This window comes from Lolium perenne, chromosome 1 (genome assembly GCF_019359855.2).
Source record: "Lolium perenne isolate Kyuss_39 chromosome 1, Kyuss_2.0, whole genome shotgun sequence".
Lineage (NCBI taxonomy): Eukaryota > Viridiplantae > Streptophyta > Magnoliopsida > Poales > Poaceae > Lolium > Lolium perenne.
Window position 1 is genome coordinate 241,356,527 of NC_067244.2, and position 72,089 is coordinate 241,428,615.

Consider the following 72,089-nt stretch of genomic DNA (forward strand, 5'->3'; position numbering starts at 1 on the left):
AGATCTTCTCGCCGCTGCCTGGAATCAACGCGACGCAGCGTATGTCCGCATTTGCCGATGATGTCGTGCTTTTCATTAGGCTGACGGCGCCGGATCTGCACGCAGTGATGGCCATACTGCAAGTGTTTGGAGAAGCCTCGGGGCTACATGTTAATTTTGAGAAAACAGCGGCGACCATGATTAGAGGATCTGAGAAGGAGGCAAGGAGAGTGAAGAACCTGTTGGCCTACGAAATTGAGGAGTTCCCCATTCGCTACCTTGGGCTCCAATTGGTGCTCAGACCCTTTACAAAAGTGCAATGGCTGTCCATGTTGGATCGTGCGCTTGCAATAATGCCACCTTGGCAGAAAGGCCCGATCCCAAGGGCAGGGAGGCTGATCCTGGTGAAGAATGTGATTTCTTCCAGGCCAGTGCACCACCTCTTGGTCTCGGAGGCACCAGCCTGGCTTTTCGACGAACAAAACGGCTGGTTATGTGCGTTTTTCTGGGCTAGAAAGGACAAGGTCCATGGCGGCTGCTGCCTTGTCTCATGGGAGAAAATTTGCTGGCCGTATGCTTATGAGGGGCCGGGGATAAAGAACCTGCAATTGCAGGGCATTGCCCTCAGGTCGCGCTGGGAGTGGCTTGATCGTACATACAATGATAGGCCGTGGAAGGAACTCCCAATGCTGAAGGATGCTAGGGCACATCAAATCTTTCAGAGCTATGCGCTTATCAAGATCGGAGATGGAAGGACTATTTTCTTTTGGCCAGATTGTTGGGGCTGGCCTCGGCGACACACGCCGAACCAGCCCCTCCGGCGACAAACGCCGGAGCCCTCTCTCTCGCACGAACGGAGGAAGAAGAAGAAGTGGACAACACAATGATTTTCCCGGCCGGCGCACGGAGCGCCGCCGCGGGCGCACGAACGCCCAACTCTCTTTTATTCAGCTAGCTCGTACCAGTACACAACAGGGGGCTTTATACATGGAGTACGCACGCACGAACGCCACGCTCAACTCCTGTGCCCACGACGCGCTGCACGATCAGCTCGCCAGGCCGCGCGCTCGACGCGCCACTACGCGTACGACGCGGTCAGCTCCAACTGATCCACAACGTCTACCCTGCAGCTCTCTACTACTCCGACGCGGCCACAAACCGGCGTCCGACCAAACCAGAGAATATACACGCGCACACGCATGAACTCACACACACACACGCCCATGCCCAGCCTCAGACTCGTCCTGCGCGCACACGCCGGTTGCCACCGTGCTGGTCATGGCTTATTGCTAACATTCTCCCCCTAAGCCACGACCTAGAACATCGCCGGCTCGTCGTCGACGTCGGCTTGGCCGCTGCAACAGCCCCCACCTTCGCCCGACGATGCCTCCATGTTCTTCCTTCGCGACCGTCCCGCGCACGTACGCTGGTGATCCTGTCTTCTCTGCTTCCGGCGACACACGTCGAGCTCCTCGGCGACGCACGCCGAGCTCCTCGATGACGCCACGTCCTTCACGCCTCGGCTCGCGCACACGATCACGCACTGACATGATCGACATGGCCGTCCTGCGCTCCGCTGGACGCGTTCTCCTCCGGTGATCCGCACGCCCTCGGCTCACGCACATGCCGCGCCCTGACGCAAGCAACGTGGCCGCTCGAGCTGCCTCACCCGCCGCACGAACGGCTTCTCCTCCATGCCGCCGAGCCACGCCGCGCCACCGCAGCCTCTGCGCCACCACGCAGGTCCGCCGTGGCCGCCGCGCTCCCCGCACGCACGGCATGGCCATGCTCCACGGCCTCAGACCATGAAGGCTCTGATACCACATGTTGGGGCTGGCCTCGGCGACACACGCCGAACCAGCCCCTCCGGCGACAAACGCCGGAGCCCTCTCTCTCGCACGAACGGAGGAAGAAGAAGAAGTGGACAACACAATGATTTTCCCGGCCGGCGCACGGAGCGCCGCCGCGGGCGCACGAACGCCCAACTCTCTTTTATTCAGCTAGCTCGTACCAGTACACAACAGGGGGCTTTATACATGGAGTACGCACGCACGAACGCCACGCTCAACTCCTGTGCCCACGACGCGCTGCACGATCAGCTCGCCAGGCCGCGCGCTCGACGCGCCACTACGCGTACGACGCGGTCAGCTCCAACTGATCCACAACGTCTACCCTGCAGCTCTCTACTACTCCGACGCGGCCACAAACCGGCGTCCGACCAAACCAGAGAATATACACGCGCACACGCATGAACTCACACACACACACGCCCATGCCCAGCCTCGGACTCGTCCTGCGCGCACACGCCGGTTGCCACCGTGCTGGTCATGGCTTATTGCTAACATTCTCCCCCTAAGCCACGACCTAGAACATCGCCGGCTCGTCGTCGACGTCGGCTTGGCCGCTGCAACAGCCCCCACCTTCGCCCGACGATGCCTCCATGTTCTTCCTTCGCGACCGTCCCGCGCACGTACGCTGGTGATCCTGTCTTCTCTGCTTCCGGCGACACACGTCGAGCTCCTCGGCGACGCACGCCGAGCTCCTCGATGACGCCACGTCCTTCACGCCTCGGCTCGCGCACACGATCACGCACTGACATGATCGACATGGCCGTCCTGCGCTCCGCTGGACGCGTTCTCCTCCGGTGATCCGCACGCCCTCGGCTCACGCACATGCCGCGCCCTGACGCAAGCAACGTGGCCGCTCGAGCTGCCTCACCCGCCGCACGAACGGCTTCTCCTCCATGCCGCCGAGCCACGCCGCGCCACCGCAGCCTCTGCGCCACCACGCAGGTCCGCCGTGGCCGCCGCGCTCCCCGCACGCACGGCATGGCCATGCTCCACGGCCTCAGACCATGAAGGCTCTGATACCACATGTTGGGGCTGGCCTCGGCGACACACGCCGAACCAGCCCCTCCGGCGACAAACGCCGGAGCCCTCTCTCTCGCACGAACGGAGGAAGAAGAAGAAGTGGACAACACAATGATTTTCCCGGCCGGCGCACGGAGCGCCGCCGCGGGCGCACGAACGCCCAACTCTCTTTTATTCAGCTAGCTCGTACCAGTACACAACAGGGGGCTTTATACATGGAGTACGCACGCACGAACGCCACGCTCAACTCCTGTGCCCACGACGCGCTGCACGATCAGCTCGCCAGGCCGCGCGCTCGACGCGCCACTACGCGTACGACGCGGTCAGCTCCAACTGATCCACAACGTCTACCCTGCAGCTCTCTACTACTCCGACGCGGCCACAAACCGGCGTCCGACCAAACCAGAGAATATACACGCGCACACGCATGAACTCACACACACACACGCCCATGCCCAGCCTCGGACTCGTCCTGCGCGCACACGCCGGTTGCCACCGTGCTGGTCATGGCTTATTGCTAACACAGATCGCTAGATCAATGGGCCGGCTGTCAAGAGATTGCACCGGAGGGTACCAACAAGAAGGAAGAACACCCGAACGGTGGCTGACGCGCTGGAGGGGGATGCCTGAACGGAGGATCTCCAGGGTGAGCTATCCCCGGTTTGCATCTTGCAATGTGTGTTGCTGCGCGTAGAGATCACGGGGGTACCAAGAGTCCAAGAGATGCTATGGAACCAGACCAGTTCAGCTGAAAGGGCTCTAACTCAGGGGTGTTCTTGACCAAAGACACATATCTCAATCTTTGCCATGGAAGGGAACGGTTTGCTGCTGCAGACTAGATCTGGAAACCCTGGGCTCCAACCAAGTGCAAAATATTTGCTTGGCTCGCAATCCAGCACCGCCTTTGGACTGCGGATCATACATCGTCTTGTTTTGTCTGCTTACAGGAGGAACACAGAGTCGAGCATCTTCTCATGCAATGGCACTATGCCAGGGAAGTCTCGTTCAGATGTATACTTAGGTTGGAGCTGCAGGTGCATGAGCCACAACGAGAATCCATGCTGGAGGCTTGGTGGGGAGCGGTGAGCGCGCGGTTCCAGAGCAGAGAGAGAAAGAAGTTCGACTCCTTTGTCATCCTCACGTGCTGGAAACTGTGGAAACATAGAAATGCCCATGTGTTCAACAATGTTCGGTTGCAATGTACGGCTCAACAGCTAGCGAGTCAGCAGATTAGAGAGGAGTTCTCGGTTTGAAGGAGTGTGAGTGTAGGAGCAGGAGGGAGATCACTGGATGTGAGAGAGTAGCACTAGGTTTTAGGTGGAGTGGAGTTGGTTTTGGCTTCTGTTCGCATGGCCTGAAACTTCTTGTAAATTGTTTGCTATCTTTTATAAAATTAAGGTACGCTGTCGCGTACTCTCAAAAAAAAATTGCATGCGATGTAATCTTAATTTGTTTAAATAGGAGAATCATACGCTTCTAAAGTTGAGCATGCCGGCCATCAGGAAGAGGAACTTGTTGCTGCAGTCGCTCTCTTGTGGAAGCCCAGGTTGCAGCCGAAGAATTGCGACCGACCTGTATCCCTCTTCACCGGCTTGGAGTGTGGGCGGCTTGCTGAGAAGTAGATGTAGAGGAATACGCCACCGGAAGGCGGAAGCACTATACACGCTCAAGTCTAGCCGCTGGACTCCAGCGCTTCAACGTCTCTGCGTTCCCGTAAGCTTTACAAGCATTGTCAGCGCTGGCATACTTCAATGTCGGCCGCACCATGCACCTCGAAATGAAGCGGCGAAACTCCTCGGGAGCACGGCAGAGGTGGAGGTCGCTGACTTTGACATCGCTTCTGCCCCGCGGTGTCCATCAGCTCCATATTGGCCGTGCACCTTGACTTCAAGCGAAAAAACTCCTTCTGAGAAGTATGAGAGAGGTGTGGGCAAGGTAGACAGCAGCCCACCCAGGGAAGAATGAAGGACCGGCACCTGACCGATCGACGCGCCCCCTGTGCCTCACCAACGATGGCCACAATTGGGGCTTTTTTTTCCATGGGACAACCGAGTACATCTCACTCGGCGGTGGCAAAGCTGTAAAACTTTCTACCGACTCAGGGTAGAATCTGAAATACAAAATGACAGTACAATTTTATACTAAAATTCCTCCGTCCCATGAAACATATCTGAGATTTGTCTAAAAATTAGATGTACCTAGTCACTAAATAGAAGCTAGATACATGCAAATTTTGACAAATCTCGGACAAGTTTCATGGGACGTAGGAAGTAGTAGAGAAAACGGAAAAGAGCAATAAGTCAACAAGTGCTACAACTCAATGTCTCAGTTAACACACGTAAATCACGAAACAAATGATGGAGTTCACAAGCTAGGCATTACTACAGGTTCAAGCTTGCACAAGACTCACATAAAAAGAGAAGTCATATGTTGTTCTACCCGGTGCAACGAAGACAAACAAAGATCAGAACCTACGCATGTCCAAGTAGATTTTCCGTGCAAGCTCATCCTTGGTATCGGTGACTTCAAAAACAGCCTGATGTAGCCTCGCCTAAGAACGACACTACATCAAGACCAACTAGTCCCCCAAGTGAACCGATGACTCGAGTTCGAGTGAAAGCTCTACATGACAACGTGAACTCAATCCTCTCGAAACTCGACCTCGACACTACTTTGGATGGAATGCTACCTCATGACAATGTTCTATGTGTCATCAGATACGAGCCTCGAGAGGAGTACGCCAAGGGTGGCCCAATACCGGACAAGGAAGGAGAAGGAGAACCACTTCAGCCGGAGGCCACGGCCCAGGGACGGCACTGCCGCGCCCTACAGGCCGGCACTGCCGCTGGGCACACCCCGGCACTACCGACCAAGGCACCCCGGCACTACCGCCCGGAGCACCCCGACACTGCCGGCCAAGGCACCCCGGCACTGCCGACCGGAGCACCCCGGCACTGCCGGCCCAGGCACCCTGGCACTGCCGCTGAAGCCCCCGACGCCCAGAACAGCAAGGGCCGGCACTACCGCCCGGAGCACCCCGGCACTACCGGCCCCACCAAAGTCAACTTCATCTGAACCGTCCATTTTCATCATGTGGTTGTGTATATTTCGCGCAAATGACTAAGTTACCCCTGTTTTGAATCTGGACTATAAGTAGGGCTCCTCCAGCCACGTTTTAGGGTTAGACATAGATTGGATTATCATTAGAGCTTTGCTCACAAACCTCTGGGATGATCTCCTCTGTTCTTCAAGGCTACCTCTTGTGAGATTTGGATGATGTTGTTGGAGATTCTAGTGTGATCCACTCTCTCTCACAGCTTTGTTCATCTCCCTCACCGATCTCTCACACCGGGATTCTACCTCGCGGTCTCTCCACGTGTGATTCTATCGACGTGGTTTATCGAGCCACGGGAGTAAAATTTGTTTGCATCGGGTTTGTGTGCGTGTGTTTTTCTTCGTGTTCATCTTGTTCTTCATCTCCCCTTTTTTCCCCTCTTGATTTCGGGTCAATTCGTGAGATTTGGGCACATCCTAGGCCTAAGGCCTCATCACAGCCACTACTATGTCAGGAGTATCTACAAAACTCAATGGCTGCATAACTAACCATTTTTACTAAACTCTTTTACTTTTGATAATTACATACTTATGCTTCCACAAGTTATATATCATTTGTTTAATGATGCATATTTTGGTATTTTTCCTATGTTTTTCAGTTTTCTATTTCTCAAACAAATTGTAACCCAATATTTTAAGGTCAATACAAAACATTATATATGAATAATATTAAAGTAGAATATGATGGAAACTGAGAACTAATTAGGCCGAATGACCAATATAGTATTATTATGATTCATGTTTTTTACTTGACACTGAGAAACAAAAGATATTTTGCCATCTCTTTTTTTGCTGAATTTATGACCGAATTTCGATAGTTATTTTGTTAAGCACATTAAAGGTAAATGCTAGACAAACTAAATGATCACATTAACCAATAAATTGAGTTTTTTTTGAAGAATCGAGAAATTAAGTTGTGACACTTGATGAACTGAAATATTGTTATATGTAGTGACATCGAAATATCTATGATATCTCAATGTGTTGGTAGAATATTCTATTGTACAAAGCAAAGAATATAAATCCTGACGAAGGAGAAAATACCATAGTGGAGCACAATAACATTAAATGACGGTCTCATTTACAAAACTAGAAAGGCTGTGCTGATAATTTTGCCTCTTACTAATCATCTTCCAAATAGCTATCTTCCTGAATGAAAGGTAGTTAGAGTCAGGATTCGGGGTTGAGTCGATTTTCATCAGGCAGAATCGAGTCATAATATCGAATCGTAGAATCTAGGATCCTACCATACTTACTTAGAGAAGATTTTTTTTATCAAGCACAAAGTTTGTTTAATATTATAATGGAGATAAAAAATAATAATCCATAAAGTTTCTGGCAATAATGTTCTAGTGATACATCATTTGAGGTTTGGTAGGTAAATAAAGGGTACTAAAGCAAGTGAAAAAGGCTTGCGATGTTTAAGTAGTAAGCCTTGGCTTAGCGGATGGGAAAAATAAAGAGTTAGTAGAATCGAAAAATCCATAAAAAGGATCGAGATTCTACATTATTGTAAAGGATTCTATGATTTGAATCGGGAATCAACATAGATTCTACCCGATTGGGATTTATAGTGGGATTTGGATCGATACGGTGATGTAAGATCGTCAAATCGTAGGATTCCGGTAGTAGGATCGAGATTTTGACTACCTTGCCTGAATGCAATATTAGTTCAATGTTAATACTTTCGATCATAAGGAAAGGGAATTTTCGATGGAGCTTATCATTTGCTTGAGTGATCAAAGGCCCCACCCTCCAAGCTAGCTCTTGTGGTATGTGTAGAAAGGAGATACACAATACTAGTAGTAGTAGTATAACGATTCTATCACTTTTCTTGGTTAATATGTAAATATAACCAAAATAAAAGTTTTCACTGAATGCTGAAAATAGATAGAGTCTAAACATAACGTTGAAGTGGACCTTCAAACCAACTTTTAAAACTCCTTCATACCTCGTCCTCATTGGGGGCATTTCTAATCAACATAAATCTTTTAGACCGATCGAGCGGGTGTGTTGATGCAATGGGAAAACCATCACCACTGCGAGCGGTCAGGAGGATTGGGCCGGGGACGCATCCATTCCACCTCTAGTTGCTCACTGCCCTTCTCCATGTACACCTGACACCATGCCGCAAATGAAATTTTCATCAAAGTCAGTCTCCTAATTCCTCTATGATATGTTCTAAGTCATGATCAGATTACATTATTATCCTAAATAATGATGAATAATTGTTCACATTTTTATCTGTGTCGAAACAAATGTTTGTGAGCATGGTATCCGTGTCCAATGCTTCGGGGCGGCGCCGACACGTAATCCAGTAATGTGCGTGGCTATATAGAGGAGGGTTCTACTTCTCCACCTGGCGAAGCAAACTCTAGCTTTCAATTTCTTCGATTGGGTCGAATTTGGGTCCGTTTCGCGAAGAGCAAGTTCGTGATGTTCATCAGGGACCGGCATTGCCGCCCCTGCCAGGCTGGCACTACCGCTGAGGCTGGCCTGCCGCCACCCCAAGGCTGGCTGCCGCCAAGAGCCAGAAACTACTCCTCCAGCTCAAATTCGACCCCGCTTTCACCTTTGTGTTTGGTTTCTAGTTTTGAGTGACTTAGTTGTATCCACTAACACCGCAGCGAAGACGCAAAAGCGAAGACAACCTCAGCACCCCGGATCTCCAAACGTACCTTGTCACCCACCACCACCATCGCAAGTTGAGTGCTCATCACCGCCTACAAACCATCTAGGTATAACTTGCATTGCCTTGTAGCCCCTCTTCCTTTTGCGTCATATCCTATCGAGCATTGCTTATCAAGTGTTGCGAGACATTGCACGTGGCCCCGATTTTGAGGTGTTGTGTGTAGTGTGGAGTAAAGCTTATAAGCAAAACACTCGTGCGGAAACATAGCAAAAGCGAGGTTAACACCATCATAGTGTGAGGAAAAGCCGGAAAAAAACAAAAAAACCAAATGAGTGCAAGTGTCACCATATACAAAAGAGTAAAAATATTTTACGCAAAAGAGAGAGAAGAGAAGAGAGGCCGCGTGTGAATCTTGTTGTCTCTCAATTTGCAACCAATCTTTGATCTCTTCTTGTGTTAGTGTGACATCAAGCCGATCTTTGTAGGCCATCTTGTTTTTCCGCTCATTCCTTGGTCGCACTAACCCCGCTCATCTCGTGTGTGCGCTCCACATCATTCGTGTTTCCGTGGTCACCATTTGGACATTTGATTTTTGGAGCTCACCCACTTTGAACAATACACTTGATTTCGCATTCCGTCTCTTGGCTTTCCACCATACTTACCTACCACCATATTTGCTAGCTTTTGCGTGTGTCTTTGCGTGTGTACCCGATACAATTGGTTTTGCTCTCGTTTTGGTTGATCGCCCCGATACTATCACACCAAGGTAAGGTTGCGAGGTAGTGTTCTTCCACTAACATACACAACCTAGCTCTTGTCTTCACATCATGGATAGGAACAGAGAAGAAGCAAGGGAGGATGGAGTCTTACGCAACAATGAGAGGTTGGTTACCCAACACAATCTATGGACACAACACCAAGAGTTCAAGGAGCAACTCGCCTTGTTTGAGACACGCATCGATGAGCAATATGAAGAAGTGGCTCACAACTTCACCATCGTCAACCAAGATATGACCCTCCTTCGAGAAGCCACATACAACTTGGATGGCCAAATGTTGGCCAATGATGCGAACATGGAGCGGCGCATGGATAGCCTCGAGCGCGCCATAAACAACTTGGGTCGCCGCCACCGACACCACTCTACCTCACCATCCTCAAGCTCGTCACAAGATTACTACTCCCATGATCATCATACATCATCAAGATCCAACTCAAGGCGAGGAGATCTTCCTCGAATTCATCGATATCATGATCGCCATGAAGACTCACGCTCCAACTCAAGGCAAGGAGAGTTTCATCGACATGCTCGTCCAAATGAGCGCCCTCAACAAGACGAAGCACCACACCATGACCGCCATGCCCACGATGGGCGTGACGTCCAACCCCACGACAACGTCATACTCAACATGGACCCGGCACCTCATCACGAGCCACACATTTATGCTCAAGACCAAGGTCATCAAGATAAACCTTGACGCGATCTCCGAAATCATCCACGCCACAACCAACATGGAAGAGGAGACCCGGCAAATGCTCAAGATGAGATAGCCAACAATGGACGTCGTCAACAACCTCGTCAATATTTTCGACACCACCATCGCGAACCAAGTGAAGCTAGTGTTCAACTACAACACCAACCCAATGCTATGGTTGGCCACGGAAGACCTCCTCTCCCACCACAAGCCACAAGAAATGAAGGCATCCGACCTCGCCGAAGGAACTTAGAAGATGAAGAGAACATGTATGGCAAGCTCTAGTTCAACATGCCCAAGTTCAAAGGTGAAGATGGCGCCGAGGCCTACCTCTCATGGGCACTCAAGGTTGACAAGATCTTCCGCATACACAACTACTCCGGTGCGAAGAAAGTGGCCATGGCATCTCTTGAGTTTGAAGATTATGCTAACACATGGTGGGAGCAAGTGGTCACTCTAAGGGAAGAAAAGTGTGAAGCCCCCATTGACACTTGGGAAGAGATGAAGGAGGAGATGCAAGCTCGCGTTGTGCCCGCACACTACATGACCGACCTCTTCAACAAACTCCAAAAACTGAAGCAAGGCACCAAGACCGTTGAGGAGTTCTACAAGGAGATGGAGTTGAATATGATGCGAGCCAACATCCAAGAATCCGAGAACCAAAGTATTGCCTGGTTCTTCAATGGCCTAAATTACCCCATCAAGAGGATTGTGGAGTTCCAACAATATTCCAACATGGTTGAGTTGGTTCACCAAGCTTCCAAGGCCGAGCGTCAAGTGCATGAGGACATCAAGTACTCCAAGTCCAAGTTGTACTTCGCCTCCAAGCTCGCTACAACCGCTCCTACAATAAGTGCCAAACCCTCCATTTCCTCTACACCATCCAAGCAACCGACTATCCAAAGTTGCATGAAGCAACCGGTGACTTCAACCGCCTCCTCAAAGGCCACTACGGGACCTTCCAATGTCACTTGCTTCAAGTGTGGAACACAAGGCCACAACTCCTTTGAGTGCAAAAATACCAAGGTCATGATCACCATAGAGAATGCTGACATAAAGACGCCAAGTGAAGGTGAATATGAAGCACTTATCCAAGACGCAGTCGCCAATGAAGAAGATTACGATGAAGAAAGTGGAGAAGACCCCCTCCTATGTGTACATGACCCAAGCCCCTCACTTGTGGTCACAAGGGTGTTAACTACTCAACCACAAGCTATATAAGACCAACGGTGCAACATCTTCCAAACTCGTGCCGGTATTGGAGGCAAGTCAATCAAGATCATCATCAATGGAGGAAGTTTCCACAACCCAGCAAGCACCAAGTTGTGTGAGAAGCTCAACCTCACACTCTGCAAGCATCCACACCCATACCATGTCCAATGGTTGAGTGACAAGGGCAACATCAAGATAAAACACACCATCACCGTCAACTTTAAGATCGGCTCTTATGAAGACACCATTGAGTGTGAAGTGGTACCCATGACGGTGTGCCACATGTTTCTTGGACGCCCATGGCAATATGACAAGAAGGCGATACATGATGGTCACTCAAATGTATACACCTTCAAGGTCAAGGACAAGAAGTTTGAGCTTCGCCCAATGACACCTAGCCAAATCACCGCAGACAATGCGAAGGCTTTAGCGAGGGCACAACAACACAACCACCATGGTGACTAGAGAGGAGAGGGAGTGACCCACCTAAAAGAGAGTGAGCGCCACAAGCCATACATGAGTGAGATAAAGAGTGTCCTCTTATCCACCAAAAGCGAGTGGAGAGAAGTGCAAGAAAACCCATCCACCACTTTGCACTATCTGCTCATTTGCAAGGGGCCATCGTCGGTGACTAACGACTTAACCAACATTCATTCGTCTTTGTTGTCTCTTATGAAGGAATTTCAATATGTCTTCCCCGACGAGCTACCTCATGGGCTACCACCGCTTTGAGGCATCGAACACCGCATCGACCTCATACCCGGCGCCCCCCTTCCAAACCGCGCCGCCTACAACACCAACCCCGAAGACACAAAGGAGATACAACGCCAAATACAAGATCTCCGCACCAAAGGGTACGTCCGCGAAAGCCTTAGCCCTTGTGCGGTTCCGGTCATTCTAGTTCCTAAACCGGATGAGTCGCAAAGAATGTGTATGGATTGTCATCCCATCAATGACATTACCGTTCGATATTTCCTTCCCATTCCGCGTTTAGATGACATGTTTGATGAGTTGAGTGGTGCCACGATATTTTCTAAGGTACATTTGCGTAGTGGCTATCACCAAATCCGCATGGCAATTGGCGATGAATGGAAGACTGCCTTCAAGACCAAACTTGGTCTCTATGAATGGCTTGTCATGCCATTTGGTCTTTCCAATGCTCCATCCACTTTTATGCGTTTTATGAACCATATCTTGAGACCTCCCATTGGCAACAGTGTGGTGGTCTACTTTGATGATATTCTCATTTATAGCAAAAATGTGCAACATGTGAGAGAAGTCTTATGCATCTTACGCCGCGAGAAGATCTTTGCAAATCTTCCTAAATGCACCTTTGCACAAAACAAGTTGGTTTTTCTTGGGTTTGTTGTTTTCGCCAATGACATTGAAGTGGATTCTTCGAAGGTTGAGGCCATTCATAATTGGCCCAGGCCTACCACCGTTGGTCAAGTTCGAAGTTTCCATGAACTAGCCGGCTTCTACTGATGTTTTGTGAAAGATTTTAGCACCATTGCTTGCCCTTTGAATGAGCTTACTAAAAAGAATGTTCCATTTGTGTGGGGCCATGCCCAACAAAATGCTTTTGATGAATTTCAAAAACGCCTTACCGAGGCACCACTTCTTGTTCTTCCGAACTTTGCAAAAACTTTTGAGATTGAGTGTGATGCAAGTGGACTCGGTATTGGTGGATTCCTTATGCAAGATGGAAAAACCGTGGCATACTATAGCGAGAAGTTGGACGGCGCACGCCTCAACTACCCTATATATGACAAGGAACTATATGCTTTGGTTCGTGTTCTTGAAATGTGGCAACACTAACTTTGGCCAAAAGAATTTGTCATTCATTCCGATCATGAGTCTTTGAAGTATTTGAAAAGCCAAACTAATTTGAACAAAAGACATGCTAAGTGGGTTGAGTTTACCGAGTCCTTCCCTTATGTTATCAAATACAAAAAAGGAAAGGAAAATGTGGTCGCGGATGCTCTTTCCCGCAAGAATAATCTTTTGCTCACTCGCTTGGACTTTCATTTTTTGGGTCTTGAGCTGATCAAAGGATTTACACTTCCGAAAATTTCTTTGGACCCATCTTTGCAAAGTGTTCTGTTTAAAGAGGATTTGATGATTTCTATTTTCATGATGGCTACTTGTTTAAAACTAACAAAATTTGCGTACCCAAGTTTTCTCTTCGTAAGTTGCTTTTGTAAGAGTCACATGGAGGTGGTCTCATGGAAGACTTTGGATGCGACAAGACGCTCTCCATGTTATCTACCCATTACTATTGACCGAAGATGAAGCGAGATGTGGAGCACCTATGCAACCGTTGCACAACATGTTTACAAGCTAAGTCTACCACCAACCCTTACAATCTTTACACACCTTTACCCATTCCATATGCTCATTGGTCCTATATAAGCATGGACTTTGTACTAGGCTTTCCAAGAACAAAACATGGTCATGACTCAATCTTTGTGGTAGTGGATAGGTTCTCTAAAATGGCTCATTTCATACCATGCCATAAGACCGATGATGCTTCACACATTGCTTCGTTGTTTTGCAGGAAGTCATTCGCGTACACGGAATACCAGCAAGCATTGTGTCGGATCGAGACATCAAGTTTATGAGTTATCTTTGGAAGTTGCTCATGGCAAAGTTTGGAGTCAAGCTCTTTTTTTCATCATCCTCGCATCTGCAAATGGACGGGAAAATGGAAGTGGTGAATCGAAGCCTCTCAACTCTCCTACGAACACTAGTGAAGAAAAATTTCAAGTCATGGGAAGAGTGCCTCCCCACGCGGAGTTCGCCTACAATCGAGCCAAGCACTTCATAACATCAAAGAGTCCGTTCATGATCGTCTATGGTTTCGAACCTTCCACGGCACTCGACATCCTCCTACTACCTCTTCATGAGAGAATGAACATGGACTTCGACAAGCGCACCACCACCATGAAGAAGCTACATGAAGACACAACAGCCACTATCCAAGAGCATGTACTTCGCCAAGCTACCTGCCTCAACGCCAAGAAGAAGGAAAGAATATTTGAAGAAGGATACCTCATTTGGATACACCTACGAAAGGAAAGATTCCCTCATTAACACAACTCCAAGCTCAAGCCAAGAGGAGATGGTCCCTTCAAGGTACTCAAGCGCATCAACAACAACACCTACGTCATCGACATACCAACATCCAAGTATTTGGTGAACAACACATTCAACATCTCGGACCTCTCACCCTATCATGGAGATGAGGAAGAACTAGGGTCGAGGATGACTCTTTCCCATGGGGGGGGGGGGAGATGATGTAGCCCCGCCCAAGGATGACACTACACCAAGGCCAACTAGTCCCCCAAGTGGACCGATGATTCGAGCCCGAGTGAAAGATCTACATGACACAAGGTGAACTCAATCCTCTCGACACCCGACCTCGACACTAATTTGTATGGAAAGCTACCTCATGCCAATGTTCTATGTGTCATCGGATACGAGCCTCGAGAGGAGTACGCCAAGGGTGGCCCAACACCGGAAAAGGAAGGAGAAGGAGAACCACTTCAGCCGGAGCCCACAGCCCAGGGCCGGCACTGCCGCTGGGCACACCCCGGCACTGCTGGCCAAAGCAACCCGGCACTGCTGCCCGGAGCATCCAGGCACTGTCGGACAAGGCACCCCAGCACTGTCGGCCGGAGTACCACGGCACTGCCGGCCCAGGCACCCCGGCACTGCCGCCTGAAGCCCCCGACGCCCAGAACAGCAAAGGCCAGCACTGTTGATGAGATCTGAGATCTAGGGATTGGCCCGATCTCGCGATTTGACCCAAGATCCAAGGGAAAGAGGTGGGAGAGCGCGAGGAACACGAGGAACACGAAGAACACCGGTACTCACGCACGCACACCAACCCGATACACCCGATACTTACCCCCGTGGCTCGATGGACCACGCCAATAGAATCACCCGGAAGAGGCACGCGGCAGAATTCCCGGTGAGAGATTGGTATTGGAGAAGAAGAGATTGGTGAGGGAGAGAGAGTAGCTTGTACTAGAATCTCACTCAACAATATCCAAATCAACAACAAGGATGGCCTTGATTACAGAGGGATGCTTGTCCAAGATGGATGCTAACCCTAGGGAGACTAAGCTCAAAGTTGTTTTAAGCTCAAAATTATGTCTAAGGAATAAGGGAGGGGTCCTGGGTCCTTATATAGGCATACATGACCAGCAAGGCGAAAAGGTACATAACTTAGGCAGTTTGGTGGGGCCTTCTCGACGAATCCGGTCATGGGGCCGGTCAGACAGGGCCTGGTGCCGAGGGCTCCGGTCGTGGGTCCGGTCGACCGGTCGCCAACCGGAAACTTCGCAAGTTTTTGTCCGGTTGGTTTCCGGTCCGAGGAGGAGGGGAATCCGGTTGGCGGCCGGTTGACCGGGTCGGGGACCGGGCTGCCCGGTGCTGGGGCCGGTCTGACCGGGTCCTGGACCGGCCAGTGTCTTCTCTTCCTTTGAGCGCTTCGGTTGACGTCGGGTCCAGTCTCGTGAGCATCTCCATGTCCCGCTGCTCCTCTCCTTCCCTTGACCATGGCTTGTCCTCCTCTCCGGTGTCTTGGTGCGCCTTGTACCTAATGACACATAGCACATCGGCATGAGGTAGCATTCCATCCAAAGGGGTATCGAGATCAAGGGTGGCGAGGAGCGAGTTCACCTTATCGTGTAGCGCTTTAACTCTAGCCCGAGTCATCGGTCCACTTGGGGGACTAGTTGGTCTTGATGTAGTGTCATCGGTGAGCGGGGCTACATCATCTCCCCCCCCCTTGGGAAAGAGTCGTCCTCGACTCGTGATCTTCCTCATCTCCATGATAGGGTGACAAGTCGGAGACATTGAACGTGTTGCTCACCAAGTACTTGGAGGTCGGGATGTCGATGACGTAGGCATTGTTGTTGATGCGTTTGAGGACCTTGAAGGGGCCATCTCCTCTTGGCTTGAGCTTTGAGTTGCGTTCATGAGGGAACCTTTCCTTCCAGAGGTGGATCCAAACGAGATCTCCTTCTGGAAATATTCTTTCCTTCTTCTTGGCGTTGAGACGGTTTGCTTGACGAAGCACATGTTCTTGTATTGTTGCTCTTGTTTCTTCATGTAGTTTCTTCATGGCGGCGGTGCGCTTGTCGAAGTCCATGTTCGTCCTCTCATGAAGGGGGAGTGGTAGTATGTCGAGTGCCGTGGGAGGTTCGAAGCCGTATACGATCATGAAGGGGCTCCGTGATGTCGTCTTGTGCTTGGCTCGATTGTAGGCGAACTCCGCATGTGGAAGGCACTCCTCCCATGACTTCAAGTGTTTCTTCACGAGGATGCGTAGGAGAGTAGAGAGGCTTCTATTGACCACTTCCGTTTGTCCATCGGTTTGAGGGTGCGAGGACGATGAGAATAAGAGCTTCACTCCAAACTTTGCCATGAGCGACTTCCATAGATAGCTCATGAACTTGACGTCTCGGTCCGACACAATGCTTGCCGGTACTCCATGTAGGCGGACAATTTCCCTGAAAAACAATGAAGCAATGTGTGAAGCATCATCGGTCTTATGACAAGGTATGAAGTGTGCCATCTTAGAGAACCTATCCACTACCACAAAGATTGAATCATGACCATGTTTGGTGCGAGGCAACCCTAGTACAAAATCCATGCTAATATCGGTCCATGGTGCATAAGGTATAGGCAATGGCATGTAAAAACCATAAGGATTGGAGGTGGACTTAGCTTGAAGGCATGTAGTGCAACGATTGCAAAGGCGCTCCACATCCCGCTTCATCTTTGGCCAATAGTAGTGAGTGGATAACATCGCGAGTGTCTTGTCACGTCCAAAGTGTCCCATAAGACCACCTCCATGTGACTCTTGCAAGAGCAATTTTCGAAGAGAAGACTCGGGAATGCAAATTTTGTTGGCTTTAAACAAGTAGCCTTTGTGCAAATAGAAATCATCAACTCCTCGGTCAACGGAACACTTTTCAAATATCGGTGCAAAGAAAGAATCGGAAGTGTAGAGTTCTTTGATCTCCTCAAGTCCCAAGACATGAAAATCCAAGCGAGTGAGCAAAAGGGTGTTTTTGCGGGAAAGAGCATCCGCCACTACATTGTCCTTGCCCTTCTTGTATTTGATTACATTTGGGAAGGACTCAATGAACTCAACCCATTTTGCATGACGTTTGTTCAAATTGTGTTGGCTTTTCAAGTACTTCAAAGACTCATGGTCGGAATGAATGATAAACTCTTTTGGCCAAAGATAGTGTTGCCAAACTTCAAGAACACGAACCAAAGCATAGAGCTCCTTGTCATATATAGGATAGTTGAGGCGTGCGCCATCCAACTTCTCACTATAATATGCCACGGGTTTTCCATCTTGCATAAGAACGCCACCAATACCAAGTCCACTCGCATCACACTCAATCTCAAAAGTTTTTGCAAAGTTTGGAAGAACGAGAAGAGGAGCTTCGGTAAGGCGTTTCTTCAACTCATCAAAAGCATCTTGTTGGGCCTTGCCCCACACAAACGGAACATTCTTTTTGGTAAGCTCGTTCAAAGGGCAAGCAATGGTGCTAAAATCTTTCACAAAGCGGCGGTAGAAACCGGCAAGTCCATGAAAACTTCGGACTTGACCAACATTTGTAGGGGTAGGCCAATTGTGGATGGCCTCCACCTTGGAAGAATCAACTTCAATCCCATTAGCGGAAACCACGAAACCAAGGAAAACCAATTTGTTTTGGGCAAAAGTGCATTTGGGAAGATTTGCATAAAGCTTCTCATGACGCAAGATGCATAAGACTTCTCTCACATGTTACACATGGTCCTCGAGATTTTGGCTATAAATGAGAATATCATCGAAATAGACAACTACACTCTTGCCAATGAGAGGACGCAAGATGCGATTCATGAGGCGCATGAAAGTTGATGGAGCATTTGAAAGACCAAATGGCATGACAAGCCATTCATAGAGACCAAGTTTGGTCTTGAATGCTGTCTTCCATTCATCACCGATTGCCATGCGGATTTGGTGGTATCCGCTACGCAAATCGATTTTAGAGAAAATCGTGGCACCGCTCAACTCATCAAGCATATCATCTAAGCGCGGAATGGGATGGCGGTAACGAACGGTAATGGCATTGATGGGGCGGCAATCCATACACATTCGTTGCGTCTCATCCGGCTTAGGAACAAGAATCACGGGAACGGCACAAGGGCTAAGACTTTCTCGAACGTACCCTTTGGCGAGGAGATCTTGTATTTGGCGTTGAATCTCCTTGGTGTCCTCGGGGTTGGTGCGGTAGGCGGCACGGTTTGGAAGGGGAGCGCCGGGTATGAGGTCGATGCGATGCTCGATGCCTCGAAGCGGTGGAAGTCCATGAGGTAGCTCGTCGGGGAAGACGTCTTGGAACTCCTTCAAAAGAGACAACAAAGACGAAGGAATGTTGGTTAAGTCGTTAGTCTCCGATGACGGTCCCTTGCAAATTAGCACGTAGTGCAATAATGTGGATGGGTTTGCTTGCACTTCTCTCCACTCGCTTTTGGTGGCTAGGAGGACGCTCTTTCGCTCACTCACATATGGCTTGTGGCGCTCACTCTCGATTTGGTGGGTCGCTCCCACACCTCTCAACTCACCATGGTGGGTGTGATGTTGTGCCCTCGCTAAAGCCTTCGCATTGTCGGCGATGATTTGGCTAGGAGTCATTGGGCGAAGCTCGAACTTCTTATCCTTGACCTTGAAGGTGTATGCATTGGTGTGTCCATCATGTATAGCCTTCTTGTCAAATTGCCATGGGCGGCCAAGCAACATGTGGCACACCGTCATGGGGACCACATCACACTCAATGGTGTCTTCATAGGGGCCGATCTTGAAGTTGACGGTGACGGTATGTTGTATCTTGACATTGCCCTTGTCACTCAACCATTGGATATGGTAAGGATGAGGGTGCTTGCGAAGTGTAAGGTTGAGCTTCTCACACAATTTGGTGCTTGCGAGGTTGTGGCAACTTCCCCCGTCGATGATGACCTTGATAGATTTGCCACCAATACCGGCACGGGTTTGGAAGATGTTACACCGTTGGTCTTCCATAGCTTGAGGTTGAGTTGTGAGCACCCTTGTGACCACAAGTGAAGGGTTAGGGTCATGCACGCATAAGAGAGGGTCTTCTCCACTATCTTCATCATAAGCTTCCTCACTTGCGACGGCGGCTTGTACCATGGCTTCATATTCATCTTCATCGAGAGTCGCTATGTCACCATTCTCCATGGTGATCATGACCTTGGTGTTTTTGCACTCGAAGGATTTGTGGCCTTGGGTGCCACACTTGAAGCAAGTGACATTAGAGGGTCCCGTAGAGGCCTTAGAGGAGGCGGTAGAGGAGACCGTTTGCTTCATGCGACTTTGTATGGTCGGTTGCTTGGATGGTGTAGAGGATGCGGTAGGCTTGACACTTGTTGTAGGTGGTGTTGTCGCGAACTTGGAGGCGAAGTATGACTTGGACTTGGAGTACTTGATGTCCTCACTCACTTGGCGCTCGGCCTTGGAGGCTTGGTGAACCAACTCAACCATGTTGGAATAAGGTTGGAACTCCACAATTCGCTTGATGGGATAGCTGAGGCCATTGAAGAAACGAGCGATGGTTTGTTGCTCGGATTCTTGTATGTTAGCTCGCATCATAGTCAACTCCATCTCCTTGAAGAACTCCTCGACGGTCTTGGTACCTTGCTTCAACTTTTGGAGCTTGTTGAAGAGGTCGGTCTCATAGTGGGTTGGTACAAAGCGAGCATGCATCTCTTCTTTCATCTCTTCCCAAGTGGCAATTGGAGGTTCACCTTTTTCTTCCCTTAGAGTGAGAACTTGCTCCCACCAAGTGTTGGCATAATCCTCAAACTCAAGCGATGCCATAGCCACTTTCTTGGCACCGGAGTAGTTGTGGATGCGGAAGATCTTGTCCACCTTGAGTGCCCATGAGAGGTAGGCCTCGGCGTCGTCTTCACCTTTGAACTTGGGCATGTTGAACTTGAGTTTGCCATACATGTTCTCTTCATCTTCCAAATTTCGGCGGCGAGGACGGTTGCCTTCATCTCTTGCGGCTTGAGGTGGTAGAGGAGGTCTTTCACGTCCAACCATAGCATTGGGTTGGCGGTGAAGTTGAACACTTGCTTCACGTGGAATATGTTGTTGAGGATCTTGACGAGGTTGTTGGCGATGTCCAAGGATGGTCCTCTCGTCTTGATCATGTTGTGGGTCTCCTCTTCCACGTTGGTCATGGCGAGGATGATTTCGGAGATCACGCCTCGGTTGCTCTTGACGACCTTGGGCGGGAGCATCACCATGTGGCGCCATGTTGTGGAAGACGTTGTCGTGGGGTTGGTCGTCACGCCCATGATGGGCATGGCGAGCCGTTTGATGATGATCTTGTGGAGGATGTTCATGCGGACGAGCATGGCGATGGATTTCTCCTCGCCGATAGTTTGAGCGAGAGTCTTCATGACGAGCATGTGAGCGATGAGGTCGATGATGGTCTTCATGCCTTGAGGAGGAGCTTGAGGACGAACGATGACCATGAGAGTAGTAATCTTGTGACGAGCTTGATGATGATGAAGTAGAGCGGTGTCGGTGATGACGACCCAAGTTGGTGATGGCGCGCTCGAGGCTATCCATGCGCCGCTCCATGTTCGCATCATTGGCCGCCATTTGGTCATTTAAGTTGTCCGTAGCTTCACGAAGGAGAGAAATATCTTGGTTCACTTGGGAGAAGTTGTGGGCCACTTCTTCATATTGCTCGTCAATGCGTGTCTCGAACTAGGTGAGTTGCTCCTTGAACTCTTGGCGTTGAGTCCAAAGATTGTGGTGGGTAGCCAACCTCTCGGTGTTGCGTAAGACTTCATCGTCCCGAGCTTCGTCTCCGTGCCTATCCATGAGAGCAAGACAAGAACTATGTTGTGTATGTTAGTGGAAGGAGACTACCTCGCACTCTTACCAAGGTAAGATAGTATTGAGGCAATCAACCAAGCCAAAAGCAAGATCAAGTGTATCGAGGACACACGCAAAACCACACGCAAAAGCTAGCAAATATGGTGTTAGGAAAGTATGGTGGAAAGCCAAAAGACAAAATCCGAAATCAAGTATGTTGTTAAAAGTGGGTGAGGTCCAAAATCCAAATGTCAAAGTGGCGATCACTATAAACACGGAAAAATGTGGAACACACACACGAGATAAGCGGGGTTAGTGCAACCAAAAGTGAGCGGAAAAGTGTATGTAAGGGTGCTCGATTTCACACTAACACAAGGAGAGCCAAAGCTTTGGTTGCAAATGGAGAGACAACTAGATTCGCACGCGACCTCTCTTCTCCTCTCTCTTTTGCTTAAAAGCTTATGACTCTTTTGTATACGGTGGCACTTGCACTCTTTTGTATCTATGGTGGCACTTGTACTCTTTTGTATGTATGGTGCTACTTGCACTCTTTTTGTGTTTTTGCGGCTTTTTCTCACACTATGTTAGTGTTAGCTCGCTTTTGCTATCTTGCCACACGAGTGTTTGCTTGGATGCTTTACTCCACACTACACACACACCTCACAATCGGGGCCACGTGCAATGTCTCGCAACACTAAACAAGCAATGCTCGATAGGATAGATCGCAAAAGGAAGAGGGTTACAAGGGAAAGCTGCAAGTTATACCTGCGATGATGGTGGTGGTGGTGGTGGTAGCCGAAATCGAGCTCGGAGGAGGGGCGGATCGTCGCCCGGTCGGGGATCCGGTTGGACCGGGCTCTGGACCGGGCTGTCCGGTTGGCGACCGGTCGACCGGGTTCTGCGCCGGATTGTCCGGTCTAGGGGCCGGTTGACCGGGTTCTCAACCGGGTTTTGCGTTTCTCTCTCCTGTTCTTCCCCAAACCAAAACCAAAAGAGGAAATCGACGGGAAATGATGGAATTGGAGGCTAAAAGTTGGGGAAATAGTAGATCAAGCACAGCAACACCGAATCCACGGACCAAAACCACTCAAAACGCAACCAAATCACAGATCCGTCCAAAGGCAATTTGGGGCTATTTTTGGAAAATTTTCTAGAAACGAAATCGGGTGGGTGGAGGGTCAAAATCGCGGTAACCAAGAGCTGCTGATACCATATGATGAGATCTGAGATCTAGGGATTGGCCCGATCTCGCGATTTGACCCAAGATCCAAGGGAAAGAGGTGGGAGAGCGCGAGGAACACGAGGAACACGAAGAACACCGGTACTCACGCACGCACACCAACCCGATACACCCGATACTTACCCCCGTGGCTCGATGGACCACGCCAATAGAATCACCCGGAAGAGGCACGCGGCAGAATTCCCGGTGAGAGATTGGTATTGGAGAAGAAGAGATTGGTGAGGGAGAGAGAGTAGCTTGTACTAGAATCTCACTCAATAATATCCAAATCAACAACAAGGATGGCCTTGATTACAGAGGGATGCTTGTCCAAGATGGATGCTAACCCTAGGGAGACTAAGCTCAAAGTTGTTTTAAGCTCAAAATTATGTCTAAGGAATAAGGGAGGGGTCCTGGGTCCTTATATAGGCATACATGGCCAGCAAGGCGAAAAGGTACATAACTTAGGCAGTTTGGTGGGGCCTTCTCGACGAATCCGGTCATGGGGCCGGTCAGACCGGGCCTGGCGCCGGGGGCTCCGATCGTGGGTCCGGTCGACCGGTCGCCAACCGGAAACTTCGCAAGTTTTTGTCCGGTTGGTTTCCGGTCCGAGGAGGAGGGGAATCCGGTTGGCGGCCGGTTGACCGGGTCGGGGACCGGGCTGCCCGGTGCTGGGGCCGGTCTGACCGGGTCCTGGACCGGCCAGTGTCTTCTCTTCCTTTGAGCGCTTCGGTTGACGTCGGGTCCAGTCTCGTGAGCATCTCCATGTCCCGCTGCTCCTCTCCTTCCCTTGACCATGGCTTGTCCTCCTCTCCGGTGTCTTGATGCGCCTTGTACCTAATGACACATAGCACATCGGCATGAGGTAGCATTCCATCCAAAGGGGTATCGAGATCAAGGGTGGCGAGGAGCGAGTTCACCTTATCGTGTAGCGCTTTAACTCTAGCCCGAGTCATCGGTCCACTTGGGGGACTAGTTGGTCTTGATGTAGTGTCGTCGATGAGCGGGGCTACATCAACTGTTGCCCGCAGTACCCCGGCAATAACGGCCCCACCAAAGTCAATTTCATCCTGTGTTTTTTTCACGCAAATGACTAAGTTACCCCTGTTTCGAATCTGGACTATAAGTAGGGCTCCTCTAGCCACGTTTTAGGGTTAGACATAGATTGGATTATCATTAGAGCTTTGCTCACAAACCTCTGGGATGATCTCCTATGTTCTTCAAGTCTACCTCTTTTGAGATTTGGATGATGTTGTTGGAGATTCTAGTGTGATCCACTCTCTCTCACACAGCTTTGTTCATCTCCCTCACACCAGGATTCTACCTCGCGGTCTTTCCCCGTGTGATTCTATCGGCGTGGTTTATCGAGCCACGGGAGTGAAATTCGTTTGTATCGGGTTTGCGTGCGTGTGTTGTTCTTCGTGTTCATCTTGTTCTTCATCTCCCCCTTTTCCCCCTCTTGATTTCGCATCAATTAGTGAAATTTGGGCACATCCTAAACCTAAGGCCTCATCACAGCCACTACTATGTCAGGAGTGTTTGCCAACCTCAAAGGCTGCATAACCAAACTCTTTTACTTTTGATAATTACATACTTATGCTTCCGCAAGTTATATATCATTTGTTTAATGATGCATATTTTAGTATTTTTCCTATGTTTTTCAGTTTTCTATTTCTCAAACAAACTGTAAACCAATATTTTAAGGTCAATAAAAAAACATTATATATGAATATTATTAAATTAGAATATGATGGAAACTGGGAACTAATTAGGCCGACTGACCAATATAGCATTATTATGATTCATGTTTTTTTACTTGACACTGAGAAACAAAAGATATTTTGCCATCTCTTTTTTTGCTGAATTTGTGACCGAATTTTGATAGTTATTTTGTTAAGCACATTAAAGGTAAATGCTAGACAAACTAAATGATCACATTAATTGATAAATTGAGTTTTTGTTTGAAGAATCGAGAAATTAAGTTGCGACACTTGATAAACTGAAATATTGTTATATGTAGTGACATCCAAATACCTATGATATCTCAATGTGTTGGGAGAATATTCTATTGTACAAAGCGAAGACTATAAATCCAGGCAAAGGAGAAAATACCATAGTGGAGCACAATAACATTAAACTGAGGGTCTCATTTACAAAACTAGAAAGGTGTGCTGACAATTTCGCCTCTTACTAATCATCTTCCAACTAGCTATCTACCGGAATGCAATATTAGTTCAATGTTAATATTTTCGATCAGAAGGAAAGGGAATTTTCGATCGAGCTTATCATTTGCTTGAGTGATCAAAGGCGCCACCCGCCAAGCTAGCTCTTGTGGTATGTGCGGAATAATAGAACAGGAGATACACAATACTAGTAGTAGTAATATAACGATTCCGACGATTCTATCACTTTTCTTGGTTAATATGTAAATATAACTGAAATAAAAGTTTTCACTGAATGCTGAAATAGACAAAGTCTAAACATAATGTTGAAGTGGACCCACAAACCAACTTTTTAAACTTCTTCATACGTCGTCCTGATTGGGGGCATCTCTAATCAACATAAATCTTTTAAATCGATTGAGAGGGTGTGCTGATGCAATGGGAAAACCATCACCACTGCGAGCGGCCGGGAGGATTGGGCCGGCGACGCATCCATTCCACCTCTAGCTCCTCACTGCCCTTCTCCATGTACACCTTACATCACGTCGCAAATGAAATTTTCATTAAAGTCAATCTCCTAATTCCTCTATTAGATGTTTAAGTCATGATCAGATTACATTATTATCCTAACTAATGATGGAGGTAGTATTAGATGTCTAAGTCATGATCAGATTACATTATTATCCTAACTAATGATGAATAATTGTTCACATTTTTATCTGTGTCGAAACAAATGTTTGTGAGCATGGTATCCGTGTCCAATGCTTCGGGGCGGCACCGACAAGTAATCCAGCAGTGCGCGTGGCTATATAGATGAGGGTTCTACTCTCCACCTGGCGAAGCAAACTCTGATATGTGGACGACGCGATGCTTACTTGCTCTTGTCAGAAAATGTTTCGCTTTCGCTCGGAAACTACTTTAAGCAGAGGGCTTTTTTAACTTCGCCGCAGTACTTTCTCTTCAAGATCCTTTCTACGTCTGCTGTGACGCTGCCCTTTCCGCGTCGGCTCCATCCTTTCCGACGTCCAGCTTCGGCATGCGGCGTGCCGGCCAAACTCAGAATTTACTCTATCAAATCAGAGTCACGGCCACGCGACGTGGCGTTACCATGTTATTAGTATCTACCTGTTCCTGGAATTTGCTACAGTAATCAAACGTGCGCAACGGTGGTCGACAGTCGAGAAAAAAGTACAGTATATGATCAGATACACAGAGAGATGCAGAACGAACCAGAGCAATTGGGCAAACTGAATTCTCATTGCTTCCGTTGCAAAACGATTGACTACATGGTAATGCACGGCTAACTGAATTGTGTAAAGACTGATGACTACTGTGCCAGACTGAGTCACCATCGGTCTCTGCCCCACAGGGCACGATGCTATCGCTTCTGTGCTCCACACCGGGGCGATTTGCACAAAAATAACCCAAAAGTGAAAGAAAAGCACAGAATGACCCTCCGGCGAAACTATTTCACCAATCTAACCCTTTTGTGTGGCGCCCCTTCCACGGGCGCCACACATGCCCATGTGGCTCCCCTCCTGCCGGCGTCACTGACCCAGCCGACGTGGCCCCCTCGCCGCTGAGCTGGTGCGCCCATCCGACGTGGCAGCATGTGTGGCGTCCCTCCCAACGGCGCCACACATGCCAACTTATATCAAGTTTTGGGTCGAAAACATCCAGGGGCTCCGGAACCTCTGGGACTTAGCCGTTTTGCGAGGCTCGATGTGTGGCGCCGATGCCACGGGCGCCACACTAGCATGTGTGGCGCCGATGCCACGGGCGCCACACATCCACTTAAGTGTGGCGCCCGCGCCCGCGCCCAGCCCGACCCAGCCAGTTCTTCTCTCTGTTTCTTCTCTTCTCCCAGGAAACCGCCGCCGCCGCCCGACTCCCCTTCGTCCCCCCCACCAAATCGACCAAGCAATCGTCAGATCAGGCCGGCCAAGTCCTTCCTCCTCCATTCCTCAAGGTATTCCCCTTCGATTCTCTCTGATTCGTCCACTATTGTTGGTGGATTTGGTAGATTTGGGTATGAACCCTAGACATGGAAATTGATGTTGGTGGATTTAGATATGAACCATTGATATGTTAGTGCAAGATTTTGGTGGATTTGGATATGAACCATTGATTTGGTGGAACCCTAGATATGTACCATTGATATGTTGGTGCAAGATTTTGGTGGATTTAGATATGAACCATTGATATGTTGTTCTTGACTATATTATGAAATTTTACATGTATGTGTTGAAATGGCTATGTATGTGTTGAAATGGATATGTAAGTGTTGAATGTGTATGTGTAGGAACCCTAGATATGTTAGTTGATTTGGATATGAACCTAGATTTGGATATGTTGGTGGATTTGGATATGAACCCTAGATTTGGCTATGTAGATATAAAATGGTTATGTATGTGTTCAAATTCTATGTATGTATGTATTGAAATGTCTATTATTTGTGATGGAATAACTCATATTTTGGCTCATAATATGTTGATATAGAATGGCTCATAATATGTTGTATGTGTTGCTCATACATGTAGGATGGTGTGGCTTCTGGATGAAGAGTACGACAGGTTGCACCGGGCTGTTCATATGACGGAGAAGGGAACGGATCTTCAACCTTTGAAGATTCGTTACCATGGCACATCGGATATACCGTATGACGAGAGGTACACGGAGTTCATCCGGCCTACCGGTCTTCTCCCGTTCATATCCCTTGTAAGCCGTGGGGGGCCACTCATGAACCCCTCGGCACTCACCGCCCTTGTCGACCGGTGGAGGCCGGAGACTCACACCTTCCACTTGAGGGCCGGCGAGATGGCCCCTACTCTCCAGGATGTTTCCATGATCCTTGGACTACCTATTCAGGGCGAGCCGCTGTGTATGAACACAGCTTCTGATGGGTGGCGCGAGCAGATGCAGGTGCTTATTGGCATGGCTCCTCCGCTGCCAACAGAACCAAAGAAGAGAGCTCCTGCCGGCGCGTCTTTCGAATGGATCAGGACTAACTTTGAAGAATGCCCGGAAGAGGCCGACGAGGACACTCGGAGGACATACGCCCGCGTGTACTTATGGTACATGATTTCGAGGACTCTCTTTCCTGACAGTGGGGGGAAGCTGGCCCATTGGTGTTGGCTGAAGGCGCTAACGGTGTTGGATAACCGTTGGAGTTGGGGAACAGCGGCACTTGCCTACCTCTACCGGCAGGTGATGATTTGCTCTATGTACTATTTTCCTATAGTAGTGTGCTAGACAGAGTACTAACCAAATGTCTTACGTGCGCAGTTGGACGAAGCTTGTCGCAGAACTGGGAGCAGGACTGGGAGCGGCGGTATTGGTGGATGCATGCTCCTACTTTCCGTATGGAGCTGGGACCGCCTATCAGTTGGGCGGCCTAGGGTACTCAACGAGAGGCCATGGCCTCATTACCCTCACTTTCCTGATCGGGAGCCCACTTGGGCATACCTTTGGGACAATGTCTCGGAGATGTCGGGCGATCCAAAGATCATGTACATGCAGTACACTGCGGAGTTGGACACTCTTACCGCTGAGCAGGTAACCGATCACTCTTTTGCAATCCTAGTTTTCATTGATTCTACTGGCATGTTCTAAATTCTGAGATGTTTGTATGCTGCAGGTGGAATGGGAGCCATATGGTAGCTACTACCGTATTGGCGCGTCGATGACTGACCTCAACCACAAGTGCACGGAGGAGGCGCGGTTCTGGCGTATGCGCTGCCCACTCATATGCATGTGGCTTGTTGAACACCACCAGCCGCAAAGAGTGATGAGACAGTTTGGGCTGTATCAGGAGTGCCCACCAGTGTGGCAAGACACGGACAAGGCGCTTCATAGGTAAACTTCTGGAATCATGCGATGGAAGATTCTTGATAGAAGAGGTACAAACTAACTTGTTGATTCTTGCAGGCTTGATAGGCAGCGGCAGAGGAAGATCACAAATTGGCCAGTCCATCATAGCGGCCACATCGCAGCGTTCCAACAGTGTTTGGAAGCGGCACGGAATGCTGGCCCTGAGCAGATTGTGCCTCACAACTTCGCCGCTTTCAACAACTACCTCGAGTGGTTCCATGAGAACACGCGTATCGAGTTAGTTAAGCACGCGTATCCTGAGGAGATCTTGGACGACCCCATCCAGTTCGATGAGGTTGGGCAAAGCCAGCACGACAGATTTGCTCGCAGAGGGAGATCGACTTCTATTGCTTCCGAGCTGAACTTCGTGGTATTCTATTCTCTCACTAACTAGTACATCATCTACATTGCCATGTGAACGCTTCAATTGTGTATGCTATATTTGTCACAGCGGAAGGAGATCGAAAAAACAGCTGAGGAGTGCGAGGTTATGTGGGAGCAGAGCGGGAGAGATGACAAGCCTGTCCGACCGTTGCGGTATTTCATTAAGGTATGATCACCAACTTTGAATGTACGATACTATGATGTGGTGGATTTGTAACCATGAACGGGATGACGCAGAACACTGCACGAAAGATGCGGCGGTTAGCCAGCTTGCTAGGTTGCCGGGAAGCCGAAATCGCTACATCTTCCTCTTCAGAAGAGCGGGAGGTATGGACTATTTTGTTGCTGTCAAACATGTTCTTACTAATTTCAACTTTGTAATCTCATGTGTTCGTGTTTGTGAAGATTCCTGAGGACGAGCTAATTCTGAGTCAAGGCATACTTCCAAAGCGTACCTCGAAGCAAGCCTCACGGTCAGCTTACCAGTTGAAGCCAAGGGGCAAGGGTCCAAACCGGTACACTCCGGAAGATTATGTCAACCGAGGAAAGAAGGTTGTCACTGAGGAGGATGAGGGGCCGCGGCGGAGATCAGCTTTGTCGAAGATGAGGAACGACGAGCCGTTCTCTTCAGAGGAGGAGGAGGAGGAGGAGGAGGAGGAGGAGGAGGAGCAGCAGGAGCAGCAGGAGCAGCAGCAGGAGCAGCCACGGCAGCGGACGAAGAGGATGGCCGTCCGGAAGCAGCCCGCGAGGACGGCACGTCGAGGACGCTACTAGGATGTGCCCACGTGTTGTTGTGAACCCGATGTCATGTCGAACCATGGTCTGTAATGCTACTTGTTGTTTGAATCTACGTGCTCCAATGTGACCTATGAAGTGTTATATGTGTATGTCATGAAATTGCTACTTGTTGTGTCCAATGTTGTACTCGTAACTGTTGGAGTTTGGTAGGATTTTTCATGTTTTTAACAAAAGTCAATGTGTGGCGCCCTTCCAACTGGCGCCACAAGTGCTTGTGTGGCGCCCGTGGCATCGGCGCCACACATGCCAACTTATATCAAACATTGGGTCGAAAACATCCAGGGGCTCCGGACGATAAGTCCTTAGCCGTTTTCGCGAGCCTCTATGTGTGGCGCCCGTGGAATCGGCGCCACACATGCTAGTGTGGTGCCCGTGGAGTCGGCGCCACACATCGAGCCTCGCAAAACGGCTAAGTCCCAGAGCATTTGTATGTTTGGGCAATTCCAAGTGCATGTGTGGCGCCGTTGGGAGGGGCGCCACACATGCTGCCACGTCGGATGGGCGCACCAGCTCAGCGGCGAGGGGGCCACGTCGGCTGGGTCAGTGGCGCCGGCAGGAGGGGAGCCACATGGGCATGTGTGGCGCCCGTGGAAGGGGCGCCACACAAAAGGGTTAGATTGGTGAAATAGTTTCGCCGGAGGGTTAGTCTGTGCTTTTCTTTCACTTTTGGGTTATTTTTGTGCAAATCGCCCCACACCGGGCTCTGCGCTGTTCGGTTCTTTACTCGTGATTGCATCTGCCAGATCAGTCGTCTCCTCGGCCAGCACGGCAACTGTTTCTTCTGTTTCGGTTGATGCTGCGGAGAGCACGTCGATCCAGCCCCCCTCTGAGTCCCAGTCCGGGAGCACCCAGGCGGGGCAGGCCAATGCCTTGATCCTATCCGCCGTGTTGTGCGACATGGACAGCTCATCGTCGGCCTCCTCGCTGTCGGAGTCCGACTCCCACAATGCCGCGTCCAGGGTGCTCTTCGGCGACACCCATTTGCCCTCCACAGTTTCCAGCACTCGGCCAAGGAACCGCCTGGAGCGAACTCGAGGAAGAGCTGGTACGATCCGTCGCGTCCGGCGCGTCCGCCAACGCAGGAGACGACGCGAGGGGAGCGCGGGACGGCCATAACCGCCTGCTCCCTTCTCAGCGCCGCGGCGCCGGATGCGGACGCCGACTTGACCGCGAACAGCTCGTCGGACGCGTCGTCCGCCGCCAGGAACACCTCTACCCCCGACGCGCCGCGGCCCAGCGTGCGCAGCCGCGTCCATTGCTTGCTCACAGCCATCATCTCCATCTTCTTTTCTTTCCCTCTGCGTCGTCGCGAATTGGATGTGGTCGGTCCTCTCTTCTCTAGCTTGTGCTTGTGCAGGTGAGTCCTTTTATGTGGCGGGTGAGCATATATATATATGGTTGGAGAAGAGGAGTGTAAAAGTTTGGGACCATATACCCCTTATTTCTCTGCCCCGTATAACGCGTGTATTTCGCCTCGTATCAAAAAATTGCTTATAGAAGAACCATTCCATCTAGCAGACACGTATTTTGCCCCGTATTTTTAAAAATTAAAACCCCGGAAAATTTATTCGATAGTTCATCATCATGGATCATACAACGGCTCATACATTGCGCGATCCTAATGGATCACGTCTTCTCCTCTACCTCCTCCTCTACCTCCGCCCGAGCAGCTTCGGCGGCATCCCTCTCGGATGCGGCCACCGCCTGCAGGAAGAGGGGGTCATCCTCCTCCGCTTCCTCCTCGCCGGCTCGCGGAGCTTCTCCGCTTCCTCCGCCGCTGGTGCTTTCGATGCGCGCGTCCCATGCCGCCTTCGCAGCGCGGCTTCTCTCCCACTCGGCGCGCCACTTCTCGAAGTCGGCGCCTCTCATCGGGCTTGAGCGGTGGATCTTCGTTGTACCAGTGCCCGCCCGCGGCGAACTCACGGAGCGACGGCGGCACATACAGCACGCCGGCGTACCTGCATGCCGCACGCCGACTCCAGGTGGCGGAGCGTTTGCATTGGCGCCGCCACGCCTCCTCGACGGTGTCCGGTGAGCGAATCGCTTCGATCCGCTCGCGGGACACGCAGTACTGCTTCGGCGAGCGAACATGGCGACTGGCGGTTGGAATGCGGAGGCGAGCAGCGCGAGATTTCTCGCCGGAGCTTAGCGCGGAGGCGGTGGCGCACGGCGGAGCTAGGGTTGCGAGTGAGGGGTTCGACCCCACTCGCACCCTCGCCATGTATTTGTAGGGGGCGGCGGCGTGGTTTTTCTGGGCCCCGTATTCCGCCGATACGGGCCGGCCCGTTTATAGGACCTGCTAGAGGACCCAAACCGCGCTCACCCACTATCTCGCCGGAATTATACGGGGTGAGCGCTGTTTGAGGGGCCTGTTACACATGCTCGTAGAACACCACATGGAAGGTGTTTGGCGTGTCCAATTGGGACGTCGGGATTAGGAAGTACGGCATGGGAAGCGAGTTCTTTTCGCTCGCGGCGGCGTGAGGTATCCGTGGATGGACGGGCTAGGCATCGAGGGTGCGTTTGGATTGTGGCCGGCGATTGCCATGCCAAAATTTCGGCGTTGACTAGTATCCGGGGACACCGTTTGGATTGAAGCCAAACAATCAAAGCCACACCAAAATTTTGGTAGCTAGTTCAGTTTTTGCGCCCACGCGCTGGCCAAATCGAGGCGAGCGAATCCTTCACCAAAAGATTGGTGTGCCCCTGATTTGGCGTGGCTGGGCTTGGCTGGGCATAAACCAAACAGCCCCGAGTTTCTTTCTTGTGCGGGGGCTAGGCATGGACGGCGGTAAGTGGGAACGCGCGGCCCGGGCTTGACCACTCTTAGCGCTCAGCCTCCTTCATTACCCCGCGTGTCAGAAACGAAAGAACCGTGTCAAATTCCAGGGTCGTCTTCCAATCGGATTCTCCATCTTTACCGGTGATCTTCGTATCTTCTCCCATATGGCTATTAGTGTCAAAAAAAAAATTGTGCCTTTTCTCTCTTTTTTTCCTATTATTATGAGTTGGTCGAGCATTACCGGTGCGAGAATTACCAAAATAATTTTAGCCGTCACCTCTCACCGGCAACCCAAATACATAGCCAGCATGTACTGTCAGCTACCATATCGAAGAAGTTATCGATGGAGATGCTATTAGAGGCGATAGTGTTTTGAGATTTGCTCGAGCTTTAGTGGCATATCCATTTTAGAATCACTTTTTTTCAGGTTAATCTAACCTTCTTTCTGATGCATTTCTTAGGGCTTTCAGGTATGCCACGCCGTATTCCAGGGATTCCTGGAAGGTACTGCTACTTGTCAAGGTCTTGGTCTCTTGTTAGTACATTCTCATACACACGTAGCAAAGCGAGTTGTGTGAAACGGAGCCATGTGCTTGGGCCTTGGGTTGGTGTTCTGGATGGATGGCGAGTGTCAGCGTGGACGTCAGTGTGTATGTGTTATCACCAGATTTTGGCCAAATCAGAAGATGGGCCGTGCTTGAGATGGGCTTGGAGAATATACACGTGGAGCGTCTCTGAAGCGGCCTTGCACGAGAATTTGGGCTAAATTGCCCGTGTATCTGTACATTATAGTAAATTGCAGTTAGAATTAAGAGATAGAGTTTATCCCGTACACGGTTAGGTTTATTCCCGAATTAGGAAGTCTACGGACTATAAATATGTATCTAGGGTTATTGAGAAAGGAGGACAATCACGTTCACAACAAACACAATCTAGGCGCATCGCCACCCCTTGTTTCAAGGGTTTCTTCCGGGTAAGCATCATGCTGCCTAGATCACATCTTGCGATCTAGGCAGTATAGGTTTATTCGTTATCTTGTGTTGCTCGTACTGAAGCCTTGTTGATGGCGAGTAACACTATTTATCGTAGGTGTTTTGGGGCTTGCGTGGATGTTTTTCTTATACACATTTGCTTAGCTATGCCGTCCCTCGATATCTAGCTGCCCTTACACCTATCTTAAGTGTAAGGGCAGCACCTTACTTGTTCTTTACTTAGTAGATCCGATCTGTTATAGTTGCTCCTTGTTCTTCAAGGATTAGTTTGATATCCGTATGGTTAGGCCTTACGCTGGGGTTGGATGATCCGGTAGTGCGTGAGGTGTGGTTTGCCGTTCCTAGAAGGGATGTTCCGGGAATTGACTTAACGTTGGTTTTTAGGCCTCTTTTAGGAGTAGTTTTCCATCATCTTTCGTATCTGCTAGGCTCAACTACGCGTAGGATGTTCCGGTTATGCGGTGAAAACCCTAAACTGTCGTAGATTGGTTTAGCTTTGTTTTGATCAAGCAGGACCCCCATGTCATCGTAAATCCAACGTGAACCATGGGGTAATCGGCTCCTCGAGCCGATCCACAGGGCAACCTGAGAGCCGACCGGGCTCGTATTTAATGTTTACGTGTCTACCATGCAGGAAGCTAATCGAAGCAATCCAACACCTCCCTGACCAGGTATAGGTCAGGTGGCACGCCCTTACGACCGTTAGGACGTGTGCCAGAGCATTTGCGGGACGACGTCGAGGGACCAGGGCCCACCAGCAGTCTTGGCAGCCTCCCGGCTCTTCGTGTTGCTCGCCGCTGCTCGCCGGTGGGTTTTGGCAGGCAACACATTCTGGCACGCCCGGTGGGACACTCTGCAACAACCACGTCAACATCTACAGCTGCGATGTCGGACGAACCAGTCAAGTACGAAGATCTGCCTGAAGAGCACAAGAAGAAGTATGATGAGCTCAAGGCCGTCTTCGAAGCCGATCTCATCGGCTCTTTCGAGAAAACTCGTTCACATGGCATTAGGTTCAAAGGATTCACACCCGAAGGCGTGCTCGAGGGACTAGATCTGTCTCTCCCTTCGGAGGAACGCACTAGAGCCCTGCGCCAGGAAGTTAACTATATGGTGGCTCATTCTCTACATCGCCATTCGGAGAGCCTGGTGAACGCCTTCGAGCGTGTTGCGCTTCGCGTGGTTCAGGAGATCATGAAGCATCAGTATTCTCCGTCAGGACCTGCCCTGGGGACTCACCAGGGGGAAATACCGCTCCACACCAAGTCACAATTACCATTCACGTTTGCAGCTCCACAGCAACAAGGTTCACCGGCATACGTCATCTACAAGGTTGGAGGTGATCCTGGCGATTACCAATTCCTGTATGAGCCGCCCAAGGAGATCCCACATGGATACGTGTGCACATACGTGCCGGACTGCAACAACTGGGCGCACACGAACCAGATTACAGTAGGAGGGATTGCTGGAGCAGGAGGAAGTTCTGGAGCAGATGTTGAGAAACAGGCGTGGCTAGCTAAATATGCCACCGGAACGAGTCATGAATGCTCAACCCCTGCAGCTCATACCGTGGATCAGATCAGTGCAATCTTGAGAGACCAGTTCGGTATCCTGCCAAAGAAGAGAACAATCGGCTATTCCAAGCCGTATCCCAACGAGTATGACCTGATCCCGCTGCCGCCCAAGTATCGGCTCCCTGACTTCACAAAATTCAGTGGAGCAGAAGGGTCTAGCTCAATTGAGCACGTGAGCCGATATTTGGCACAGTTGGGCATGGTTTCAGCATCAGACCAGCTGCGTGTAAGGCTCTTTGCGCAATCTCTCACGGGTCCAGCCTTTGGGTGGTACACCTCGTTGCCACCAGATTCAGTTCGGACGTGGAAGCAGCTGGAGGAGCAGTTTCACATACAATATCACTCAGAAGCTACCGAAGCTGGCATTGCCGATCTGACGCAGGTGCGGCAGAGGCGGGGAGAGACGGTGTCTGAGTACATTCAGCGTTTCAGAACTGTCAAGAACCGATGTTATTCGGTTCGTTTATCTGAGAAAGAAGCAGTCGAGCTGGCAGTGGCAGGCCTCGTAGCACCACTCAAGGATTTGACTTTCCAAGTGGAGTACAATTCGCTAGCGCATATGGTCCAGAAGCTGACATCGTATGAGCAGCGCCACCCGGAATTGTACCAAGACAAGTTCAAGCGCCCTATAGGCCTGGTCGAGGCAGAAGAAGTTAAAGACGCTGCAGAAGATCAGGAAGTCGCCGTGGCTGAATGGACTCGGGGGGGGGGGGGCAGTACCCGTGTCCTGCAAATGGGTGAAGCAACCAGGGCCTGCAAAAGGGTTTGACTTTGATATAAGCAAAACTGAGCAGATTTTTGATTTGCTGCTGAAGGAAAAACAGCTGAAGTTACCTGAAGGCCATAAAATCCCTACGGCGCAAGAGTTGAACGGGAGACCATACTGCAAATGGCATCACACGTTCACCCACGCCACCAACGACTGCAAAGTATTGCGCAGACAGATTCAAATGGCGATAGAACAAGGACGATTAATCTTCGGTCAGTTTGCCATGAAAGTGGACACGCAGCCATTCCCTGGCGTCAACCTGGTGGAACTCAACCATGCCACGAAGCATCAGCCAGTTTTCTCGTTCGATATCAACATGGCAGGGCTTGTGAACCACCATGGCAAGGATAAAGCAGAAAGCAGTCACTCCCGTGGCAAGGATAAAGAGGAGGCCGATCCACGCGACCGGCCCCAATATGACGACAGACGGTACCTGACCGAGGAAGAAGTGCGAAGCGTGCGGTATCAACGACCACTCTCCGCGCATCTCCTTAACAAATATGAGCATCAGTATGACCGACGTCGGCGATATGACATGGATGATGAGAGATATCGTCGGTCTGATGCAGACAACAGGAAGGATCGTCGATATGATAGTGATGACGAAAGATATGAGCGTCACGCCAAGGGGAGGTCAAGAGAGCAGGAAGACGTGGACAGACACTGGGATTGTCCTTTCTTTAAGCACTGCTGGGACTCAGGAATGAGCCGATTGCCTACGATCGACAACTGCCCAGAATGTAGACAGCAGAGGAAGGGAACAAATGAAGTTTCAGTGTTCAAGCGTCTAGGGCCCCTCCCACGTCAGAGCAGACGAGCTGAGTCATCTCGAGATGGAGATTTTGAGGAGTCAGAAGATGAGGAAGAAGATAGATACCACCGACCAAGGTGGTGCCCTGATGGACTCAGCCATTCCCAGAAACGTAGAGTGCAGCGGCTACGAAACTTGGAAGAAGCCGAGGCGCAGTACCTGTACACGTTGAGGAAAGCACGGCCCGATCTGGCCGTAAAAATTCAGCAAACGTTGAAGACGGAGACGCGCCCGCCAAAGAAAGTGTGGCGCCCCAAGCAGACAAAAGCCGATGCGGAGGCATCGGCTGATACAAACGTGGTGTTCATACTCCCGTCAGAGTTTTGTGCTCCAAAGGACGAGGAAGTATCAGTAGCACAGTTTGACTGCGGTCCACGGCCAGTCATCTTTGAAAAGCCACGAGAGAGGAGCTACAGGCATTTGAAAGCTCTATACCTGAAAGGTTACATCAATGGGCAGCCTGTCAGCAAGATGTTGGTTGACACGGGAGCAGCAGTCAACATAATGCCATACTCCATACTGTGACGTTTGAGACGCTCTAACGAAGATCTGATCAAGACCAACGTCACATTAAGCGATTTCAACGGCCAAGCGTCAGAAGCACAAGGTGTTCTGAACGTAGATTTAACCGTGGGCCGAAAGACCATCCCTACGTCGTTCTTCATCGTCGACAGCAAAAGCATTTACGCTGTCCTGCTAGGAAGGGATTGGATTCATGCTAACTGTTGCATTCCATCCACAATGCACCAATGCATCATACAGTGGGATGGAGATGAAGTAGAGGTCGTCCATGCAGATGACTCGATAGAGATCTCACTAGCAGGCATGAATATTTGGGATGCAGACGACCAAGAGCCGCTCTCTGGAATCAGTTTGGACGGCTGTGAGCGCATCGAAGCTTCAAAAAACGGGGTGAGGCTGGTCTTATCCACCGGCCTGACGGAGTAGCAGGACCAGAATCAGTAGACGTACGTGGCAAGGCCGGTCCCTGTGATCGGCCCCAAAAAATAAAAAAACAATGAGCTCACCTCAAGTATGTCACGTAGTCATAGTAGAGCACCAATAAATTGTAAACCCTCATTGAGCATTGCAATGATAAAGGAGGCCGATTCCAGCAATCGGCCAAAATTATCCTCAACATGCATTTTGCCTATGTTCAGCATTGATCTAGCAGGCGACGGAAAGCTAGGATACGGGTTTACATCAGCTGATGAGCTAGAAGAGATTGACATTGGTCCTGGGGATAAGTCACGACCAACATTTATCAGCAAAAAGTTAGATCCACATCTGAGGGGCCTTATGATAGCTTTGCTGAAAGAGTACCCAGATTGTTTTGCATGGGATTATACAGAGATGCCTGGGTTAGACAGGAGCATCATTGAGCATCGGCTCCCTCTGAAGAAAGGATTTCGGTCGTTCCAACAGCGAGCACGACAGATGAAGGCCGAAATTTTAGTAGAAGTCAAGAAAGAGATCGAGAAAATGTTGAACGCCGGGTTCATCAGGCCATGCAGGTATGCTGAGTGGATTTCCAATGTCGTACCTGTGGAGAAAAAGGATGGCCGATGGCGCGTCGCCATAGATTTTCGGAATCTCAATAGTGCCACTCCAAAGGATGAATACCCAATGCCAGTAGCAGAGACATTGATCAATGCAGCTGCTGGTCATAAAATTTTAAGTTTCATGGATGGAAATGCCGGCTACAACCAAATTTTTATGGCCCCAGACGATATACACAAGACTGCATTCAGAGTACCAGGTTCGGTAGGCTTGTTTGAATACGTGGTCATGACATTTGGACTGAAGAATGCCGGCGCAACGTACCAAAGAGCCATGAATTACATCTTTCATGATCTGATCGGCAAGTTGGTGGAAATTTATATCGATGACGTGGTGGTCAAGTCTGTCTCAGTGGAAGGACACTTGAAAGATTTGCGAGACGTCCTCGACCGAACTAGGAAGTTCGGATTAAGAATGAATCCAAAGAAGTGCGCTCTTGGTGTAACGGCCGGTCAATTCCTGGGTTTCTTGGTTCATGAACGTGGAATTGAGATCGGCCTGAAAAGTCAAGAGGCAGTGCGAACGATGAAGCCACCTACCACGAAGAAGGAACTCCAGTGTCTCATCGGCAAAATCAATTTCGTCAGAAGGTTTATCTCCAACCTGTCAGGACGAATCGAGCCGTTCATGGGATTGGTCAAAATCAAGTCTGATGAGGAGTTTCGCTGGGGGGCAGAACAACAACGAGCATTTGATGAGATCAAGGAGTACCTAACGAAGCCACCTGTGTTGGTTCCGCCTCAGCAGGACAGGCCATTCTACATTTATTTGTCAGTAGCTAACACCTCCATCGCGTCAGTGGTGGTGCAGGTATATGATGGTCTGGAGAAAGTGGTTTTCTACCTCAGCAGAAGGATGTTGGATGCAGAAACGAGGTACCCTGAGATCGAGAAGTTGTGCCTCTGTTTGTTTTTCGCATGCACCAAGCTTCAGCACATCTTGCTGTCAGCGGAAATCATCGTCATATGCAAATCGGATGTCATCAAGCATATGCTGTCGGCTCCTGTGTTGAAAGGCCGACTCGGTAAGTGGATGTTTGCATTATCGGAATTTGATATCCGGTATCAGCCTGCGAAAGCAGTCAAGGGACAGGCGTTGGCCGATCTTATTGCTGAACGAATAAACACGGATGTAGCAACACTGTCTGTGCGTGCATGGGCCATGTTCTTCGATGGATCGGTCTGTGAGGACGGTTGCGGCATCGGCGTCCTACTCGTGTCGCCTCGGGGGGCAACATATTCCTTCTCCATCAGGCTACCTATCCCTTGCACCAACAATGTTGCTGAATATGAAGCCATCTGCAAGGGAATGGAGTTGCTATTGGAAGCCGGGGCAAAAGCAGTAGAGATTTTTGGAGATTCCAAATTGGTGATTTCTCAACTCACGGAGGAATACAAATGTGAGAGCGAGTCGCTCTTCCCATTATGGATGTAATGCCGTGAGCTGATGGTACAGTTCAGATATATAAATTTCAATTGGATCCCAAAATCGCAGAATACCGAGGCAAACGATCTCGCACAGATGGCATCAGAATACCAGGACGTAGCAGATGGGACCGATGTTCAAGTGCAGTTCATGGAACCAGATGACTGGAGAGCCGATATTTTCAATTACTTGAAAGATTCGACTCGGGGGGGCACCTAAACGGATAAGATACAAGGCCATGAAGTACGTCCTGATTGGGGATGACATGTTCTACAGGACCTTGGAAAGTTTACTTCTCAAATGTTTGGGACCAGCCGAGTCCAATCGGCTCTTGCATGAGGTGCATGAAGGTGCCTATGGAACGCACCAATCGGCTCATAAGATGAAATGGCTGATAAGGCGATCGGGATTTTATTGGCCCACCATGCTTGAAGATTGTTTCAAGTACTATAAAGGGTGTCAAGCATGTCAGAAGTTTGGGAGCATTCAGATGGTACCCGCATCAGCAATGAATCTCATCATCAAACCTTGGCCATTCCGAGGTTGGGGCATGGATATGATCGGCAAAATTCATCCTGCATCGAGCAAAGGCCATGAATGGGTTCTGGCCATTACAGATTACTTCACTAAATGGGTGGAGGCCATCCCTATGAAGTCAGTAGCATCGAAAGATGTCATCAGTTTCGTGTTGGAGCATGTCATTCATAGATTCGGGATTCCCCAGACTATCACGACCGATGGAGGTTCGATCTTCGTTTCTAAGGAGTTTAGAAAGTTCTGCGAAGATATGGGAATCAAGCTGATCCGATCGTCTCCATACTATGCTCAAGCAAATGGGCAGGCTGAAGCATCCAACAAGAGTCTGATCAAGCTGATTAAGAGGAAAATCGACGAGCATCCTAGATGTTGGCACGAGGTATTGTTAGAAGCGCTGTGGGCTTATCGCATGTCGTGTCACGGAGCAATAAAAACCTCGCCATATCATCTGGTCTATGGACAAGAAGTTGTGCTGCCCTGGGAAATCAAGGTTGGGTCAAGATGGATTACGTTTCAGAATGATTTAACTACTGAAGAATATGCAGCCCTGATGAGTGACAGCATTGAGGATGTAACGGAGCTCAGACTATGGTCGCTTGAGAAAATCAAGGAGAATAAAGCCAAGGTGGCTCGCGCATATAATAAGAAGGTGAAACCAAAGGAGTTCCAAGTTGGTGATCTGGTATGGGAAGCTGTACTGCCGTTGGGGACTAAGGATAAAGTGTATGGTAAATGGTCTCCAAATTGGCACAGCCCGTACAAAGTCGACCAAGTTTTGAAGGGTAATGCATACATGCTCGAGCAGTTGGATGGCGTGAAGTTCCCAGTGGCTGTCAATGGCCAGCATCTCAAGAAGTATTTCCCAAGTTTGTGGGATGGTGACCAGTAAAATATGGAGGCCAATGCACAAATCGGCCAGTAAAAAAATCCAAACGAAAGCATAGCCGATGCACGGACATCGACTTGAGAACAAAACAGGTGATGCACAGCCATCGACTTTAGATTCGAAATTCAGCCGATACAGTCTGAATTCGAGGAGTGTTCGCTCGGATATCTGTCGAAATTGATATTTGAGTTTGGCCTTATGGGTGTTTGATGGTGAAAGATCGATACGTTGCTATCGGTTCTTGGTGTGTTGACCTGTTTGACAATCGGAAGATTCGAAATTGGACAATTGAAGAATCAAATTGGAAAAACAATTTTCATTGATTCGAAGAGGAATTTTTTACAAGAAAGAGCCGATGGCTCTCAAAAGGATCATCCGATGCCTAATGCACTACCACTACTAGCCCTGCACTACTTCCTAATCTACGGGCCGTCGCTGCCCTCGTCGTCGCCGTCGTAGCTGCCGTCGGCGCTGCTGCCGGCGGGCTCCTCGTCGCTGCTGATGAAGCCGCCGGCAGGGGCTTCATCCTCCTCGTCGTCATCGTCGTCGTCCGACCCGGCGCGGAAGCGCTTGGCCGGTGGGTACCCCGCGGAGGAGGAGTCCTCCTCCGCCTCCTCATCCTCCTCGTCGGAGGAGAAGTCCGCCTCCCATGAGAAGAGGTCATCGTCGCTCGCAGCCTCCAGCTCCCCGTCGACGAGGAACCGGAGGTCTTCTTCCCCGTCGGTGAGGGGCTCGTCGTCTTCCGACTCGATGGAATAGTCCCAATCTCTCGCGTCCCAGTACTCGGGGGCGAGGGCCTCGTAGATTGCCATCAGGTTGACCTCCGGCTCTAGTTCGCTGGAGGAGGAGGAGTCGAAGGAAAGGCCGGAAGAGACAGAGGAGGAAGAGGAAGCCATAGATGCAGAGAAGGGTTTTTTGCCGATGGCTAGTACGGAGCAGGGGAATGAGGAGATGAACTGCTCAATGCGGTTAAATAAAAGGGGATATAGTGGAGATTTAATGCTTGAGCAGTTTTCGAGGATGCGGTGCCAAAACTGTCAATCGTGCAGAAGTTGAGAAGACAGGGTATCATGATGGAAAGATACTGAAGCGGTTCTGCTCTGCCACGACATGACCCTACGAAGAAAAAATAGAGTGGTTTTGAAATTATCATTGCCAAAATCAGGGGGGCATGTGTTATCACCAGATTTTGGCCAAATCAGGAGATGGGCCGTGCTTGAGATGGGTTTGGAGAATATACACGTGGAGCGTCTCTGAAGCGGCCTTGCACGAGAATTTGGGCTAAATTGCCCGTGTATCTGTACATTATAGTAAATTGCAGATAGAATTAAGAGATAGAGTTTATCCCGTACACGGTTAGGTTTATTCCCGAATTAGGAAATTTACGGACTATAAATATGTATCTAGGGTTATTGAGAAAGGAGGACAATCACGTTCACAACAAACACAATCTAGGCGCATCGCTACCCCTTGTTTCGAGGGTTTCTTCCGGGTAAGCATCATGCTGCCTAGATCGCATAGGCAGTATAGGTTTATTCGTTATCTTGTGTTGCTCGTACTGAAGCCTTGTTGATGACGAGTAACACTATTTATCGTAGGTGTTTTGGGGCTTGCGTGGATGCTTTTCTTATACATATTTGCTTAGCTATGCCATCCCTCGATATCTAGCTGCCCTTACACCTATCTTAGGTGTAAGGGCAGCACCTTACTTGTTCTTTACTTAGTAGATCCGATCTTTTATAGTTGCTCCTTGTTCTTCAAGGATTAGTTTGATATCCGTATGGTTAGGCCTTACGCTGGGGTTGGATGATCCGGTAGTGCGTGAGGTGTGGTTTGCCGTTCCTAGAAGGGATGTTCCGGGAATTGACTTAACGTTGGTTTTTAGGCCTCTTTTAGGAGTAGTTTTCCATCATCTTTCGTATCTGCTAGGCTCAACTACGCGTAGGATGTTCCGGTTATGCGGTGAAAACCCTAAACTGTCGTAGATTGGTTTAGCTTTGTTTTGATCAAGCAGGACCCCCATGTCATCGTAAATCCAACGTGAACCATGGGGTAATCGGCTCCTCGAGCCGATCCACAGGGCAACCTGAGAGCCGATCGGGCTCGTATTTAATGTTTACGTGTCTACCATGCAGGAAGCTAATCGAAGCAATCCAACACCTCCCTGACCAGGTATAGGTCAGGTGGCACGCCCTTACGACCGTTAGGACGTGTGCCAGAGCATTTGCGGGACGACGTCGAGGGACCAGGGCCCACCAGCAGTCTTGGCAGCCTCCCAGCTCTTCGTGTTGCTCGCCGCTGCTCGCCGGTGGGTTTTGGCAGGCAACAGTATGTAAACGGAACGGGGGTCAAAGTCAGTGGGTGCATCTGAAAATTAGTTGGTCGCCACGGTTGGTACCTTGACACTATGGCATTGCCAAGTCCACTGATGTACCTATATTATGGTCTAGTACCACTAGCTGACTATTTCTTGTGCATCTGCACCATTCATCTAGAACAATTTTGCTTAGGATCTCTAGAAACAATTCTTGACCAAGACTGACGGACCAAACTTTTAACCACGATCAGAAAACATAGGGAAGGCACCAGCGGGGACACATCGCGTTCCTGTCGCACTTCCAATTGGTTTTCTGAAAATATGAACCAACCGATGGTTTGATTGTTAGGAGAAGAGTGATATCCCCAGTCCGACCATACGTTGTACTACCTCATTCTATAAAGCAAGGAGTATGAATTGTCAAAAGCAAATTAGTGCCAACTTTGCGAAAGTTTTTCAAAAAACTATGAACCTATATATTTTCAGATAAATCTTATTAGATACATCATAAAATATACTTTATGTGCTGGAATGATTGAATTTTAATGAAATTTGACCAAATTTAGTTTGAATTTCGTCAAAAACTTCTTTCATTCTGGCAACCAAGAATATTTCGATAACTACCACGTCGAGATTTTACTAATACTGCACTAAACATAGGAAAAGGGTGGCAGGAATATTATGGATACATAAACAAACACGTTCACGGTTCACGGGCTGCAACACTCGCCGCCGCACAAGCGACGTCCCCGGTCGGCATGGTCATATTGCGAAATTGCATCAGCCACGTCTCCATGGTGTCCGACCAGGCGGCCACGTCGAGCGAGGGGCAAGTGGCGTCGCGGGAGATGCCGCTGCTGCTGGCCCATGCCGATGCCGCTCCGCGTCGACTGAAAGCGGCCGACCCCGTCGCGTGCAGTCAGAGCAAGAATAATAGTGTAGCCGGCAGTCGGCTATAATAATTTGCCATATCATCTATAGTCAACTTATAGCTACTCCCTCCATTTTTGTATACTGGGCGCATCTCCAATCCCTCCATTTTTCAGAATTAAGGCGTGTCTCATTAATGACAGATTTAATTGGGGTTTTTGGTGCATGCGGTGCTCTCTTTCCTTTCTCCTTTCAATTCTGCATGCATCTCTCCTTAATTACCGCTGCATGCATAGCTGCTTATTGATTGGGCGTGGGGTTACTAGGCGTTTTTCTTGCTGTACGTTAGGCATCTCTCCTTAATTACCGATCAGATTTTCCTCTCCTAGGCGATCGCAAATCAGCCAATAGGCATATACCTTGGTCCCAGAGTTTTTCAAACCGCGCCCAGTATACAAAAATGGAGGGAGTAGCATGTACAATAGTAAGCTATAAAAGTGTAGTACTTTAGACTAGTCATAATGGAAAATATCATATACTAGTATCATGCATATGATACTAGTTTATGATACAACACCTACAATGCATAGTATCATGAATTAGTATCATAGTTTTATCATATTTAATGTTTTGTAGAATCTCAATGCAAATATGTGTACATGATGTGTTTGCCACTAAAATTTCTAGTTTTACGTGCTATGATACTGTATCTACCTATGATACTACTTTCACCTCTCTCCTCATTAATGTGCCACATCAGATTTTTGCCTACATGGCATGCATGATACTACCTATGATACTTCCATTGTGGCTAGTCTTAACAATACATGACCCACATTTTAGTCTCATATAGTGCCTAGGAGCACGTGTTAGAGCTGGCTATTAGATAGTAACCCACTTCTCTTCTCTCTCCTAATCTCTCTCCTCCAACTAAGCAAATATATAATATTTTATCTCTTATAGCCAACTGACCGTACCTTATTGCACTTGCTCTGTACTTGCTCTCAGGTGCGCCGCTTGCTTCGTTTTTTATCCGTCCACTCTATTGGTGCGTGCCGCCGCTGGATTTGATTGATTCCATTTCACTTCACTCCACACCCCTTCAACACACGTCCAAGTCAACGCTACATGCCTTGGCCGTCAATTTTTTTTTCCAACGGGAGAAGCTAGCCGCACTCCATATGCGAATTCAGTGGAGAAATTCGAAGAAAAAAAACTAACAGAGAAACACATGAGAGAGAGAGAGCGTGGGGAGTGTTTTTGCAACAACAAAATCAGCTTCATTATTGCTTCTCTTGCATAATAATAATTTACAGTACTAATTCATCGCGAACTAGAAATTTCTGCAATAAGGGCGCTGCTATCGATGTTGTACTCCACGACAATATCGAGAACATCAGACTCCGCATTGCTTAATTTTACCCTGATGATTACCTTGTCCAGGTTAGCCTTCTCCTCGGCCAACAGGATCGGTGCGGCGGGAGATTCAGTGGAACAAAGCCTCACTCACAACGGAAAACTCCGAGATGAACCGCGCGGCATTTGAGCCGGCCGCATCCAAGGCTGAGAACGATTCAAGATTTGTGCTTATAGTAGGACCACGTTCAGTATGTGAAGAAGTCAAAGGACGTATAGGACGCGTCGTGTATTTAGCGGTACAGCTATACACCGTGGTCCCCGGGGCGTCAATTACTGAAGCCCGGCGGCGTTCGCGGGTGGCAAACGACCGTTGCGAGTACGACTACTGTATAAATAGGGGCACGGTGTAGCTGAAACTGGGGAAGAGGTTGCAAGGGGGCAGATGCGTGGAGGAAGACCAAGGTAGGTGGGCGAGGGTCAAGTGGGAACGACGATGGGCCAATCGCTCATGTGCGTCCGCAGATGTATCGCCCAGGCCCTGGTAAAAATCAGAGCCCAGGTAAATGCTTTTTCTTTTCACCAGACGACAGGTACCGGCTTTACCAACTGCCATCGGTCCGTGCAGCCCAGCTTTATGCTCAGTAACCTCGTACGTCCGTACTGAATAGCGGTGTTCACGCGGCGTATTCTTGTAAGGCAACCCCGTACCCGCTTCCTTCGTAGTCAACGACGGCTCGCATCACGAGGCAACTTGTGTGGCGAGATATCCAAGCTCAAATGTCGGCCGGTTCAATCTATTCAGTCTCCACTCACAACAGCATATGAATTGAACTTGGACAAGCCTGGAGTTCGTAAGAAATCTATGTATAAATAGACTTTCTTGCCGCTACGCTCCATTCTTATCTACAGGACCTATTTCAAATATTTGGTAATTAACCATTTTTACTGAACTCTTTTACTTTTGATAATTACATACTTATGCTTCCACAATATATACCATTTGTTTAATGGTGCATATTTTAGTATTTTTCTTAGGTTTTTCAGTTTTTCTATTTCTCAAATAAACTACAAACCAATATTCCAAGGTCAATACAAAAACATTATATGTGGATAATCTTAAAGTAGAATATGATGATGACTGAGAATTAATTAGGCCATTTGACCAATATAGTACTATTATGATTCATGTTTTTTTTACTTGACACTGAGAAACAAAAGATATTTGCCATCTCTTTTTGTGTTGAATTTATGACGGAATTTCGATAGTTATTTTGTTAAGCACATTAAAGGTAAATGCTAGGCAAACTAAATGATCACATTGATCGATAAATTGATTTTTTTGAAGAATCGAGAAATTAAGTTGTGACACTTGATAAACTGAAATATTGTTATATGTAGTGACAACCAAATATCTATGATATCTCAATGTGTTGGTAGAATATTCCATTGTACAAAACCGATGGATATAAATCCTGACAAGGGGGAAAAGACCATAGTGGAGCACAATAACATTGAACTGACAGGCTCATTTACAGAACTAGAAAGGCTGTCTTGATAAGGAATTTTGCCTCTTGCTAATGACCTTCCAACTACGTACATACCGGAATGCAATATTAGTTCAATGTTAATATTTTCAATCAGAAGAAAAGGGAATTTTCGAACAAGCTTATCATTTGCTTGAGTGATCAAAGGCGCAACCCGCCAAGCTAGCTCTTGTGATACGTGCGGAATAATAGAACAGGAGATACACAATACTACTACTACTACTACTACTACTACTACTACTACTACTACTACTACTACTAGTATAACAATTATATCACTTTTTCTTGGTTGATATGTAAATATAACTAAAAATAAAAGTGTTCACTGAATGATGAAAATAGAGAGAGTCTAAACAAAACATTAAAGTGGACCCACAAACCAACGGTAAATACATGTAACATATGATATTATATATTGTGAAGATAGTATCATATACTAGTATTATTATGCATGATACTACTGTAAGATCCCTATTAACCGTAGTGCGCGCGCCTATAGAGGATCCGATTAAAGGACACAGAGGGTGCGGATCTCCACCTGGCGAAGCAAACTCTTGTCTGTGGACAACGCGACGCAAAAGGTTTAGCTTTCACTCTGAAACTACTTTAATCGCCGGCTCGTCGCCTATCCTGGACCTACGTGAGCAGATTGCTTTTTTTCTACCGCGCGGCAGACTTTCTCTTCAAGACCCTTTCTACGTCTACTGTGACGCTGCACTTTCCGCGTCGGCTCGATCCTTTCCGCGGTGGAAGCTTCGGCATCCGCGTGCGGCGTGGCGGCCAAGCTCAGAATTTACTCTCCATCACAGTCACGACCACGCGACGTGGCGTTACCGACTTACCGTGGTTATTACCTGAACGAACCTGTCGTTTTTTCCACTGAATTTACTTATCGAACGTGTCGCAATGCAGGGTAGAGGAAGCAATATGAGTAGAGAAACAGAGGTGCAGTACGGAGCAGAGTGTTTTGTGCACAGAAACGACATCAATTGCACTGCTTTTGCTGCAGAATATTGGTTTACATAGTAATTCTTGGCAATCTAATTCTTCCAGAGACTTATGCCTATGACTATGAGCAGAGATACAGGGGACGACGGTCTCTGCGCCGCTTGCTTCTTCGCGGCTGATCGTGCTGTGCAGGTCAGCAGCCGTCTCCACGGCCGGCACGGCAACCGCGTCTTGTGTTTGGGTTGATGCTGCGGAGAGCACGTCGATCCAGCCATCCTCCGAGTCCCAGTCCGGGAGCGCCGCGGCGGGGCAGGCCAATGCCATGATCCTCTCAGCCGTGTTGTCCGACAGATCGTCGTCATCGGCCTCGTCGCTGTCAGAGTCCGACTCCCACAATGCCGCGTCCAGGGTACTCTTCGGCGACACCCATTTGCCCTCCACGGTTTCCAGCTTGGCGTCAGGGACAGCGGATGCCAAGAACGGGTGCTCCAGCAGCTGCGCCGCCGTGCACCGGTCGCTGGCCTTCCTGACCAAGCACATGCCCAGGAAGTCCTTCGCCTCCGCAGATAGCCATTGCGGCACCTCGGGAACTGCATCCGTGTACGCGATGCGGTGCATCACGGCGATCGCGTCGCCAACCATGCCGCTCCACGGGGCGCGGCCGGTGGCCATCTGGACGACCGTGCAGCCGAGCGCCCATATGTCGGCCGCTGGGCCCTGCTCCTCCCCACGCGCAACCTCCGGCGCCATGAACGCGGGCGTGCCGCCGATGATCTTCCCGCCGGAGCACAGCTTCCTCGTGCAGCCGAAATCCGCGAGCTTTGCGCGACCATCAGCGCCGATCACGACGTTCCTCGACTTGACGTCACCGTGCACCATGGACTCCCCGTGGAGGTACACGAGCCCGGCTGCCACGTCCGCGGCGTATGCCCGGACGGCGGGTTCATCGAGGCCACCGCTCTTGGCCACCTCGTCGGCGAGCGAGCCGCCGGGGGCAAATTCAAGGAAGACTTGGTACGACCCGTCGCGTCCGGCGCGGCCGCCGATGCAGGAGACGACGCGCGAGGAGCGCAAGCCGGCCATCACCGCCTGCTCCCTCCTGAGGGCCGCGGCGCCGGACGCGCACGCCGACTTGACCGCGAACAGCTCGCCCGACGTGTCGTCCGCCGCCAGGAACACCTCCGCCCCCGACGCGCCGCGGCCGAGCGTGCGCACCCGCGTCCATTGCTTGCTCACGGCCATCGCCATCTTCTTTCTCTCGCGTCTCCCTTAGCTCCTCCTCGATCGCGAATTGTAGTTTCTGTTGGTTCTCTGCAGATGAGTTGCTTTTCTGTGGCGGGTGAGCGTATATATAGGATGCAGAAGAGGCGAAGAAAAGGTTTGGGAGATTGCAAGTTTAGAACATGGGACGTGCGGATTAGAAGGTACGGAATTGAAAAGGCGTGGGAAGCAAGCTCTTTTCGGGTCCTGGAGCACGCGCTAGCTCGCGGCGGCGTGAGGTACCGGTGGATGGACGGACGGCGGTGAGTGGGAACCCGCGGCCTTACTCGATCGTGTCGGAAACGAAAGGATTCTAGGAAGGTAGTGAGTGATACTTGTCAAAGTCTTGGTCGCTTCTTCGTTCACAAGTAGCGACTTGTGTGAAACGGAGCTAGGCTGGGGTTGGTATTCTGGATGGATGGCGAGCGTCAGCGTGGACGTCCGTGAACGATCCATGGTACAAGTCAGCTGGTGCAACCAACAAATTAGTTGGCCGGTTATGGTTGGTACTTCCACACTGTGGCATTGCCAAGTCCACCGATGCTCTAGTGCCACCTCACTGTTTCATGCACCAAACATGAACAAACCTTCTTTTTTTTGTTGCCGTTTATACGTCTAGAAACATTTCTTGACTAAAGACTATGATTGGACCAAACTCGCAACTATGAAACAAGAGATATATGGAAGACAACAGCCTGCATAACCTTTTTTTAGACGAATTCACGCGGTGAGCCCAACTTGGCATTAATAAATCTAACGATTTGCATAAAATTTTACAGAGAGTCAAGCTCAACTGAAAAAACATAAAGGATGACAAGAATGATATACAACAAGATATATAACAACTCGAATACTAGATATATCTATTGTTAGATGCGATGTGGGGGTATTATGGCCAGGTCACTGGCGTAATGTGCCCGACAGTCAGTATCCTACGTGGCTTCGGAGACGGCTTGTGTCCGATGCGTCACAACGCGTCCTACGGTTTGGAGATGACTTATGGATGTTGGAGAGGCTATTGGGCCACGGCGGCTAGAAAACCAGTTTGAGGCGAGCGAGTGAGCGCGAATCTCTATCCGGTGTGCCCAATTGCCCTTTGAGACACCCTTTGAGTGACATTGCTGAGATGATCTTAGCTCGTTTAACTGGTCAACCTCATTATAAATACTAGATGATTCCCCGCGCGTTGCTGCGGTAATTTTGTAAAATATGATTGATTTACTATTCACATACACTCCAATAAAATTTACCAAAATTATGAATTAATGATTTTTCGTTGCTATTAAAAAACAGGTCACCATGCATGCTTATACTATTGGAAACACTATGTACTGAAAGGGATCATAGTGTCGAGTACGAAAATAGGGGAAATATGCCCTATCTTTATGTACAAATTAGATAAAATTAGAGCATATGAATTCAGCCTTCTATATTGAGGAACAATTTCTGGATGTTTGATACATCTTTACATTCGAATATTCTTGCTATCGGAGACGTCAGATCCTCCATTTTCCTTTTCAAGCCATCGAAAGATTACACATGGATTCCTCTTGGAAAGTATACTGATCTGAGGATATAATCATTTAACCAAAACTAATACAAAATGCTATGAAGAAACTAATATGTATTACAACTGGATGTGCGAAATCAAGTGAAAAAAAGGATTGGGGACAAACACCATCAGGAGACATTAACTGCAGTTGTACCAAGTTGGACGGTTTCAAACCTTGCACAATCGACATGTAAAGTAACCCGAAAAAACATGATGAAATAAAATGCATACAAAACTGAAGTTGTGCAAAGTAATAAAAGGAAGTGAATATCTGGAATGTCAAACCGATTTGTCTATCACTCGAAAGTAGATACATAAGAGGAAATGGATAATATGTCTGATGTTACAACTCAATATTGTAAATGAGGATCCTGACTTTATGCAAAAAAAATTCCATTGTGCACGGTTCTGCAAGTCGGTCAATTTTCATATGGAAACAACAAACAATATAATTTAAACGTAAAACAGTACACAATATGTATGTATAAAAATTTAAACAAACTGGATGGGAACTCACTTGAAAAGTGCTACAGACGATGTCCTGAAGACAAAGTCACACCTGGCTGCTGTTAGTAAATATGATAGAAACAATGGGAGCTAGTTGTTACGTGAGAACATAGTACCTTGCCTTCAGAAAGTTGGCCAAAAGCTGGATGATTTGGAAGGATGCAACAGCCCGACATATGCATGGACTACTGCTTTTGCCGTTAATGCATTGCTAGATGTCAGATGAAGCTGCCCTCGTCAATACCCACATAAATTTCTAAAGAAAATCTCAACCTTAAACCAGTTGAAGCTCCATAATGATTCAATTGTAATGGAGGCACTCAATCGTACTCATAGATAGATGCACAAAGAGAAGGAGAAGAGATGCTTATCTGTAAATCTTTTTCAATTCATCATATGACGGAGAGTGGAGACATTCCATCAAACATCTGATAGAAAAAACAGTACCAGGAGGGAATACAAAAATGCTTATTAATTCAATTGCATCTAGTAGGAGGGGTAGCCCATTTCTTAGACCATATATCAGGCACGCAATCAACGCAAATGTGGTTCTGAAGCAAAATTTTATAGGAGAATACAACATTTGACACTTGGACAAAGAGACTATGATTAATCGGCTCTTTAGAAGTGTACACACAACTGGTATTTGCTAGTTTCAGTGAGTGAACAAAAGAAATCTTAAGCGAGCAGACGGAGAAGTCCATTAATAAAAGGGTAAATTGGTTTTATGCCACTCTCTATTCCACAGATTGCACATATGCCATTACAAAAATTTGGCTTGAGGATATGCCACTCTAACTATCCAATACCTTCATCCATGCCACTTTGTACACCTCAAAGGATAACTGTTCAAGAATTATATGTATTTCAGTGTATACGGTAGTATTTACCATAATAGCCCTGGTTTCAAAAGGAAGGTAGCACTTTCAGGTCTGGGCACCCGAAAAATTTAAAAAATTCAAATTTTGGAAAAAATTCAAACTTCTCAGAAAAATCTGGAAAAATTTCAGAAAATCAAAACCATTAAAACGAGTCTATTGTTCCATTTTGAGCAATTTCTGCGCAGATTTGCATCGTTAAACAAACATTTTCTGTTTGAAATTTGTCAAATTTTGGCCGAAAAAAATCTTCTCAGAAAAATCTGAAAAAATTACAGAAAATCATAAACATCAATAGGATTGTACTGTTATAATTCGAGTCATTTCTGGGCAGATATGGTCCAGCAAAATGAGGTGCGAAGTTCTGTCCAGAAACTTCAACAACAAATACAGAAAAATTAAGCAGCACTTTCCCTCAATTTGTCACAAATTAGCAATCAGAACTGAAATCCTGCACACGGGCGAGAGGCGGGCCTGTGCTGGGCGTGCGGCTGGGCGAGCGGCGAGCGAGTGCAGGGGACGACGAGCGGCGCCGCCCCACACAGCAGCAGCGCTGGCCGCGGGTCGGCGGCGCGGCTCCGGCGCGCGGCTCCCGGGCGCAGGTTGGCGGCGCGGCTCGCAGGCGGAGGTCGGCGGCGCGGCTCCCGAGCGCAGGTCGGCGGCGCGGCTCCCGGGCGGAGGTCGACGGCGCAGCTCGCAGGCGGAGGTCGGCGGCGGGGCTCCCGGGCGGAGGTCGACGGCGCAGCTTGCAGGCGGAGGTCGGCGGCGGGGCTCCCGGGCGGAGTTCGGCGGCGCCTTCCACTGCCGCCGGCCAGCCTTGCCGCCCTCCACTCCTCCACTTCCTTTAGGTTTCTTCGGGGGCGGGACGAGCAGGCACAATTTGGGGACGAGCGGGCACAATTTGGGTCATGAACGGGGTGGTTGGCCTCCAAATTGACCGAGCTCTGTTTAAAAAAAAAGTCTGTATACAGTATCCTACGTACAGCACACAGTATACATTTATGTATTGCAGAAAAATGGCATAAGTAAAAGTATTGGATAGTTAGAGTGGCATATCCTCAAGTCAAATTTTTGTAATGGCATATGTGCAATCTGTGGAATAGAGAGTGGCATAAAACCAATTTACCCTTAATAAAAAGAAATCGGGTGGAGCTGATAAATTACCAGACAGAATCGATCCAATCAAAACTTGTGGAGGGGCCAAACCTGGAGCGGATTTCCAGCCGGGTGAAGCTGATGTATTACCATAAGAATTGATCCAATCAAATCTTGTTGAGGGGCCAAACCTGGAGCGGATTTCCAGCCGACCTCAACGCATCAACCTGCCAGATTGGGAAGACACACTTAGGGATTGAAAAAAAACTGAGAATAAATTAGACTGGGGAGCGGGAAGGTACCAGGGTGGAGGCCGGTTGCAGTGCTGGCAGGGAGAGGCGGCTTGCGTGATTGAAGCGTATGGCAGCATAGCCTGCCTTTTAAGCTTGGAGGTGGTGGCTGATTAGTTCGAGCGAGCAGTTTCAAGTGGTGATTACTGGGATTTATGGGGCGTTTTCATCAGCATTTGTGAGGAGGAGGCCTTAGGTCGCTGGTGGAAAATTTCGTGGGGACGGGGAGGGAACGTCGCGGCCACTCGAGAAGACGAACAGTGGTTAGGCGAGGAAGAGGAATAGAGGAGAATGAACGTGCAGGGTTAGGAAGCGGGCCAACCTAGCCCAAGCCGTGTCGGTCCGATCTCTCGTTTGGAAGTGGGGCGGGGAGGTGAAATTTGTTATTAAGCTTACGTGGCTCACTGTAAGAGCAGGAAAATGGGGCCATCTATTAAGAAAGAGAAGATTAGAAGAAAAATAGATGTATACAATCATCTCTTGCAAATCTCCTGTCATCGTATATATACGGTGTTGTTTGAGATTCAAAGTTTGGCAACACATAACTTTGGGCCTAAGGTGCAAATAGAAACATCTCTTTCTAATGACTTTAGCATCTCGCGAAACAGTGAGGTACAACCATTTCTGAATGAAAAAACAAAATTTAAGAGAATTTGTTACTAATTATTTCAAGATTTTATCCACATGAATCATTTTAGTTTTCATAAAATTCTACCAAATTTGAACGTAAGTTAGATTTATGAAATTTCTTTTACTTTGGCTACAAAGAGTATTTCGGTAACTACTGCGGTGATATTTTTTCAAAATCTTACCACACATAGGAAAGGGGTGGAACAAATATTTCTCGAGCATAAACAGACACGTTCACCGGCTGCAGCACTCTTCGGCTCTTCGCGGCACTGTTGGAGATATGCCCGAGAGGCAATAATAAATTAGTTATTGTTATATCTTAGTGTTCATGCTATAATTGTATTAACCAGAAATATTAATACATGTGTGTTCTGTAAACAACCTCGGACGAGTAAAGTATCGCGTGACAAAGGGAATTGGTATCGTATGTAAATGGTTCAATCGATCACTAAAGTTATCGTTGAATGTGTGGGAGCCGTTATGGATCTCTAGGTCCCGCTATTGGTTATTGGTCGGAGAGGAGTCTCGATCATGTCCGCATAGTTCACGAACCGTAGGGTGACGCAATTAAGGTTCGATGTCGCATAAGTAGATTTAGAATATGAGATGGAGACCGAAGTTTGTTTGGAGTCTCGGATGGGATCCAGGACATCACGAGGAGGTCCGGAATGGTCCGGAGAATAAGATTCATAAGGGAAGTTTATTTCTAGGTTTCAGAAAAGTTCGAGATTTTTCCGGTGGAAGACCCGGAAGTTTCTAGAAGGTTCCGGGGGTCCCACCAGTGGGCCCAAGACCCTAGGAGGCCTAGCATGGGCCGAGGGGATGCACCCTAGCCTAATGGGCCAGGGGAACATGCCCCTCAAGGCCCAAGTCGGCCACCCTTAGGGTTTTCCCCAAAACCCTAGGGGGATCAACTTGGGGGGAGAATTCCCCCTCTCCCCTTTGGCGGCCGGCCCTAGATGGGTTTGGGGCTTTGGGGGGCCACCCAAACCGACCTCCCCCCCCCTATATAAAGAGGGGAGCGGGCAGGGGGCGCTCACCCCATCAGACCTAGCTCTGGCCGCCCCCCTCGCTCCTCCATAATGTTGTACGGGTTTGGCGAAGCCCTGCAGCTTTCTCCTCCTCCACCACCACCATGCCGTCGTGCTGCTGGGATTCCGAGGGGATCTAACACACCTCCGCTGCCCGGTGAAAATGAAATGATGAGATTATTTAAATGTTCATCTATTTTGTGAAATACAGTGGAATATCACATGCATTATTGAAACACCATCCATCCATTGGAAACTAATGTGACACCTGCATGGAGAACTAAACTACTAGGAGGATTCCACGGTTAACTTGTGGAAAACAACCGAATAGTCCATTCATTATTGAAACACCATGCATCCATTTTTATCTAATGTGAAACATGCCTGAAAAACTGAAAACTAGAATAATTCTATGGTCAAGTTGTGAAACAGTGGAAGGATTCTATTTCAACTAGTGAAACACAGTCAAATAGCCAATGCATTATTGAACACCCTCCATCTATTTGGAACTATTGTGAAACATGCCCGGAGAATTGAACACTAGAAGGCATACATGGTCAACTTGTGAAACACGGTTGTACAACCCATGCATTATTGGAACAACGTCCATCTATTTTTAACTAATGTGAAACATGTCCAAGGAATGAAACACTAGATTGATTCCATTGTCAACTTGTGAAATAGTTTATGAATTCCATGTTCAACTTGTGAAACACAATCAAATAGCCCATGCATTATTGAAACACCCTCCATTCAGTTTAACCTTTGAGTAATATTTATAATTTAGCATAGATATAGATATCTTTAAGAACTTCCTACAGCAGGGGGCCATGGCCCCCTGCCCCGGGATAGCTTGTGCACTATGAAATTTGAGCTCCCTAATCAGTGACAGGTTTACGTGCAGGTTTTTCATGGCCAGCATCGGCTGATCCACGGCCACCACGGTCATAGCGGCAGTCTATTTCTTCTTCCTCCTGCAGATAAAGTACGTTGTCTTGCATGCTACTGGTGGTGAAGCTGCTTGTCATTGCTACCTACGTGGCCTTTGCAGCAGGACCGGGCGCGATAATTTACGTATCGCCAAGGTTGTGATCTACTCTGATTGAGATGGGTAAGATTATGTATCTTGGTAATTTGGAAGAAATCGCGTTCTTGTCACCTTTCTGTGTACTAGTGTTCCATTATACTATTATTTTTCCATATGCAGGTTTCAGCCTTGAGAGGTGAGGAATTGGGGTTGTTGAAGGATCTAGCTGTTCAAACAGGATCACTGTGTGAAGAATCCTGAAGAAACCTGGTGACAAGGTATCAACTTGTCAATGCCTATGGATTGTAGGCTAGGGTTTAGTTGGAAGTAGAGGGCAAGTAGATCTCGAAGGTTTCAGCCGAAAAGTACTCGACGAATATGAAAACTAGGGTTTGCAGACAATGATTCGATTGATTCTTCGTCCCTCGACTCCCCCTTTATATAGGAGGTGGAGCCGAGGGATTCGTGCTATACAAGTTTACAGAGTCCGGGACGGTTTCTAACTCATCCCGCCAGATTACAAATAACACTTCCTATTACAACTCTTCCTTAAATACATCTTGGGCTCTCGAATCTTCTTATTCTTCGGGTAGTGGGCCTTCAATAAACCCCGGGTACCATCTTCGGCAGGCCCATTTGGGATGCCTATGTCAGTAGCCCCCGAGATTTTGCTTGAATCGTAGAGTCAGGGAAAATCTCCACTGCTTATTTTTATTCGGAAGCTTTAACTTTTTTATACATCTTCACATAAAATTCTATATTGTACAGGGATAATGGTAGTTGGGGCTAGTTCATCTGACGGATCAGGTACTAGTTAACTGCTCTAGTGGCAATCCGCAAAAACCTACTTCAAAATCACGTCCCTGGACATGATCTCGGGATACTGGTGTAAACTTCGACAGGTGCCGCTTAAGGTCTTACCATTCTGTCGAGTCCCAGTCGAATTTATCGGGTACCTAACGCGTCCGTTAGGATTTTTCTTCGTATCTGTTGATACGGATAAAAGTAGCAGAGCGCAGTCTTTGGCGATGCCACGCCCAGCAGAACGGATCTGGGGTCTTACCTTCGCAAATTTGCGGCATTCAGAAATTGATCGCAACTTCGGCGTTCTGAGAATATATTGTCGAGTGCTTTTCCGGCTGTTGGAATGGCACATTTTATCGAGTCAAATATGACTTATATTGCTCTCCCGATGGGAGTATATGTAGAGTTAATTATAACTCGAAATATACTCTCTTGCTTTTCTATTTTTCCTTTGTTAATTTCATCGGGCACGCGAACAGCGTTCCCGATGGGAGTAGCCCCCGAGGCTACAACCAAGAACTTGTGCTTGGTTGTAGGCTCAACATTTTAGTCCACCTTGTCGCTATATTTTCATTACTTCCCAATATGATCTCTTTCTTCTTCTCTTTCTTCTTCTTTTTTTTTTATCTCTCGGGTGCGCGAACAGCGCTCCCGATGGGAGTAGCCCCCGAGGCTACAGCCAAGGACTTGTGCTTGGTTGTAGGCTCCCGCAATTTCTATATTTGTCATACTCGAAAATTTACTTTTTTCCGAAGTAGCCCCCGAGCATTTGGGCAAAAACTTGTATTTGATCAAAGGCTCCCGAAGTATTGAATAATTCTTTCTGTCGCCATTCTTCTTTTATTTTTCTTATCGACATACTTCCCTTAATCAAATTTACTTCATCCTTCTCGAATAGTCGTGATTTTTCTGCCCTGTGGGTCCATTGCTTCTACCACGTTGACACGTCGTGCAAGTGGGGGACACACGTCCTCCGCTTTTCCTGGCGCACGTATGGTAACGCCTCTCTCAGTAAAAATACTGTTTTGCCCTTGTATCTAGAAGATCCATTCTCACCACACGATTTCTTCATCCAACGGCCCACTGCCTCACCTGATTCTTATATAAACCTTTCTTCAACCTCCGTTCATCCCCTTGCTTGCGCCGCTCACCTGTTCCTCTTCGCAAAACTTCCCCTGCGCCCAACTCTCTCCGATATTCCGCACGCACATACATTGCTCTGCCCATTGCTGTTGATGCCACCACGCGCGCGTCTGACTCGACACAGCACTCCGGAATCCAAGATGGCCGCCGAGGATCTTGAGTGGGAGAGATCCAAAATCTCCAACCAAGACACCAACATGCTGAAGAGGCTTGGCCTCATGAAGAAGGAGGACGCCATCCGCTTTCCTAGCGAAGAAAGCTACCCCAAGCCTCCAATGGAGTATCGGGTTAGTTTTGTTGATCATCTCATCCGCGGCCTCTCGACCCCAATCCACGATTTCCTCCGCGGTCTTCTTTTTGTCTATGGGATTCAACTGCACCAGTTGACCCCCAACTCAATCCTTCATATTTCTATTTTCATCACGCTTTGCGAATGTTTCCTCGGAATCCCTCCCAATTGGGCTCTGTGGAAACGCATTTTCTGCCTCCGTCGCAATGGCTCCCACAACGCCACTTATAACATAGGTGGCGTTGTTATCTGTGTTCGTACTGATGTCGACTATTTCGACGTCAAGTTTCCCGATTCTGTCCAAGGATGGCGCAAAAAGTGGCTCTACATTCACGAAGAAAGCGCCAACTCCGTTGAGCACAACATAGTTCCTTTCGACGGAAGTGCCAAAATTCAACGCCGCCGCTCCTGGGATGCCGAAGCTTCCGAGGAAGAGAAAAAGGCGACAGAGGCGCTCATGTCTCGTATTTGTCAGCTTCAAAACACTCGAGGCAAAGAGCTGTCTGGTGTTCAAATTACTGCCTACTTCCTTAGGATTAGAGTGCAGCCTCTTCAGGCTCGCAAAAATCCCCTTTGGACGTATTCTGGTAAAAATGACGCCAACAGAATCTCCGGTGATCTTTCCACCAAGGACTTGGAGAAGTTGATTCGAAGACTTTCTCGCCTGGGTAAAGACCCAATTCCTTCCTCTTGTCGCGTGGAACCGTACAGCGCCGCCAATCCACTCCCTGAGGTATTTTGTCTTGCCGAGTTTGTACCTTGTTTTGCACTTTCTCTGCATCTCATTATATTGTCATCTCTTTTAATTTTCCTTCTGGTCACTATTTTTTACAGAACCATCCTACTATGACTTCCCTTCCTCCTCTTCCGGAGGGTGGAGAAGTCGAAGAACAGGCCATCGTTGCCGAAGATACTCAAGGTTCTACTATTCGTGAAAGTGAAGTCGCGGGTTCTCACAAATCTGCGGCTTCTCATGAAAAAGAAGTTGAGTCTGAAGCCAGTGAATCGACGCAATCCCTTCCTCCTGCTGTTTCTCCAAGGAACAAAAGGAAAAGGACTGATGTTGAAGATTCTGGCACCTCTAAGGCTGAAGAAGTTGTTCCTTCTCATCCGAAGGCAGCTTATGATCCTTATGTTGAATCCCTCGTCAGCTCGTAAGTCGTCTTTATTTCTCCCTATTTTTGTACTCGAAATATTTATCTTGTCTTGCTTTTTATGCTGCCGATTTTTTTGATTAATAGTGATGACGAGGAAGAAGTTCCAACTACTGACGTGGCTCCTCGGACAAGCACGTCACGTACTGTACTTGCCTCAGACACGCTAGTTGAAGGAGAAGAAACCTCGCCTCCTCAACAAAACGTCGTCACCACTACTCCACCATCAAGCCCCCTTGCTCCTTCACCAAAAAGGACAAGGGTTGAAAAGATTGTTGAACCTGCCCCTCAGTTGGGCAGTTCGTCGACTCTGCTCTTAGATGATGTAAGCTTGTCGACATCTATATTTTCCCTTCTTTTTTTTTTTTTTTTTTTCACACCTTTTCTCTTTTTCATGCTGATGTTTTTCTTGCTGTGTTCTCCTTGAACAGCCTATGATCAAAGATCTTCTCCGCATCGGTTCCCAATTTATTGGGTACCGTGAATATGCTAATAGAGCCGAAGGTAACGATTTTTATACTTGCTGTTTTTCCCTTGATTTTTTACTCCTGTTGCTTGTCGCGATTTTTGATCTTTCTTTTCTCTCCTTTCCATATCTCGACAGAGAAACTTGCAGAAGCTAACGAGCGCGCCGACGCACTTGCTCAAAAACTTGAGCAAAGTGAGGCGGCTCGCAAGAAAGCCGAACTCGCTGCTAGCAAAGCCAAGGTCGAAGCTGATGAAGCCAAGGCGAAAGCTGCTAATGTCGAGGAACTGCAGAAAAAGCTTGAGGATGCTACAGCTGCCTTAGATGAGCACAAAGCTGCGCAAGCTTCTCGTGAAGAAGGAATCCTCAAGCGCCTGAAAACTCAGAGCCGCCACACTTTCAGTAATTTTACTGATCTCTTCTATTTTTATGAGAATCGTTGTTTCTTGTCTTTTTACTAATGCTTTGTTTCCTTGACAGCCCAAACAAACCAGGATTTTGATCTGACAAATCCTGTCGATGATCCTGTTCTTGACGCACTTTCCTATTTGGAGCTTCATGGGTCCGAGATTCGTGAGGGTGTGGCGAATGCTAGCGCAGTATTGTCGGCATTGTTCCCCTACTTCTTCCCGAAGAAAGAGGAGCCTGCGACTTTCCTCAACCTTGCCAAGATGTTCAATACGCCGGAAGACCTTGGACTAAAGATTCGCCAAGAGAATATGAAGGTTGCCGTTGAAAACACTGCCGCCTTGGTTGCTGACAGTCGACAGACTATCGACTGGATGAAAGTTGGCGACACCGAGCAAATAGAACAATCAAGGTGGAAGTCGCTGATCAAGGCAGCCAAGCCTAACACGAAGAAGATCTTGGCCTATCTCGGGATTAAGCCAGCGTCGACTCCTAGCTCGTCAAGGCCGGAGGTCTAGTTGCATGCCTCTGTTTTTCTTTGTTCCTTTTGCTTTTGTCGCCAAAGTAGTCGTTTGGCGACACGTATTTCCTTAGCTCCACTGTAATGCCCTTGTAATTATTCCAAGAGATTAATGAAAAACTCTATCTTTGCTTGTCGTTTGATTTTATCCTGTTTATATTTCAGTTGATATTTGATAACTATACTCCAACTTCCGCTCCTTCCAATGTGTCGCCTTCTTCTTCTCGCGCGAGGAGAGCTTTTGCTGATACTGCACCTGTCGACGATACCTTGTCGCAAGAACTGGATGAACTTCGAGAGCAGCTTCAGTATGCGAAGAAGCAAACACTTATGATGATGGAACAATCTCGCAAGTCATCTGAAGCCGAAAAAGTTGCTCTCCAGCAAGCTCGCGAGGCCGTGGCTGCTAAGGAAATTGCTGCTTCCGAGGCTGAAAAGGCGACTACCCGAGAAAATTTCATGCTCGAGTTAATGAATGAAGCCAGTGCAGATATGTCGGGTATGCCTGTTTCATCCTCTGATATCTTTCATCTTCATGCTATTGTCTCTTAAAGGTTTCCACTTCTTTGTTTTGATAGGAGCCTTTGCGATGTCGCTTGCCGAGGAAGAGAGGGTAAATGCCAGGACAAGCCTCCTTGTTAATCTTTCCCTGGACCATGGTTCTTTGTTTTGGGCTACCCCAGAGAGGACCCGCCAAATTGTCAGATTTCAAGATCGCGCCTCTCAAACTCGCGATTTCCTTGACTTCTGTACCAAGACCTTGTCCATGGTTTACAACTCCATGTTTCCTCGGAACGTCCAACCAAAAACTCTTCCTGAATTGATGGAAAGGTTCAAGGATGCTCGCAGTATCCATGATTTTGTCAAAGCTCAACTAGTAGCTGGCGCCAGATTTGCTCTTATCATGCTCCAGATCTGCCACTCGAAGCTTGACCTTACCCAGGTTGTCGAGAAGGTTCACCAAAAGGTAAAACGTCGGAGAGTTGGTGTTGACAGGATTAACACGAAGGTTACGCCTATAGCCGAAGAAATGATTGAGGACCCGCTTCGGATGGATGCCGAGCTTTTTGCCGATGGCCATTATGCCGATTTTCTTGGTGCTGCTCCTGAGGAAAACAGAGTTACTCTTGATGACATACTGAATCAAGACTAGTTATTTTCTTCTTGTAGATATTTCTTCTTTGTAATCCATGACTATATTGTAAAGCAATCATTATATTTCTCTGTTTGTCTAGCCTCCGAGTGTTTCGGTGACTTTTTACTATATTTGTATATTTGCGAGGTTTTGAACCAAGGCATTTATATATTTAAGGCGAATATGAGCCCCCGAGCTTTTTATTGAGTACTATTTTGTATTTTTATTGACTCACGAGGTATTTGAATACCAAGGCAAGGTTTTTCTTTTGTCGATGAACTATATTGAAATTCGTCGGAGCAAAGACTTTGGTCATGTCGATAAAGAAGAAAAGTTATATTGTCACTATCTTTATTATATTGCAGCACCGCGAGCCCGCCTCATTAAAAACCTTCTCCGGCCCCACTCGGTGCCCCGAAAAAGGAAAAGAGTGCGTCTGAAAACTCGCGGGCGTTTCAGTACATTGAAGTTTTACAAGGACTATATTTCGACTCTAGGCGTAGAACCGCCTAAGTTGCGCCACGTTCCAGGGGTTTGGCTCCTCCACCCCTGTCTTCTTGTCCTTTATCCTGTATGCTCCTCCTCCGATTACTTCCGTGATGATGTAAGGGCCAAGCCACGGTGACTCGAGTTTTTCATGACTTTTTTGCGTGAGCCGAAGAACTAGGTCGCCCACCTGAAAAGATCTTGGCCGCAAACGTCGACTGTGGTAATTCTTCAAGTCCTGTTGATATTTGGTTACCCGAGATAATACTTCATCTCGAGCTTCATCAAGTGCGTCGACGTCGTCCTCTAGCGCTCTTCTCGATGTTTCTTCATCATATTCAGCGACACGTGGAGAGTTGTGCTCTATCTCGATTGGTAGTATCGCTTCGCTCCATGAACCAGAAAAAACGGAGTTTCTGCGTTCTTTGTGTTTGGTGTTGTTCGGATGCTCCACAATACGCTTGGTAGTTCTTACGGCCAGGTATGTCGAGCTTTTTCCGATGGTCCTAACAAGCGCTTCTTGATGCCATTGCAGATGATACCATTGGCTTTCTCGACTTGCCCATTGGTTTGAGGATGTGCAAGCGACGCAAAGTTCAGCTTGATACCCACCTCTTCGCAATAATCTTTGAATTCATGGGATGTGAAGTTCTTGCCGTTATACGTGACGATGCTATGGGGCACTCCAAATCTGAAGACGAGGCCTTTTACGAATTTTACTGCGGATGCTCCATCACGGTGAATTTATCGGCTTCGCTTCTATCCACTTTGTAAACTTATCGACAGCTACTAGCATGTACTCCTTTCCTCCTGGCCAGGATTTGTGTAACTTACCCACCATATCAAGTCCCCATTGAGCAAAGGGCCATGACAATGGTATTGGTGCTAGCTCTGCTGCTGGAGAGTGAGGTTTTGCGGCAAATCTTTGACATGCGTCGCAAGTTCTTACTATGTCCTTAGCGTCCTCGATTGCTTTGTCAACCGGTAGAATCCTGCCCGAAAAACCTTGGCTGCGATAGCTCGACTACTTGCGTGGTGGCCACATATTCCTTCGTGTACATCCTTCAGAATTATTCTTCCTTCTTCGGGTGTGACGCATCTTTGCAAGACGCCTGAAATACTTCGCTTATACAGTTCTCCCTTGACCACCGTAAAAGCTTTGGAGCGTCGAATTACTCGCCTTGCCTCAACTGGATCGTCGGGTATTTCTTTCCTCAGGATGTATGATATGTACGGCTGCATCCACGGTATCTGTATTACCATGACCAGGTCCTGATCTTCCTCTTCGTCCTCTTGTTTTTCCTTGGTAGCCCCCGAGGGTTTCTTCTCCTTCTTTTTTGATTTTGTCGACTTAGTGGATCTCTCTGTTATTTCTTCCCAGAATACACCTGGCGGGACTGCAAGGCATTGCGACCCGATGTTTGCAAGAACATCGGCTTCGTCGTTGCTCAATCTGCTAATGTGGTTTACTTCGCATCCATCGAACAACTTCTCGAGTTCGTTGTATACCTCCTTGTATGCCATCATGCTATCATTGACTGCGTCACATTGGTTCATAACTTGCTGTGCCACCAGCTGTGAATCGCCAAAGATTTTTAGTCGAGTTGCACCGCAGGCTTTCGCCATCTTCATCCCGTGTATGAGAGCCTCATATTCTGCTTCATTGTTAGATGCGTTAGGGAACGTCATCCGAAGGATGTACTTCAACTTGTCGCCTTCAGGTGATATGAGTACTACTCCTGCGCCAGCCCCTTCTAGTCTTTTGGACCCATCAAAGTTCATGGTCCAGGTTCTTGATAAGTCTGGAGGTCCTGTATTTTGCAACTTCATCCACTCTGCGATGAAGTCCGGCAGTATTTGCGATTTTATTGCTTTTCTTTTTTTATACGTGATGTCCCGAGGGGAAAGTTCTATTCCCCAAAGGGAGACACGACCCGTAGCTTCTGGGTTGTTCAGTATATTTGACAAGGGAGCTTCATTGACCACTATGATCGGATGTGCCGAAAAATAGTGGCGCAATTTTCGTGCTGTCGTGAATACTCCATATGCTATCTTTTGGTACTGCGGATACCTTTGTTTTGATGGCGATAAAACTTCGCTGACGAAGTATACTGGCCTCTGCACGCCGTGGAGTTTTCCTTCTTCTTCCCTTTCGACAACTAGCACCGTGCTTACCACTTGGGGTGTGGCTGCGATATATAGCAGGAGGGGTTCCCTTTCTTTTGGTGCCACCAGAATTGGCGGTGTCGAAATTGTGCGCTTCAAATCCTCGAAAGCTCTGTCGGCTTCTTCGTTCCACTGGAATTTATCTCCTTGTTTTATCAAAGCGTAGAACGGCAGTGCTTTTTCTCCCAGCCTAGCGACGAATCTGCTCAGAGCTGCGACTCGCCCCGTTAGCTGTTGTATCTCCTTCAACTTTGTTGGCTTCCTCATTGTTACGATAGCCTGTATTTTGTCGGGATTTGCTTCAATCCCTCTTGCTGAGACTAGAAACCCCAAAAGTTCTCCCTCTTGGGACGCCAAAGGAACACTTCGTCGGGTTCAGTTTGAGGCAGAACTTATCAAGGTTGTCGAAGGTTTCCTTGAGATCCTCGATCAGCGTTGCCCCCTTTTTTGATGTTATGACGACATCATCAATGTATACTTGCACGTTCTTCCCAATCTGTGTCGCCAAACATACGCATCATCCTTTGATATGTTGCTCCCGCATTTTTTAGACCAAAGGGCATTGTTCTGTAGCAAAACACGCCGTAAGGTGTAATAAACGCGGTTTTTACTTCATCTTCTTCTTTCAATCTGATCTGGTTATAACCAGAATATGCATCCAGGAAGGAAAGACGTTCACATCCAGCCGTGGAGTCGATAATTTGATCGATCCTCGGGAGGGGAAAGTGATCCTTTGGACAATGTTTATTGACACACGTAAAGTCGACGCACATGCGAAGGACTTTAGTGTTTTTCTTCGGCACCCGACAGGATTTGCTACCCATGTGGCTTACGTGAATATCTCTTTGATAAAACCAGCTTCTTGTAGTCGATTAATTTCGACGACATGGCTTTGCGGTTTGGTTCCGAAAAACGCCGCAAAGGTTGTTTGATTGGTCTCGCTAGTGGATCCAAGTTTAGGTGGTGCTCGGCAAGTTCCCTGGGTACTCCTGGCATGTCAGCTGGACACCATGCGAAGATTTTCCAGTGCTCACGGAGGAACTCGACGAGCGCGCTTTCCTATGCGATATCCATGTCGTTTGCGATAGATGTCGTCTTTTTTGGGTCTGTCGGGTGAATCTGCACCTCTTTTAAATTTTTCTCGGTACTGAAAGTTGATTCTTTGTTTGGCCTTCCAACGTCTGGCAGTACGTCGTAATCAGTCATGTTTTTTGACGCCAAGTACTCAGCTTGCATCCCGAAGGTTTTTGACAACCGGTGGAAATCCTTGTCGCACTTATCGGCTAAGGCAAAGCTTCCTTTAACTGTGATTGGTCCCTTTGGTCCAGGCAACCTCCACAACAAGTATGTATAGTGTGGCACTGCCATAAATCTAGCATATGCTGGTCGTCCCAACAGAGCGTGATATTGCGACGGAAAATCCACGACTTCAAACTCGAGCCTCTCGATTCTATAATTTTCTCGGGTCCCAAACTGAACGTCGAGATTGATTTTTCCCAATGGATAACTTGGTTTCTCCGGTGTGATGCCGTGGAACCTTGTGTCTGTTGGTTTCAAGTTTGCTAAGGATATGTTCATCTTCCTCAATGTATCTGCATACATAAGGTTTAAGCTGCTGCCGCCGTCTATGAACACTCGAGAGACATCAAATCCCGCGATAACTGCTGGCAGAATAAGTGCTGACTGCCCTGGTCGAGGAACTTGCTGCGGATGATCTGCTATTGTGAAGCCGATATCTTGTCCTGACCAATTAAGGTACTCAACTGTTGGTGGAGGCATTTTCTCTGCCATAAACACCTGTCGTGAGATTACTTTACGAGCTCTATTGGACGGCCTTCCCTTCGAATCATCAACACCGCTCCATTGGAATTAGGATCAACATAAGGTGGTGGTGCAGGTGCTGCCGCTATTACGAGTGATGCCGATTGTCGTACGTAATCGCGGGAGGAGGCGGCAAGTGAATCTCGCTTCACGGGTTCTCGAGGATTTCTCTGTGCTGCCCGCGCATTAGCGTTCTCTGCGCATACCGCAACATTGCTTGAAAATTTCGACAGTCCTTACGCAAGTGCCCCGACCGTCTTTTTCCGTTCTTGTCGAGGAAAAATGCATCCGGCACGGTCCGTTCATCATCTCTTCGGGGGACACGAAAGGTCTTGGGAACCTAGGCCCGCTATTTTGCCTGTTGCGTGAATCATCCCCGTTATCACCTCGCTGTTCACCGCTTCTCCGGTAATCATCTCTGTTGCTTCCTCCTGTATTTGTCCGAAAACCTGCCGAAATTTGTCCCGGAGCGTCGTAGTTCGGTACGTCCGAGGAAATCTTCGCCTCGGTTGATAGTTTCGACCGCGGTCCGACTCTCGCGACCTGTGTCGTTTGTTGTGGACAGCGTCTTCTCCATCTGCCCATTTATTTGCTATCTCCATTAACGCGGATCTGTCTTTGGATTGGTCCTTCCCAAGTCTTCGACGAAATCTCCACGCCGACTCTGCGACAAACGCATCTATTGCTCTCTCGTCGGATATATTTTCTGCCGAGTTTTTAATGATATTCCACCTGCTGGATGTACTTCCTCATTGGCTCATCTGGCTTTTGTCGACACGCTCTCAACTCCTCTAACGACGCGGGTTTTTTGCACGTGGATCTAAAGTTCTTGACGAACACATCCTCGAAACTTTCCCACTGTCGATGGATCCCGGAGCGAGTTTCTTTATCCAAGATCGTGCGGCTCCACTCAAATGCACCTGGATGCTTTGCATGGCTGTTGCCCTAGTTCCTCCTGTGAGCTTCACCGTCTCCAGATAGTCGACTAGCCAATCCTCTGGATCTTGAAGGCCGTCGAACTTCTTGAAATTATCGGGTAACTTGAATCCTGAGGGGACTCGAGTTTTCCGGACTCTCCTCGTAAAGCACGGCAAGCCACACATGTCTTCGTCGGTCAATTCCGGAGATTGCCGATGATCCCTTCTGCTTTGCCGCGCTCTGTCGACTCTTGCTTGTGCTGCTGTGTCTCTTGCTCCACTTGGCCCTTCGGGCCTGCATTATTCTTGCTGCTACAGGTCGTGGACTATTTTGCCTTGCCGCTCCTTCGGGAGGCGTTGATACAAACGCTGTCCCCATAGCTCCAACTCCTGCTACCGCCATATTGTACAATGTTTCCCTTGGATCACCTGGAGGTGGTTTAGATGCAAGGATAAAAGCATGTGTCGCCATATACCCAGCCTCTGGTGTCTTAGGGATGATGTTTCCTCTTGTATCTATCGACATGAAGGACATGTCGAGGTTCTGGACCAAGTGCTCTCTTTCTGCTTCGGGTATGTGTTGCAGCCTTGATCTTGCTCTGTTCCGCGCCTCCCGATGGCTATCACCCGTAGTTCTAGATTGTCGACTTAAATCTGCCCTTCTCCTGCTGGATGCAGAAGCTGCCTCCTTTCTCCTGTTCAACTCAGCTGTCTGTTTTTCCAATTCCCTGGCAGCTCTTGCGAGCCTATATTGATATGCTTGCAGTTCTTCTGGTGTGGCCGTGGTAGCCATTGGTTCTGTGCCGTTCATGGCTCTCGCGGCTCTGTCCCACGCTGCTTGTGAAAGTTGAACTCTATCTCGTGGCTCTGGCCGGACGTATTTGTTGCCCAGGCCTTGTCGCAGATTGGAGGGATCGACGTATGGATTTCCCAGACTGTCGAAAGCCTCAGATGTTTCCTCTTGATCTTCAATGGCGTAAATCTGATGATACTTTGTACTCAGATCTACGTTGGGTTTGGTGACATCATCATTGAGATTGATGAAGACCTTGCCCACTGTGAGAGATTTGTCGATGAAGTCGTAACTGTCGACATCGCTTGAGCCATCGCTTAGATATGAGTCCGCGGATGACTCAAACGACATGTCGTTGAAGATCTTGGCGAGTTTCTCTCTTGCTCTGGTGCTGACGTAGCGTGTCGCCGAGATTTCTTCTTCTCCTGACTCGGTTGACGATGCATAGCTTAAAAAATCGGAATCGACCACCGATGATCCCGACGAAATCGGAATCTCGACACGATACGATCCTTCCTTCTCGACACGAAAGTGAAACCTTCCGAACGTCATCTCCATGGGCTCCGCCAGACACGCATATGCATCCAAATGGGAGGGTGGGTGAGGAACAAAATCGACAAGACCAGCAGCGATCTGTTTACCTCGATCCATTGTGTTGCTTGCGGTTGACGATGTCGAAGATCTTGAGCGTGCCATCGAGATCAGCTCCTTACGCCTCTAGTTCCCACAGACGGCGCCAATTGACAAGGTATCAACTTGTCAATGCCTATGGATTGTAGGCTAGGGTTTAGTTGGAAGTAGAGGGCAAGTAGATCTCGAAGGTTTCAGCCGAAAAGTACTCGACGAATATGAAAACTAGGGTTTGCAGACAATGATTCGATTGATTCTTCGTCCCTCGACTCCCCCTTTATATAGGAGGTGGAGCCGAGGGATTCGTGCTATACAAGTTTACAGAGTCCGGGACGGTTTCTAACTCATCCCGCCAGATTACAAATAACACTTCCTATTACAACTCTTCCTTAAATACATCTTGGGCTCTCGAATCTTCTTATTCTTCGGGTAGTGGGCCTTCAATAAACCCCGGGTACCATCTTCGGCAGGCCCATTTGGGATGCCTATGTCACCTGGTGCATCTAGTTTAGGTTAATTAAGAGCTTTAGTTTGTATGTGTTCTCTTGATCCGACAACAACATGTTATGCTAGCTGTTGTGTGTTTCACCTGTAGGAAAACTATGGTGTCGTTCAACGTATTCGGGATGTGTCCGGTACTCCGGTGGCTTTCCCAGATGTAATAATAACCGGTGAATTTACTTTTGGCCATGAAAGTCAGACTTTATGTTTCGTGATTTCTTCATTGTAACTTCCGTTTACTCAGTTCTTCTCAGTCGAAGTCACTTCATTTGTTGAGCAGTCTTTTGCCCGGTTTTTCAATTGGTAAAAAAAAAACAGTTCCAGAAACATATATACTTCATTTCCGTGGCCATACAGGACCATATTTGAGATGCAAATACTTGGAACACTAGACCATCGAACCAGGAACAACTTAACCTGACATGGGATAACAGGTACTCAACGTCTCTAAAGACATCAGCATAATGCTCTAGATTGATATCCTGCAGATGCAAATCCACAGACCAAATGACTATGAAAACTATCATTACCACAGCTTGGATCGTTTCAGACTGACGAAGCATTTCCCGGAACTGAGCGTATCTCCTAAAGCTACAGTACAAAGCCAATTGGACTGTGTTTGCGGGATGTTACATCTGGAAGAATGTACGAATCATGAATCCTGTCAATGATCGATCCTGGCGCAAGAAAGTAATACAATCATCAACCGTATCGCCAAGGTTGCGATCTACTCTGATTGAAATGGGTAAGATAATGTATCTTGGTAATTTGGAAGAAATTGCGTTCTTGTCACCTCTGTGTGTACTAGTGTTCCATTATACTATTGTTTTTCCATATGCAGGTTTCAGCCTTGAGAGGTGAGGAATTGGGTTGTTGAAGGATCTAGCTGTTCAAAAAGGATCAATGTGTGAAGAATCCTGCTGCATCTAGTTTAGGTTAATTAAGAGCTTCAGTTTCTATGCAGGAACGAAGCCAGGAATGTCATTTGGAGGGGGCCAATTGAACAAAAAAATTCTTGGAGGGGCCAAATAGGCAAATATCCAAAGATTTAGGGATCAATTCACATATATTTTATGGGATCTTTCAACAAAATTTCCAGCATAGGGGAGGGGGGGGGGGCATTGGCCCCAGCTAGCACCCCCCTAGCTCCCCTTGATCCGACAACAACATGTTATGCTAGCTGCTGTGTGTTTCACCTGTAGGAACACTATGGTGTCGTTCAACGTATTCGGGCTGTGTCCGGTACTCCGGTGGCTTTCCCAGATGTAATAATAACCGGTGAATTAGCCATGAAAGTCAGACTTTATGTTTCGTGATTTCTTCATTGTAACTTCCGTTTACTCAATTCTTTTCTCAGTCGAAGTCGCTTCATTTGTTGAGGAGTCTTTTGCCCGGTTTTTCAATTGGTAAAAAAAACAGTTCCAGAAACAAATATACTTCATTTCCGTGGCCATACAGGACCATATTTAAGATGCAAATACTTGCAACACTAGACCGTAAAACCAGAAACTACTTAACCTGACATGGGATAACAGGTACTCAACGTCTCTAAAGACATCAGCATACTGCTATAGATTGATATCCTGCACATGCAAATCCACAGACCAAATGACTATGAAAACTATCATTACCACAACTTGGATCGTTTCAGACTGACGAAGCATTTCCCGGAACTGAGCGTATCTCCTAAAGCTACAGTACAAAGCCAATTGGACTGTGTTTGCGGGATGTTACATCTGGAAGAATGTATGAATCATCTGTCAATGATCGATCCTGGCGCAAGAAAGTAATCCAATCATCAACCTGGTAAATGATAACAAGGTATTAGAAAAACAAGAAAGTAAAATGCTTTCAATGCCTTAATTTTTTGAAAGAATTTCTTGTCCAGCTTCAGTAACTAGCACATGAAGAGGGGCTTACTACTGCATAGGTCAGAGGACACGACATGCCTATTACCAACCATCATGAAGATGGAAAAGCTATCTAAACCAAAGCAATAAAGTGGGTCCTATTGAACATGTTTTCTGCCAAACCGGAAAATTAAAAGGCTAAACAAAATCTAATGAGACTAAATGGAAGACTGAATAAAAGAATGAGAAAATAAGATGAACCTGTAGTTTTAGATCTTTTTTCCTTACAAAAAAGCCTTAGTGGTACATTTTTTTATGTTTAAACATATTACTCCTTATTTCCTATGCTAAAAGCTATTGAAGCATATATTTCTTAATCCCAATTGTTGTGGTAGCATGAGGTAATTTCTTGCCGTTGGTATATTATTGTTTTGCTCAGCCAATTAATCTATAGTGGCCTGTTAAAACAATGCATGATGTCATGGGGAAATTTACTTATTTGTTGATCTTGAGTTCAGACAATTTTATCTTTGAGTAGCTATGGCCTAAAGCTTTATTCCTCGATTATTTTGGGAACAATTTCCTAGGGGATGCATTGGTGATGCCTTAGGGCATCTCCAACGGATCGATGCAAAACGGACGCCTAAATTATCTGCGCGCGTCCGTTTGCGTCGTCTCGCGAACACGACCTGGGTGCCTCCAGCGGCCTCCCCCCCCCAAAAAAAAAAAAAACTGGT

General features: G+C 48.1%; 2 protein-coding genes and 1 long non-coding RNA gene across 3 annotated transcripts; 1 reads left to right on the forward strand and 2 right to left on the reverse strand.

Moving 5' to 3' along the window:
* The first annotated feature begins 27,637 nt into the window (after positions 1-27,637).
* LOC127327400 (serine/threonine-protein phosphatase 7 long form homolog) lies at positions 27,638-29,602 on the forward strand. The gene is made up of 7 exons (XM_051354173.2): positions 27,638-27,780; positions 27,859-28,128; positions 28,211-28,428; positions 28,501-28,813; positions 28,895-28,993; positions 29,065-29,154; positions 29,233-29,602. Exons 1-7 carry the CDS (start codon positions 27,652-27,654, stop codon positions 29,599-29,601), a joined length of 1,488 nt encoding a protein of 495 aa, XP_051210133.2. The 5' UTR covers positions 27,638-27,651; the 3' UTR covers position 29,602.
* An 18,319-nt stretch (positions 29,603-47,921) lies between these two features.
* LOC127327402 (mitogen-activated protein kinase kinase kinase 18-like) lies at positions 47,922-49,326 on the reverse strand. Its single transcript, XM_051354175.2, has one exon. It carries the CDS (start codon positions 49,245-49,247, stop codon positions 47,937-47,939), a length of 1,311 nt encoding a protein of 436 aa, XP_051210135.1. The 5' UTR covers positions 49,248-49,326; the 3' UTR covers positions 47,922-47,936.
* Positions 49,327-51,202: 1,876 nt separating this feature from the next.
* LOC127327403 (uncharacterized) lies at positions 51,203-52,024 on the reverse strand. The gene is made up of 2 exons (XR_007868537.2): positions 51,435-52,024; positions 51,203-51,352 (listed from the first exon to the last, which is right to left on the reverse strand). It is a non-coding gene; the product is annotated as an uncharacterized lncRNA (long non-coding RNA).
* Positions 52,025-72,089: the final 20,065 nt, after the last annotated feature.

Coding starts and splice junctions, on each gene's coding strand:
- LOC127327400 (XM_051354173.2), top strand. CDS start 27,652: ATGATTTCGAGGACTCTCTTTCCTGACAGTGGGGGGAAGCTGGCCCAT. Junction 28,429..28,500: donor ACGGACAAGGCGCTTCATAG/GTAAACTTCTGG, acceptor TGATTCTTGCAG/GCTTGATAGGCAGCGGCAGA. Junction 28,994..29,064: donor CGTTGCGGTATTTCATTAAG/GTATGATCACCA, acceptor GGGATGACGCAG/AACACTGCACGAAAGATGCG.
- LOC127327402 (XM_051354175.2), bottom strand. CDS start 49,247: ATGGCGATGGCCGTGAGCAAGCAATGGACGCGGGTGCGCACGCTCGGC.